Source organism: Hirundo rustica, chromosome 2, assembly GCF_015227805.2.
Source record: "Hirundo rustica isolate bHirRus1 chromosome 2, bHirRus1.pri.v3, whole genome shotgun sequence".
NCBI lineage: Eukaryota > Metazoa > Chordata > Aves > Passeriformes > Hirundinidae > Hirundo > Hirundo rustica.
The window spans coordinates 93,316,065-93,388,153 of NC_053451.1; the positions used below are offsets into that span (position 1 = coordinate 93,316,065).

A 72,089-nucleotide genomic window follows, 5' to 3' on the forward strand; every position below is an offset into this window, starting at 1 on the left:
AGTTGGATTACATTCCAGTGTGGGAGAATGGGTGGGGAAAAAGGTCAGGGACTAACTTTGGGATAGTACATTTTCCAGGGGAACAGGGGGGTACAGAAGAAACCATTACAAAACCCAATATAAAAATGAAATACAATATAAAACCAAATTATACACAGCAACAGTGTCCCTGTTCCCAGGAGAGAAGGTCAGGAAAAAGAAGATTTTGTAAACCACTGGATGTTAAGTTAAGACCAAAAAAGCTTCTTCAGTCAGGGCAGACGCATAACTGCTCCTGCTTTGCTCCAAGGAGTAAAACTGGCCCTTAGGAATGTGAACTGAGCACCTCAGATGGGCAATAAGAAGAACTCACTTCAAAGCATGCCAGGGAGTATTTGACAAACAGCCTCGTGAAAGTTAGAGAGAAGCCATGTCCATTAATGCCCACCAAGCATTCCTTAGATACACCTGTAATCCTTTCTCCACCAGTATTAGCATTAATTAACTGCATTGGCTTGTTTCCTTTGATTTCTAAATCTGGTGTAACCTTTAAACTTCAAATATTTTTTTTTGTTCTGTTACACAATTCAGATTCTCCACAACAGTTCCTGTAGATTTCACCATGGCTCCATATATAATTTATCTTCACACAAAGCTGTTGTTGAGTTAACATTATGCAGAAAAACATATACCCCATCACTCCAGGCTCTCCACCCTAATTTCTCATCTGATATTGGAGGTGTATTACGACTTTTATTTCTATTTGCCACTTTAGGGGAAGGATATGTTTATAATTTATAATAACAATACATATGTTTATGGCTAAAGGATATTTTCTGTCTCCAAGTGGGAAGGCAAATAACCATTTTCAGTCGCTACTTATTAAATAAAATTGTAGCTACTAAATGGCCAACTTTAGCCATTTTTTAAGTCTAGCCATTCAGTTAGCATGGCTTTCCCATCCAGAAGATATTTACCCTTAAGAAAAATTACAGGAAAAATGGATATATGGGAAGGGGGGGGGGGGGGGCAGAATGATTCATAGAAAGAGTCATGGTCCCTGTGGAGCTATTCTTTGTTTCACAACACAATCTGTGCTGTAATCCTGTCTGCTCAAAAAAGAGTGTAAAAGGGTCTGTTATTTCACCCCTCATTTACATGGTAAGAGTGTGTTTTGATCCCCAACAGCTGAACAAAGAAAATACAGTAGCCAATGCTCTTAATGTTTACAGTAACATGCTTTTTCACAAAGGAAGGGGTCAAAATAACTCCGCTAATAGTCCTCAGAAAGACTGATTTTTGTCTTCGCTGTGACAAACATCAACCCGCCTTGGCTGTGAGATTTGCCCTCATTTGAAGGTCCAAGGCTCTCTTACAGGTTCCTCTTTCCAACCAGTGTGGTTGATGAGCTGACCCAGCATGTGCATAACTGCTGCGTGTCATCTTTGGTGCTTGGAGCTCCTCAAACCATTAGGACTTATGGGGAGACGTGGTTCTTTGAGGTGCATAAACTTCACAGAATCATAAAGTATTTATGGCTCTAAGGAATCTCCAGAAACTGGTTCACCACTGCTGCTCAGTCAGGGACACCTAGAGCCAGTTGGCCAGGACCATGCCTGGACTACTGACATATCTCCAAGGACAGAGACTCCACAAACCCTCTGGACAACCTGTGCATGTGCTTGATCATCCTCAAGGTAAAGCAGTTTTTCATATATAAAAGGAGTTTCCTGAGTTTCAGGTTGTGCCCACTTGTCTTGTCACCACTGAAAAGAGCCTGTCTCTTTCCATTCAGATATTTTTATAAGCTGATATGATCCCTCTGGGTCTTCTCCAGGCTGCATACTCCCAGCTCTCTCTGCCTATCTTCATATCAGAGGCGCTCCAGCCCCTTAACAATCTTCATGGACATTCATTTGAATTCCTCCAATATGTCTGTGTCCTCTTGTACTGGTACTCTCTCTTGGAGAATCCAGAGCTGGACACAACCATCTGCTTGTGCTGAGGACAGTGCCACAAGTGCTGAGGAGAATGATCACCTCCCCTGATCCACTGGAAAGCAATACTTGCTCTCCAGCTGGGCAACCCCAGCATGCACTAGTACCTCCCCAGCTGCAGAACTTTTCACTTCCCCTTGTTGAACAGCTCATATCTTCAGCCTGTCAAGGTCCCTCTGGATGGCAGCATGACCCTCACATGTCAGTCAATCTTCCAGTTTTGTGTCATCTACAAATTTGCTAAGGGTGTACTCTGCCATGTCATCCAGATCATTAATGAAGATGTTCAACAAAACTGGTTCTCTGGGGTACACTGCTAGTGAGAAGTCTCCAACTAGACTTCATGAGACTGACCACCACCCTCTGGGCCCAGTCATTTCATCCAGTTTTGAATCCACCTCACTGTTTGCTCACCAACTCATAATTCAACAGTGTCAAAAGCCTTCTTAAGCCCAGGTAGAAATTCCACTGCTCTCCTCTCATATATCCTGACAGTCGTTGCAGCATAGAAGGTTACCAAGTTGGTCAAATATGACTTCCCTTTGATGAAGCCATGCTGACTACTTCTTGATAACTTTCTTGTCCTTCAGGTGCCTTGAAATTATTTTCAGGATGGTTCCAACACTTTCCAAGGGATCAAGGTGAGTCTGAGCAGCCTCTAGTTCCCTGAGTCTTCCTTCCCTTCTTGGAGAGTGGAGAAGTATTTGCTTTTCCCCAGCCTTTGGGAAGTTCTCCCAATTACCATGGCTCATCTAAGATCACTGAGAGTGGCCTCACAGTTCATAAGTGACAGCTGCTGATTCCTCATCGTTTGGCTGTGTATCTCATCAGGCCCCACGGACTTCTGTATGCTTGCTTTGTTTAAGTGCCCCAAGGTCTGATCTTCTTCCACCAAGGGTACATTGTTCTTGCTCCAACCTTCCCTCTGGTCTCTTAGGCCTGGGATTCCTGAAGGCTGTTCTTCCTAGTAACGACTGAGGCAAAGAAGATGTGAAGTACTTCATGTCCTGCATAACCAGGTCCCCAGTCTCCTTCAGCAGTGGGCCCACATTTTTGTTAGCCTTCCTTTTTTCACCTGTATGCTTAAAGAAGCCCTTCTGTTGCCTTTGCCGTCCCTTACCATATTCAGTTCTGGTAAATCTGACTGTGATTTTTTTTCCACTGAATGCTGGGCTGACACATTGGGTTTCTGCAGCTCAGGGGATTATTGTGATGAAGAGTTACAAGAACATCAAGACCCAGAGGATGGTATTCCTTGTCATCTTGTCTAACTGTGGACCTGGAGAAGCATCAGTTGAAGGGAAGGTACTGCTAGTGTTGCTACCCAAACACTGTGACAGGACTGTCAGCCTGGGTTGAAAGCACCATTGAACCCAGACAAGAGCTTGCTGGGATAGATGGGTTGGATATTAAGAGTGTAGGAGCTGTGTTTAAGTCTGTTTAAGTCACAAAGACTGTGACATTAGACACTATTAGTCTAGTTTTATTCCCATAACATGGTCACCCTGACATCTTTACTGTATTCATGCTAGTTCACACCCAAATCCCTTCTCCAGTAAGTTACTTGTTTTCCTGTGGAGGGAAATCTTAGTGCAGCTGATAGGCCAGTTTGCTGAAGGACACATGACAAATAAGCCACTTGGCTGTGGCTAACTCTGCCTTGAGCCATCCTGTAAACTCTCCCACATGTCCTTGCACAACCTGGCATTCCCATACCATCCTGCCCTCTCCCACGTCACATATCGCTCATTGTCAGCATCATGCTAGAGAACCCCTCCGCTGTAGGCTCTGAACTGCTTTACATTGAAAAGTCACTTTAAGCTGAAGTCCCCAAAATTCTGTCAAGAGTGATGTCTCAAAATCACAGGGTACCAGCAAATACCTGGTTTAGGCTAGGGCAGACAGCATTATCCTAGAGCATGGGAATCACCAGCCAGCCTCACATTTGACAGGGGTCCCAAGATGTCTCGCCAGTGCACTCCGCAGAAGGTGTGGATATAGCATAAAATATAGACTCTGTGTCTGTGCATTTTAGTTTATACTGTTTTTCTGATTGGCAGTAAATGTAACTGGAGGAAGAAGAGTGAAAATGAAATGTCACTAAAGACAACTCACACATTGTCCTGTAGGTGTTCAAGGGGCAAGCTCCCTACTGTGGAGCACTGTGATTGAAGGCACCTGGCACTGACAAGGAGACAAGAGCCCACTCAGCTAGGTGCCGTGGGAGATCCCTGTCAATTCAGTGGAGGGAAGAGAGCTGATCTCCAAAGACTGCATGCTGCAAAGGCAGCTGCCCAGAGATGCCAGGAGAGGAGATCTGCCTGAGCTCCTCAACACTTCTGCAGGCAGCCGCTTCTGCTGCTTCAACTTCGTGATAAGGCTCTCTTTGTGGAGTGGATATTCCTGGCAAAAATGGTTTTGTTTACTTTTGAGAGAGAAAGAGAATTTATCTTCTGTCCTGGAATTAGGTGGCATTTAGTTTACTCTGAATGCATTTAGATCATAAAGTAGCTCAGGCAAGAGATTAGTCACCAAAATTTCCAAACTCGGGATTTTTAAAGATTTTTGAAAGCTGACTCTGAGTACCTAACAAACTGAGGCTGAACAGTGAAGGAGACTGTTTTGGGCAGTTACCAAGGAATAGAGGAAAAATAGCCTTGGACACCCCAAAAACATTGTCGAAAGCATTAGGCTAGTTACTGGAGAGCAGAGTTGTGATTGATTGGTTAAACTCCGATTGTTTCTCAGTTTAAAACAAAGATATCCCTTGTGATTATTTGGTGGCTTGAGATCAGGTCTCGTATTTATACCAGTACTTGTGATACATTCACACATTACATTACAGAACAGCTGCCATTGTAATATATGTTCTGAAAATTGGCAACAGACCCCTGAAGTGTAAAGAAGCACTGGCAATGTCAAAAGTGGTATCGAAATTTCTAAAGCATTGATAATTTTATATGTGTGTTATAATGGCCATAAGAAGTTTTCCTAGATGTATGTCTCCTACTAATGGTGTTCTCCCTCAGAAAGAGACACATCAGATATGTCTTCGACACATAAATTACTTTTCCCCTGTTAAGCTGAACTTGTCTCCACTAGATTCCTTTAATTGCTCAACAAATCCTCCAGTATCTTGTTTACCTAAAGAAACTTTCCTCTCTCTCTGACCATTCCTCCCTCAGACAGTTCATCTAAAGCCTTCATATCTGGGCAGTAGAGGAAGATAAATCTGTGCCAGCAGTGCCTGCAAGAGGACCCTGCGCCCCTCCTCGTGTCCTTCTGAACTGGCTGCTGCTTCTTGCTCACCTGTCAATACCCCAGCAGAAGAAGAGCCCCATGGTCACAGATGGAACTGTGATGGGGAGGGTTTTGCAGGGACCTAGCTGTACCCTTCCCATGTCAAAAGATACAGGGGGACGCATAGTGTGTGACAAATGATTGTGGCAATCTCAAGAGTGCAGCCAGCATCAGCCTTCTGAGAGCGCTAGGCAGGCCCTTACAAAATAGGCTGAATTTTGCTGTGGTCCCCACAACATCTTTTTCCTTCCTTGGTGTGGGGTTCCATGCAGTTGTTCCTATTGCCTGTCAATAAATTGCAGACTGGACCAAATGTAACTCAGTTTGTGTACATATTACTACATGGTTTTAAATTACTACAGAGTTGTAGTTTGTGAGGGAGTGCAGCGAGGAACAGGACCACTGAGCAAAGATCCTACTGAACACCAAAGACCTGGTAGCTCTGCATTAGTCAAAAGTGACAAAAAACAGTGTGGGCATCTTTTTTAAAACCACTAATTCCCTCAGAACTTCTCCCAACAGGCCTGAGAAGCAAAGATCTGGTCATGCCATTCAGAAGGAGGAATTTCATGGATGTGTCACAGGTAAATGCTTGCATTAGTAGATGCCATTGGCATGTGTTTATATAATTATATTTTATACTTTTTATTATATAATTTATAACATTTATTAATAATCTAATGACTCAAAAATGTGAAAGATGTGCCAGAAAAAGCCCAAAGAAATTACAGTATGTTCCTTTCCCAGAATAGCATGAAGATGAATTGAAGGCAAAAAGGAGCATTGGGACCACGGATCTAAGAAGAAAATCATATAATGAGTCCCTTCAATGAGACATTGACAACTTCCTCAGCTGTCCCTCCTTACATGTTCTTCAAATGGAAGAGAATTAGGGGGAAAAAACCCCAAATACATAGAAATTCTGGGCAACAGATTTCTATTTTGGTAGTTTCCAGTGTTACAACATTGTTTTGTTCTCACTGGCAGTACCTCAGCCATCTTCACCAAAGGGAAAAAAAAAAGGGGGGGGGGGGGGAGGGGGGAGGGCTGTGTATTTTGAGGAAAACCCACTGTCAGATGATCATTCCGACCAACCTTATCAGGGAGATGATAGCCAAGTGATGCTGATCCTCAAAGACAAAGAGAAAACTCTTGAAATTCATAGATGACAGACATGGGTCAAGACATGTGGACTCAAGAATGGGTCAGATGAGGGAAGCAACTGTGAGTTTCAGAAAACAGAAAATATATAACTATCAGCATGTAATAAATGAAAACATTGTAGTACTGAATATATCACCTTGTTGGCAAGGAATAATTTAGTCTCCAAGAACACATATAAATGGAATCATAAGAAATATGGCAGTGCTTGTTGAAAATCTGACCCATTAAAAGGTGAATCAGGTGAAGAGACAAAGCCACATTTCTAGGGAGCCTCAGTGCATGGCAGAGACACAGAGGTGCTTGTACAGCCCAGTAAAACTGACTGATGGACTATAATAGAGACTGCTAGGGAGTGAGGGGTACTTAGCAGAAAAAGGTGTCAGCATTCTGTCATGCAGCAGATGTCAGGAGAACTGCAGTTGATCCCCAGAACACATTTTAAGATAACAGAAAATGCAGTGATTATGCAGGTATATTAAAGAATAGGCATAGCAGAAAGTTCTGAACTGTTTTGTTCTTTTTGTACTTGAGAACAGAGCATAGAAGCATATGAGATTTAGACTTTTTTTTTTTTTTTTTTTTTTTTTTTTTTTTTAATGCTAGTGAATGAAAATGGGCATTAAATTTGTCCTAAGCTTGTGACTTCACATCATAGACTCCCAGGAACAACATATCAGAAAAATTATTTGTTATTCCTGCTGACTTTCAAAGAACCCTTCTATATTTCCAATTGAATTGAAGGCCCAGGAATCTTGAAGCTTGAGCTAGGTCGGCTCATCCCTGCCTACAAAGAAAATGAGATTCTATTTCCCAGCGGGAAAGCAGAAATTAATTCATAAGTCCAACACCCTGTTTATTAGTTCCACTCACCAGTAATGGACACAAAACAAATCTGTGCGACTTGGGGGACTGGTTACTGTGGGAGAGCATTAAACATGAATAGTGAAGTCACTGATCCAACATGCAGTGGGCTGAAATTGGCTGAAATATGTTCCCAGCAAGTATTTCTTGAATACTTATAACAACAAAATACAAAACCCCCCTAAACTGTTCCAACTGGTTTGTTAACGATAATAGCCCATCATTTGGGGGATATACTGCTTGCCATAACTGTTTGTCCATCCCACCTGCTGATGGAAGAGAGCTCTGGCTGAGTGGACAGATGTTTTTCTGCTAACTTTGACAACACTTGGGTCCACGGTCCTTGACCAGAGGAACTAATTAAGTAGTGAAATCAGCTCTTTGTAAGACAAGAGGAAAGAAAGGGTAGAACAACTGAAGAACATGAGGCACTGATTAACTCACAAGTGTTTCCTGTATAATGCAAATCATTAATGCTTAATGGTCTCTGAGACTAATAAACCAGAACCATAAATATAACAATATCCCAAATCAGATTTGAATCCTACAGGATCTTTTTTTTTTTCTTTCTTCATTGATTGTTCAGTCTGTAGGAATAATTTCTTTTATTTCTTATTTACTGATCTTTAAATGTTGATTCTATACATTACAACTGAACTTAGCTGGCAGGTTCTTTGTAGAAGGGGTAATAGTGAAAAAAAAAAAAAAAAAGAAAATAGCTCTCCTCGAGTACTGAAATGTGGAAAATTTGCCAGAATTAGCACAAACACAGACTACAATCAGCCTAATATTAAATGAACACTCACTGTATCTATCCTCCGCCTGTTAAACTACTAATTGATGTGCTACTGATGAATAAAAGGGCTGCCATTTCAGCCATGAACTCACTTCACCGCTGCGGTTTACTGAGAGCCCCAAGCTGCTGAGCTCATTACAGATCCCTTCACTGAACTGGCTTTACAGGCAATTTTGTGAAGGGGCAGCATCAGAGCTAGCCCACTGATTGGGACTCCATTGGCTCAGCGGGGCTCCAGGAGCTCAGGGGAGAGAGCACAGCACTGAGATAAAAATACGTCTTTGCCTCTGTAGTGCCACGAAGATTGCCTGGCTGCAGTAATTGGGAGGGACCTGGAGATCTGGGTGGTATTTTAGGCTAATCTCGAGGTGGGACCTCTGCAGCATGTATGTGGCTCTGAATATAATCTCCTTCAGCATCGTCATTTATACCATTGCAGGCATTTACAATCAGAACCATCCTTGATTGACTCATGGCTGTCGCTGAACCTTAGACTCATCTTGTAGGAATGAGGGGGGATGAGGGGGAAGTGAAATGGCTGTGCACTGAACACAGTGAAATTTTAATGTGGTGTTGAAGTTATAAAACGGGACAAATTGCCCTGGCAGCACCAGGGCTTACTAGGACTTCTTAGATATATAGTCCTTTCTCAGAAACTGACTGTAAAGTTGCACAACCCTCTCTGTTGAGATTTATTTTTCGGTCCTGTCGTCTTTCCCTCTGTAATCTTAAATTCTCTGAACAACCTAGTCCTAATATCAGCTATCCCACCTGCATTTAGGGCCCAAAACTCCAACATTTGAAAACTGGGTGGTCAGAGGAGTTTGTGTTTCTGCTCATCCTTCATGGACTTGGTAAGGCAGAAGGAAATTGAGAAGAGAGAAAAAGAGGAGGAGTGTAAGAAACAGTGACAAACTGAAAGAATGCATAAAATCAACAGAAGCAGAAGTTAAAAGTACGATAGGAGAAGCTAGAAGAAATACTCAATCATGGGAAATATTGAGCAGCTAAGCATTTTTTGATTAAGTAACACACTGGACTACTTTGCTTGCTTGTTTGCTTACTTCAACAGATATACAATTTTACAGGGTATTGCTTGTTTTACTAGTAAAATGTATTTCAGCAAAACAGAGTATGTCATTCCTCCTTTTTTTTTTTTTTTTTTTTTTTTTATTAAGCAACTTCATAAAATACAAGCACAATTAGGTGAGAAATGCCAATTGCTCATCCATTGCATGAAATAATCTGTGCCATCAACCAGTCTACCAACTGTCAATCACAGGCTGAAATACCTAAAGTAAGTTTTGTAAGTCTTTTTACACGTTACTACAACATTTTCATGAAAAAGTTGCAGTGGAGATTTTACAGCATGTATGAAGTATAACAGTATAATTACTCAAAGAAAATGCAAATTTGGTTAATTTTAATGTGTTATTTTTAGCCCCAAGCAAAGTGCTTTGCAAACTTCAGTGCAACATTTCTTTGCACAACATCAGTTCTCCAACCATGCTGCTGCAGTGATCTTAACATTGGGTATAACCACTAGGCAGCCTTCCAAGAGAGAGATGAAGAACAGTGCCCTCACCCAAAGCAAGACAGAAAATTTCAGGATATTAAAGCACATTTGCAAATAAATGAAAGGAGAAGGTTTCTAGATTTTGAAATGGCACCTCTTTTCAGGCCACTATATCTCTATTTTGAAACCCCAGTGAAGAGGTTGATGTCTGTAAGTGCTGAAGGCACAAACACCTTTTATTTTCCCATTAAGGCCCTGCATCTGAAGCTTTAGCCCTGAAGTAATATGTCACTTTTTGGTTTTTTACAGTTGTTGCTAGTTATTTCTAATGCCTTTATGACTAATATAATTCTAATAAGAACACATGCCACTGTTCCAGTTTTAAAATAGTATTAATTACACACAGCTGCTCAAGAAATTCTGGCTATGAACCTAGAGGATGTTTGAAAGATTTCAGAGGAGAACAAGCAGCACAGTTAAAAGACAGGAAAGCATAACTGGCAGAGTATGTAGAAGAAAGGGAAGGTATTCAGCCTAGATAAATCATATTACAGCCCACATTAAAGAATGAATTGGCCATGTACTTTCTCTGTGCAGGCCAAAGGATAGCTGTAGAGGACTCTTCAGTCTATCAGGAAAAGGCATTTGTGTTGCACTGCACCTGGAAGTTGCAGCTAGACAAATTTTTGCATAAAGAAAGGTCAAAATGGTCAGTGGTGATGACAATTAACCATTGAAATTGCTGAAAGTTGCTGTGAATTTTTCATCCTTGACGATTCTCCAAATAAAACATGTTTCAAAAGTATACTTCATTTTAACCACAGGCTTTTGATTTGAAAGCAAAATTAATTCAGGAAAGATCAGAGGTATTCATAGACCTAACACCAATAATATTTGCTACGTGCATAAAATGTAGTGCAAAACACAGCAGTGGGCCAATCATTCCATTTTACTGTTCAGTTAAATTCTATCCAGAGAGCCGTTGGCAACATTTTGTCCAAGGTTTTGTGCAAAACTGCCACTGATGCAGAGCAAGAAAAGGGAATTGCAGGTACATCCTGATTTCAGATCTACAGAAAAGAGTATAATTGACTTCAGTGGGAGCTGGTCCAAGGTCTTACTGAGGATTTGAGAAAACAGAAACTTTTTTTTTTTTTAGCCTCATGTGTAAGTGGGCAAAGGTTTAGAATATTTATAAAGGCTTAGAATACTTCTAATTACCATGGGGTTTATTGTGTCAGGCAGATAAATTTTCTGTGATCTCTCAGGTGTAAAGTTAGGGATAAACTTGGGTATTTCAGAAGAAGAGATGCAGCCCTATCACCAAAGCTAAAAGCTATTTTGTCTATAGCAAATTATTTAGTTTAAATCTATTAAAAGTGTACAAAATGAGTCTAGAATTTACTTTTATACATTAAAAATAACTCTGAGTATGGAAATCTTGTCATGATGTTTTTACCAGATGAGACAGAGAATGTAATTCTGCTTCCATTTCTTCTTCCCTGATCACATAGGGTAATACACTAACTTAAAATTTTGAATGTCATATACTTTTGATTGAATGTGGTTCTGAAATCTGAGTTTTTAGTAGAGCCATGGACTCAAATTTCTGATCCTGTAAAAGCCCAGAAGATAAGGGGCCAATGTGTATGTCTCAATACACTGATAGCTGGATAGTTGTGGACCTAACGAAGGGTTGTTGGTAAGAACAGTCTATGAGAAGGAGCCAGGATGTGGCTGGAGAAATGAACCATATAAAGGCAGAGTGTCACCGTGAAACACAAAGAAATCACACGAAGACAAGAGATTTCTGCAGAGGTTCTTCTGATCCAGCTTCCAGCTGAAAGGGCGGCGAGAAGAGACCCCTTTGTTTATTCTTTTACTTTTATACATTTGTGAGTCTAGGAGAAGATTGGCTTTTTGGGGTTTCCACCCCTCAGCCTCAGTGGCCAGACCAATTGTCAGTTACAATTGTTTTCAGGTTAGAAATATGCAAACAAAGGACAAAGAATGAAAAACAAAGGATTTGTTTATATTACTTCTGTGGGAAAGGTAGAAAAACTGCTCTAATATTCTACAGTAACTAAAAGATCTGACTCCATTTATGAAAATCAAAAGGCTAATAAAAAAACTCAGAAAAACCAGGGTAACAGCAGGGCACCATTTTCCTTGGACAAGTACCCTTGTTCTGACTCCTGGAGAAAAGCACAAGCAAGTGCAACTATGAAATCAAGAACCAGGCGTGGCCTGTTGACCAAAGGCCAACCCAGTAGGGGAGGATCAAGGCCACAAAAGACCCCGAAGCCCACTTACCTTTTCCAGAAAAGTCTAGTGGAATGAAATGCCCATGATAACTAATTTGTGTAGAAAGTGAGAAACGTAGCTCCAGGTTGGAAAAACTTGTCTATAAAAAGATGGCCCTCTTAAGCCCAGTCAGCATTCCCTTAGGACCCTGGGCAACCCATCAGCTGGATCAATGTTGGAGCCAGCACTTGTGGTCTTTCTTTTTTTCCTTTCTCCCCTTCTTTCTCTCTCTCTCTCTCTCTCTCTCTCTCTCTCTCTCTCTCTCTTTCTGTTTAAACCTCCTCTCTTTTCTTTGACCCTACCTATTATTCAAAATGTACCACGGTGTGTTTATGCAGTAGGATAAGGGACTTAGGTATTGATTTCCAGACTGTGTGTATAATTTACTAATAAAACCTGGTAAGTTTTTGCAGACCTCTGACTTTTGTAATTCGTTTTTGAGCACGGGAATCTATGAATCTCAGGTTCTCGCTTCCCTTTTAAGGTGGGACGCCACAGGGCTCTGTAAACATATATTTTCTGTATATGAAACCAAAGAAAGGGGTAAAAATATATTTAAAAGAAAAATCTCACAAGGTCTTAGATTCTACTGAAACTGTAAACTCTCTTTTTACTGACAAACTCTGAATTTTTTAGATTTCACAGTGTCAACTTCTCCTAGCACAATGAGACAAGCTGTACTTATACAGTGAATGACCCGATGAATTCTCTTTAAAGTCATGCTGAAGTGAAATCTGGACAATAAATTCCAAAGACGCCTAGTATATAGCGGCGGAAAATAGCATCCTGAATGTGTTAGTATGTACAAAGCTTGCTTTTTAAAACTGGTTCATTGTCTGCTTACAGGATCATGATGAGTTGTAGATGCAAGAGGCATCTTTTTTTTAATGCTTTCTAGTACAATACAAAATATAAATCCCATATAAGTCTGTTTTGCCACTGGGTCCTGCATTTTTCACCCACCTGATACTCCAAAAATGTATGGAACACACAAGAAAGATTGGAAGGAGACATAATCTTAAGTGACTGCAGCTCATTTGCTTTGGTAAAGGCAAGGCCTGCGCATAAAGTTCCCGCTCCTGTGAGTTATGGGTCATTTGCTCATTAACAAAGTGACTAATCCAGTAGTGAAGAGGATGTCTACTGAAAATAAATTACATTATACTACTGACTGCTGTGACGGATTCTTTATATGCTCTTTTTGTTATCGTTCAGAGGAGCCCTTTTACCCAACCCTTGGTGTTGCTGCCATGTTATGAGGAATTTTATCAGAGCAAACAGGAGTCTTCATGAGGCAAGAAACAATAGAACAAGCAGGAAATAAATAATAACCAGATAACCAGGAAACAGCACTTACACAATAGATGTTCAGTCATTAGTTTGAACTGTCGCATTTGTCCTGAAACGATCAGAACAACCACAGTGGAGCTGCAATAGTGAAGTTCACGATAAATCCACACCTATGCATTTAGAAGGCCGCTTCAGGAGAGTTAGAGGAAGAAATAAGAATATCAAGGGCTAAGCTGATGTTGAAGGTAGGTGAGCTGGGAAACATTTCCAAGCATTTAAATTCCATAACATTTTAGAAGCACTTACTACTGAAAAGAAACATTGTTTCACTTACCCACCATTTATGATGGCCTAACACTGATAGGGTAAACTGGATAGGATGTTTTATCACTAAGGGGTTTCTTTCCCCACAGGTTTTCTTCCCAGATGGAGTTTAATGAGGCAAGCCTGCTCAGCCATTTCAGTCCAAGTAACAGGCAAAAGATGGTTTCAACACATTAAAAGATCTTTCTGCCACTGTCTGATCACTGATAAAATTTTATAAATTATAGATGGTTTAACCAAGCTATGTTGATCCTGGATATTCAAATTCATAATATTTATGCAAACACTGTAAACTCTGAAAACTAGGGTCATTTATGACGAGATTTTTTTTATAATTTAACCTGTTCAGTGCATAGAGGATGAAGAAAAATGATGAGTAGATTCAAGTTTGCTTTATTGCCTATTGATGCTTATGGACACAAAAGGAGTCTACATTACATTTCTAACATTCTGACTGCTTCTTCCACTTTGGTTTTTCTTCTGTACCTCTTTTGCAAGAGATACTTAAAAGGAACTCTACCAGTCTGTAAGTAAAACAACCTCTAACCGTTCTGGTTGCTTTTCTTTGCAGCTCTCAGAGTCAAAGCTAAGTTTAATAGGAGTTAATGTGAGTCATCACCAGGAAAAAAAAATCTTTTTTTTTTTTTCCTGTACATGTTACATGTTGCAGTACAAAACAGCGAGAGATCTGAGTTTTCAGTTGTGGTTGTTTATGACCCTCTTTGGTAAATGAATTGCTGAATTTCTATTTATGTGCTTAACAACTGGAACACTCTCCATATATTACTGCATAAAAAGTCCTCCTTCATCAGTTTCTTCCAAGTTACACACAAGCCTTGATCAGTGAAGGTATGGGATTTCTTTCCTGACATTTATTGAATAACTATTATTTCAATTATTTTGCTTGTTTCAATGAATTTGTCATACATTGTATTTTACAATAGATTCTTTTTTCACCTGTTATTTACATAAAAAATTCAATGCTGTGTTGCTAGAAATAAGGCAATGAATGCATACATGTAAAATTGAGATTTGCCAAAAAATCAAAAATGAGTGGGAATATACTAGAAAATGCAATTTTTTGTGTTGCTATCAAATTGCATTTATCTGTAAGAAATATTTAAAATTAAAAGTATTGCCATAAAAAGTAACCTTGAGCATCTCTGTTCAATCATTTGTAATTCTTTCCAAGTCAATCTGGTTTCACAGGAAAAGAAAGATGTAGCAAAAAATAACCTTTTTCAGCCTAGTGGCAAGAGGCACAGAGGTGTAAAAGCTCTTGAACCACAGCCCACCAGAGTCATTATACAGTGACATCACTTGGGTTGGATCAGGCCTTGAGCAAAAGATATTTTGAATTAAATAGATGTGAGCCCAGAATCAAGTTCAATATACAGGTGCTGTATCAATTGCACTGAAACGTTTCTCTGTTTTAGTAGGAACAGAGAACAATTCGATCAGTCTGCATCACTACCTATAAAACAAGTCGCTCTTCCAAAGAAATCTGAGTAGCTGACAGTTTGCTCCCCAAAACTATTTCCTTTCACATTTTCATCGAAGCTGTAATTCAATTTAGAAAAAGAAAATAAATAAATACCCCAAACAGGTTTTTAGTAATATTTTTATAGTTCAAAATTCTACTCTGAAAAATGAAGCAGGAAAACCACAATGCTATATATGCAAATAGAATTAAAATACCTGAAGTTTTGCTTCTCCATGGTGTAGACATTACACAATAACCGACAGGAACTTAAATTTCATCATTATCATGCATTTGTAGAGTTTCTCCAAAAGTTACCTCGATAGTTAACTTGGGATTGCTGACTTAGATCACCATACAGTAATTAGCCAGAGTTAAAATTACAGTAAAATTTGAAAGAAAATGAATCAAGTAATACAATACATGGTGTAGTATTTTTTCCATGGGCAACTCAACTGAAAATCTTACAGTGCATGAATTATCAGGGAAGAAATTTGCTTTGATTGTACTAGTCTGTTACAAAACTGTCTTTGAATTAAGGTAGCAATGCAGTAGGTGCTAGCTTCACTGAAAATAGTATCTGTGGGGGGTTTATACCTAATTTGAAGACGGATTTCGCATCAATTTTTATTGTAGCAATAAAAACAGTAAAGGTTTTGAGGACTGCAGGTTGTCTCATAGTTTTCTGCTGCTTTGGAGGAGTGTGATTAGTTATATATCACTCACACGTCTTACAGTAAAATAATTCCTTGAAAGGCTAGAATAAATCCTGAATAAAAAGAATTAATGCAAACATTTCAAAGCAATTCTATTCCTTATCTGAGTATGAGGTGAAACAAAAAAAGGAGGAAGGAACTTATTTCAGCAGAAAGGGGTTCTTGTCTCTTCCTGGCATCTCTGCCCTCCAGTAATTTTTGATTTCATAACGGGGAGTTTTGATCATTTTTTCCTGATGGAGAATTGATGGTTGACTATCTTTTCCACAAAATTTTAAACAGAAACAGGAAGAATATGAAAACAAGACAAAACAAAACCTAAGCCCTGTATGCTCCATTTGCTGAATATATGGTTTTCTTCCCCCAGTGTGTGTGTGTGCCAGATGGCACTACACTGGGCTGGATGATAATAAACATGAAAAATACAGTCAGTGCACAAGCAGAGATATCTGTGGCTGGAAGTACCAGGTCTAGGGCTGGTAGAGGAATGGGGCAGAAGTTCCAGCTGTGAGAGAAAAGCAAAGTTCAGCTTCTCAAGGGAGGAGCTGATCTTGTTTCCAATTAGTTCCGCCCACCTAAGTTGGGCCACTGGGAAAGGAGGTTGCCCCTGCTTATCTAAGCACCCTGCCTGAAGGGCAGATCTGAGGACATTTCCCTCCCAGTAGAGCTAAGGTCATTAACCTGGGGTGGTGGGAATTGGTTGGTTCCAAGAAGGGACAAAAAGTCTGAGTGGAGGTGGCTAACCCATCTTTGGGCTCTCATCCCTGGTGTGTGAGGCTGGCAGGCTGCTGAGAAGGGGTAAAGTCCAGCTGGCAGCACAAATTTAGAATTGGGCTCTTGTAGGAGAGGGACGTGTCTGGGTCGAGAGTGATGACATGACCTTGTGGGCCCCTGTTTCCCATCCTTGGTCTGCACCCTGAGGACATCATCCATCTCACCATCAGCTGGGATTTGTGGTGGCCACAAGGAGTCTCTCAGCTCTACATAGCCCCGTGGCAACATCTACATGGGAGGCATGACAAGAAGCTGCTCCTCTTTGGAGTTCCTCCTTCACAACATCTTTCTGGAAGTGCTTCTGCAGAGAGCCAGACGAAGATGCATTCACGCTAACAAGGCATTTGCTCTTGTCCTCTGTGTAGGCACTGGCTTCACAACATCGTTTGTCCTCTGGTTTTCTGCATTCAAGTCAGTAATACCCAGACCTGAAGCATGTCTGAGACTTCCTAGAACATAGATTTTGGGGGATCCATTTGTCCAAGAGGTAAAGTTTTGAGGTGTTAAGTGAACAAATCCGTGGCAGTGAAGGATGCCTACAGTGCATATCATTTCCACTGAAATATTTGTGTGAGACACATAGCAGCCTGAGTTCTTGCATTACTCATTTGACACCTGGGCTGATGTAGTTGAAAAGAGGCTTTCTTTTAACGTAGTAGTTATCCTTGGAAAACTCTTTCCAAGGTGAGGGGAAGGATCTTCCAGACAGAAGATGAAACAGTACCTACGCATTAATTTATTTTCCCCATTCAATTTCCAGCTCTCTTTGGTTTTCTATGTTACTCTCATCTTTTCCTTCTTATCCACCACTGCATTCTGAAAGGGGCAACCTTAATTTTGTGAAGCCAATCAAATCAGAGTGTATAGTTATTTAGTTTTTAAATAATTCCATCTTCTGATTCCTTTGTAATTTATGTGATGATGTTACAGAATGCATTAACCAAGCTAAAGGGAAAGAGCCAGTTTAATGGGTAGGAAAGAAGCACTGAATTATTCTTGGTCCTGCAAAGAATGTGTTTAAGAGTTACTTAACTCAGCTCTCTTAGACCAATAAAACTTTCTTCTCTGCTCCTGCATGAACCCTAAACAGTCTGCACTGAAGGGTGACCACTCTCATCTGTGATGCTGTGTCTATGTTGTAGGCAGTGTCCACCTCTGTAGGCTCACTGGTGTAAGATTGTCCTTGGAGACAAAGTTTTGGATTCATTGACTCCTGTGAGATTAGAGACTGGGAAGTGGAAACACAACCCCCAGCATTTTTAGATATCAATGGCACAGACCTTTGCTCCTGGAGCACAGGCTCCTGACATGAGGGTGGAAGGGAAGGGCGTTTCCTCTGCTCACCACATGGTGATCACAAATGTCACCTACAGACAAAAGAAAATGAAAGGGAAGAATAAGTGAAACAAGGGCAATGATTTAGTCTCTTGAAAATGCACATTAATCATCTGACAGCCCTCAGCTTCACTGAACTGAAAGTTCGTTTCTCATGGCAGAGCTAACTTTAGGACCACGAGGCAAAGCCGGAGAAGGGCTGGCAGCAATATTCAGGAGCGACAACTACATGAGTGTATTAAGAAACAGAGTATTCACAAAAACTCCTAAAGGACCCACAAATAACCAGCTTAGTTGCTGGTTTAATCTCTCGCAAAAACATTGCTTCACTCTTTTACAGCCGCGCGTATCTGAATTTTTGGAAGCGATTGTTGATAAGTACTTCACTGCTCACAGCGACATTTCCGCGGCGTTTGCTCATTAGAGTGCCTGAAAGATACCCGACAGAAAATAAGTAAAATGCAACTTAAATCATCATCCGATTTGACGCTAAAAGCAACACGAAAGGCGAGGCGTTCACTGAGAAAGGCGTCAGCTGCACCGCAGTTAGGAGTGGAGCGAGCGGGGTTGCGGGATGTGAGCGGGCAGTGTGGCTGGGATCCCAGTCTCCAGTTGTGGTGGTACCTTTTTTTTTTTTTTTTTTTTTTTTTTTTTTTTTGGGTGACTTCGAAAGATGTCACAGCAAAGTGAAATCTTTGTGGAGGGCTGATCATGCATTCAGACTGTAGAGTTTTCAAAATGTGATGTTTTGCAATGATGGCATTAGAGTAGCAACCAAGGGTCCGAGACAGCAACGCCTGCTGCAGCTGGGCTTCGCTTTGAAATGCCCAAGACAATGGGGGCCACTGTTCTTCATCGCTTCGCCTTTCCATTCCATTTGCATAGTCTGTTCTGCCTGATTGACCAGCTTGAGCTGTCCAAGGGACCAGCATTGTTCACAGATCACTTCAAGATGGCACAGATGACAAGATTCAGGTGAGAGATGAAGTGGGATGATTCTCTAATGCCATAAGAAAAAGCTACCCTGGGAACTTTTAGCTCAAGTTAAATAATTCGAGCATTTAAGCAGTTAAATTTTTTTTTTTCAAGAAACAGATTATATTTGGAAATGCGCTGCCATGACACACAAATAAGTAATAAGAGGTTTGTGTGTTTCGTTGAGGTGTTTTGTTTGGGTTTGGTTGTGTTGGGGAGATTTTATTTTCTGTTTTGTTTCTTTGTTTTTGGTGGGTTTTTTGTTGTTGTTGTTGTTTTTGTTGTTTTGTTTTGGTTTTTTTTTCCTTTCTTTCCATCCCAGACCTCAGCTTCCTTAGGCTAGGATGCGAATCGTGCCACTGGAAACTTTCGTGAATAAAAGTTTGCTTACAAAAAAAACCCACAAACAACAACAACAACAACAAACACTAAACAAAGAAAAACCCCAAACCAAAACAAAATCTTAAGTCGAATATAAATAAAGCTCATCATAGAGGTGTGTTTTTCGATTCTCTGATGCCTGCTCCGTAACTAAACGCCAGGATTACTCAGTTAAGGTGCACAAAGCGCTTTCGCTCCTCGGAAGGCGCAGAGCGCGGCGCGCTGTCAGCCAGCCCTGCTGCGGCCGGGCGGGACGGCGGTGGCCTCAGCCCGGGCTCCGGGCGGGCAGCGAGGGGAGAATGGAGGACTCTTCACGAGGAAGTTGTTAACTCTCTGCTGGCACAGATTCACGGCTGAAATGTCATGGTTTGAGCTGGGCTTTTTTCTATTTTTTTTCTTCCCCCCCAACCCCCCCCCCCCACCCCTCCCCCCCCACGTACTCGAGTAAACACACACACACACACGGTAGCGCCCCTAAAATGAGTTTCATTTGACACCGATGTTTTGACTTCATCTCAAAAAGACAAAATCTTTGTCGTGCAAGTATATTTTCCCTGGAGGTTTTCCAGTACAATTTGCTATAATTTCTTTACACCTAACGGAACCGATGGGATCTGAGCAGTAAAACACATTCCCACAGTAGTTTCTCTCTCTCGCACTCTCTGTTACCCTCCTGGGGCTCAGCTCACTCTCTAGTATAAATATTGCCAATAATTGTGCTAATACAGTGATTCTCGGAAGGCAGCAGAATTTTCTTCTGCTGGTGTATCAGACCTAAAGCCATGCGACTCCTGCTTAATCTCTGGGTGTATTCTCTCCTAGCTGCTCGTCTTTCCCCTGCAGAGGCTAATACACTTAATTACATGACTTACAAGAATTGCCAACAAGGTCCCAGGGGCCGCTAAAGACCGACCGCAGCCCGACGAGTAAGGTGCGTCCGTCTGCAGCACGGACACCTCGAAGGGAAGGCGCCTTCAGCAGGACTCGGCTCTTCAAAATCATCCCAAATTCCAGGCCCTTCTTCACCGTTTCACACACCCCCCCGTCCGTGTCGCGTCCCGGCCCCAGGCTGGTTTGAGGGGTGCCGTCGTCCCCACTCTCCCTCCCCCCCGAGAAGGCGGCTAAAAGCTGCAGAGGAAACTTAAGTGGCTCTGGAGTTTGTTTAATTTCCCTCCAGTGTTTACTGATAATTCGAGAGACGCTTATCTCGGGGAATATAACGATTAATACAACCGCAGGTTTCCAGATAAGTGATTGTGATGGAGATTGTTGGCGAGAAAATAGACAATTATCCGCTGTTAGCTTTACATAAAGATCGCATTAACTTGAATTAGTTATCAGACAAAAGAACATCAGAAAGCTGCACCTTTCTGCCAAGGCAACCGCTTGCAGGCGGTGTGCTCCGCACAAGCAAACGCACCGCTGCCTCCCCAGCATCTCACAAGCATGAAAGGGGCGGCGGGCTCCGGGCCCGGGGGGGCCCACGGCACCGACACGCCGCGCTCCTGCGGAGGCACGGCCGGGCCGAGGAGCGGGGAGGGCGAGCCCCGGGGCCGGGGGATCGATTTAATATCAGCTGCCCGGCCGGGCCGCTTTCATTTCCATAGGGCGAAATTAACATGGACGTGGGGCAGGCGCTGGGGCGGGGGCAATGCGCCCGGGGAAGAAGCGGCGTGGCTGATCGCCAAGGAAACCTCGCTGAAAAGGAAGGGTAGAGCATGTGGCTATTAAAACCCCGACACAATAATAACATTAAGGGAAAAAAAAAAAATAAAACCATAATGATAACTTGGAGGCAGCTCGTTATTTGCATATGAAACCAGCGGCCAGAAGCGCGACGGTCCCCTTGCCGCATTATGTGCTCGGCAGTCCGAGGTCGCTCCCCCCCAGCAAGACTGAAAAGCCTTTTGATTATTTCTCCTCTCCCTAGGAAAGGCTGATTCCTCCGTAATTGATAGCGGGAAGGGCCGTAATTAATTTTTCAGGGAAGTAAAGTGCAGCTTCTTCTCTCGGCTGGAGGGGAAGGGCTGAGAGCGAGGAAAGGGGGCGAGGGAGCGGAGGCGAGAGGAACTCCTTCCGAGAACCCCTAATTAAAAGTAATCACGCTTCACCCTCTCCGGCACCAAGACCCCCCTCGAGTCCTCGCCACCCCCTCGCTCGCCGGGGAGGCAGGAAGGGCAGGGACCGTGGGCTGCTTTCACCGAGTCAGAAAGCATTCACCAAGCGTTTGTATTGCGGGAGGTTTCTGTGGGAATCGGGTGGCTCGAGTAATTGGGAGGGGAGGAGGGTGCACTCTCGGCTGGCTTCTCTCTGGAATTAAAGGCCGTCTTCAAAATAGGGTGTTTGTTAGAGAACTTCAGCTGGGAGGAAACCTGCCATTTCGGATCAGTGCGTTTTCTGTGCTGGTTTTCCAGATAGACCCTTAGCGCTGTGTTTATCTGGGGAAGGGAAGAGGAATAGGAGAGAGGGAGGCTTTTCGTGCGGGGTGGGGCAATGGGGGAAAAAGTGGCGAGGGGCTTCAGGCGGCAGGCTGAAGACTAGCAGATGCTGGGGTACAAATCATTTCGGGGGTGCAGGGGCACCTCAGGTTCGTGCCTGAGGCAGCCGCGAAGGGAGCGGAAAGGGGATGCCAGGTGACACGGCTCTGCTCCCATCCGGGACGGAAAGCTCGTCCCCAGCTTTGGGACGTGCCGCTGCCGCCGCTGGGTCCCCGCTGAATGGAGCGGATAATGATCCCCGGTTCCCAAGGCAGGCTTGCTGCTGCCTGGTGAGCCTTGGATTTGTGTGGTCCAAGCCTTTCCCAGCTTGTCCCATTCTGTCACCGGGATAAGGGGCTCCCTCGGCTCGTTTGCACCTGCGTCGCTTTTGGCTCCTTCAGGAATGCGCTGAAGCTTGTAATCAGCTTTGTGAAGCCATTGAGTGCACGGCTGAGTGAAACTTCCAAAGCTCGCAGAAAACTGGCCCGCTGAATAGGAGTCAGCATGGGGCTTCTCTCCAAGCCCCTGGCCTGCCAAATTCCAGCAGAGCCCCTCACAATCAGTCCACACAAGCTTTACTGCTCTCCCCACACTGAGAGAAGCGAGAAAAGAAAAGCTAAAATACCAGTCACCGAGGTTAGCGGTTTGTTCCCAGATTAATGGCAAACGCCTCTCTGCCCGATGCTAACCAATTCACTCGGGTGATGTGTGTACATATATATACATATATATATAAAAGTATATAAATGTGTGTATAAGATATGCGCGCATATGAATATGTATGCAAGCCTATGTCTATAACGGGAAAAAAAAAAAAAAAAAAAAAAAAGGGAGAGTTATTAAAATTGTATGTGACCGCAGAAGTTCTTGTGGCAGCAAACAGGTAGCAGGCTGTTTTGTTATCCCATGGGTCACGCTATTCTCGTCTCAATCTTTTCTGCAACCGTGTGGTTTTAAGACTCTGGATGAGTGTGACTCTCATCTGCAGTCTGATTTCCCATCTGGAGGGGCTTAGCACCAAACAGAACTCCAGAGGACAGCAAAAGAAAATAACAGGCAGGTAAAAAAAAAAAAAAAAAAAAAAAAAAAAAAAAAAAAAAAAAGAGAGAGAGAGAAAGAGAGAAAAAAAAAAAAATCACCAATTCCACCATCACTAAACCTACTTCAGGATAACTCAAGAGGACTAAGGCTCTGGGGTACTCGCAGGACAGGTTTGCCATGCCCAAGGCTCACGGCTACCCCATGGTCCTCAGCTTGGGGGAAGAGGGGATTCTCCACTGCGGCCCAGATCACTTCCTCACTGGGGAAAAGCGTTCAGGAAAGGTCCGGCTCGAGGGAATCCCTTTATTTTGAACACCTTTAACACTTGAGACATGTATCCCTTCACTCCTACATTCCCAGCATCCGATTGCACAAGCGGGAGTGACGCTAAACAACTCGGGAACACATAGCACAACTTCATCATACCTTTCATCTCGGTTCTGTATAGGGGTGAAGATTCAAGTGTATTAGGGGAAACAATTACTCGAGTTATAAAAACACGTTCCTTTCTAAAGCAAGTCCTTTCACTGTAATGAAAGTTGTAAAATGTTCTTAAATCTAAAATTGCAAGACGAGTGCACCGTGACATCAAGTCTATGGGTATAGACCAACTGAGCAAGGCTTTATCTTCTGGTCTTGGGACTTTTTATTCCATTTACGTCCTTCTTCTTCTATATGTATCTAAAACAATGAAAACGACATTATGTCAACATTAATACTTTTTGCAAGCCCTCCTCTTGGGCTAGTATAAGGGGAGAAATTGTCATTTCCAACGTTTCCAGAGATGATGTCTCCTGAAGGTTTTAGCCATGCCTCTGAAATACGTCATGGAAATCATGTTTTCTTGACGTCCACATTGAAATAACCGCAGCGGAAGAGGAAAAACGAACTCCACAGAGCTGGTAGATGTTTCTTGTGAGTTCAGCTGGACTTTGTCTCTCTTTGCTGTCATGCTTTTGGCGTCTTCTCAATCACCGCAATTTTCAGGAATGTCCCAGAAACTGACGACGGCAGTAGGTGTTTTCGTCATTGCTTTCTGGCGGGTTTGTAGGGGCTCGTTGGAGTCTCTTGCACAGCGGGTGAATAGTTTAGCACCATCAACGCGCTGTGTTCTGATCCCCAAGTCCCTCTAAGGGTAAGGTAGCCTCCGATGTAAAGAGATAGGGAGTAAAAGCGCAGAGGATCATGTCTTGATATTGGAATCCTGACCTTTCAAACTGCTGCTACACAAAAACTTCTACAAATGGCCACAAACGGTTTAAAGCTGCATCTCTTTCTGCCGGTAAAGTTTCTTTTCTTTTTGGAAGTTTGATGTGCTATTTTCGACCGTGTTGCTCCTTCCAACCATTCTCAGTGACAAGTCATGAGGATATGCAGTAATTCAGAAATTAGTGAAATTTTATTCTTGGTGGGGGCGTTGGATTAAGAGGCTGGGAGAGTGTGAAACAAGTCAACGTGTAATTGTATGATAAGGCTCTCACGAGGAATTTATTGGCCAAGTTGCTATTTCTATTCCTTCCTAATCTCGTTTAGCACATTCATTCTCTGCAATCTGTCTCCATAATCTTCTGTGACAGAATGGCAGCCAATAGAAGCATGCATGTTTGGAGAGAAGAGAAAATATGCAGAGGCGTGATAAACTGATGCTAATTATCCATATTTAGGACACCGAGTGCAGAAGATCAAGGTTTACAAATAACAAACCAGAGCCAATGATGATGGCTTCCTAGTGTGGAATATATTGGAGGGGACAAGATAAGGGTTTCACATGCAGAAGAGATTTATTGGTCAAAGGGTTCACCTTCCACTTTTCCACTTTTATATAGCAGTAAATTATTTGGGCTAAATTCACCAGAACATTACTCTTTTATTTGGCAATGTGCCATGACTTGCTCTTTCTTTGTGTCCTTTCAATGCAAATCCTTGTAGTGTAACATCAGTAGATAAGAAACAAATAATTGAAGTAATAGGTAATTCCCTTTAAATTGTGCATATAGGACAGTAAGGTAATCATCTAATGTAGAATGAGACCGGAGTGTAGAGCAGATAGCTGAAAGTGAAACAATATCCATCTCGGCTATTAAATTACATTTATACTGGAGAAAAATAACCTGCAGAAGGTTTGTAGGCAGAACAAGAGACAACACTAGTCTAGTCACCCTTAGGCCATTTTCCTGCAGACTTCTCAAATTCATTTAATTTTAAAAGACGGCTTACCACCATTTTCCTCGCTTCCTCTTTCTCTCTCATTTCTTGTTTCTCGAAAGCTAACATTTAGATTAGTGACTCTGCATCCCCCCTTTTAACAAGTGTTGGCTCTGAGAAATAATAAGGGAATTCAGTTTGGCAGTATCTGTGTGGTATGGTTGAGGGTCAGTGGAGTGATCTTAGCAGTCTGCAGTAATTGTGTTGTAAAAATTCCAAAATGAGAATAATATTTGTTGAGTTTATTTTTATTTACAGGTTCAGAAAGTATTCTGTACAGTGGCAAAATTCTAAATGTTTCTACCAGCACCTTATTGTCAGGTTCAGGTAAACTGTTCTTTGAGAAATTCACTCTTGAATTGTGTATCAACGCTCCTGGTTTCTCGAATGGTATTTTTCCTGTGTTGGTGGCACGACGATGCTCCACAAAATACAGAACCCCGCTGTTGGAGCAGAAAATGCAAAGGCCCTTCCATTAGGAGCACTCTTTAATATATTTCTTCTTTGAATCTAAAAAAACCCCATTTCTTCCACGACTACTCGTTTAAGAGGAGGAAATTTTCTGACTTTTTGTTTTACTGCGGAATGACTGCGCATTTATTCCTCTTCCCCTCTGAGGTACTCCTTTAAATTGGTTTGTATTTTGTCTTTTGTGCAGGGGCAAAAATACTGCAGTACCAAGCTAAACATTTTCACAGGTTTTCTAAAAATATTTTCAAGGGCAGTCACGCTTTTTCAAATTGCCAAAAGTAGCTGACTTTCCCCAAAATGACCTGAAACGCATGGTTAGGGAAGGAAGGTAGGCAAGCAGACTGCAACTCAGGTCACAGAAGTTGCCGTTTGGCCACTAGTGGACAACAATGAAGGGCATGGTGAGTGGAGCAAGGATGTGGAGCACGACAGCCTGGGGACAAGCCGACAAGCCTGGCCCTGGGGCTGCCCGCCGCAGTGGGTGCCGGCCCAGGAGCCCGGCTCCCCGGCTCTCTGGACAGGGAACTCCCGGGTCTCGATTCGACCCCCGCTAAAATCCAGTAGGGGCCAGCCCCGCCTGTCCCACTCGGGCAGCGCCGAGTGGAGACCCCCGCAGCCTGAGTGCCGCCGGTTCTCTGACCCAAGCCACGTGAACCTTTGTCCCGCGTCCCCTCTCCAGGGACAAGAGGCGTTTATCTCCTCGGCAACGCCACAGCCCGGCCCCGGAGCTGCTCCCCGGGGACGTGGGGCTCCCCACTCGCATCCTGGCTGCCGCTACCCGACCTCCTGCTCTCTTCCCCGCTAGTCCCCACCCCGCTGCGGGCCGCCTGCCCTCCCGGCGGGGCAGCACCCCGCTCCTCCCGCGGAATGCGGGTGGGCCCGGGGGCAGCCCTGAAGCCGCTCAGCAGAAGCGCCGGGGCTGCGGCCGTGTGCCCCCCGGCTGGCGGGGCCGCGGAGGGGCGGAGGGGGCCGCTCACGCAGCCTTCTGTGGCAAACTGCTTGGCGCTATCGGGGGCTGGGAACGGGGGGGGGTGTGCGCGGGATAGGCGGGCGCTAGGCTTCATTACATGACTTTTAAACTGGTTAGTCTGATCGAGTGGATTTTCGAAGTCACGGCCCCTCAAGTCCACTATCCCCTTTGGCTGGCGGCAGAGGCGCAGGAAGCTCTGCTGCAGCTGCCTCCACCTCTGCTTTCCGTGAGAAAGATCTTTTCCTCCCTGCTCGCAGGGAAAAGGCAGACGTCTTCTACCGAAAACTCTAAGAGTTTTGTTAAAATCGGCATTTCACAGTTCCGTTTGTCGTCTCCAGAGACACTGGAAATCCCTGTAAGCCTGGCGTTCCCGCTAAACGAGGCGTGCGCACCGGCGGAGGGAATGCCGAAGGCTCCCTTTCAAAGGTTTTGTGGCTTCGCTCACTATATGGTGCCCAACGAGGGAAAGAGCTCCGTCCCAGATGTTGTTCAGCTCTTTCACAGAATAGAAGCGGAGCTTCTGTAATACTTTTCTCTGCCCGTTCTTCATGTTTTTTAAAAAAAATATTATGTCGTGCACCACAAAAGACAAATCTCCTCTGTGAATTTTAGCTCTGATTTTCTGCCTCCATGCTTGCGCTCAATTTTCGTGCCTGTGGCGAGTCCTCTTCCCCTTAGGTAATGAGCGTGTTATAATAAAAGTAGAAGGTACGACCAGACGCCTCGGTTCGACGGTACCTGAATCTGGTGTGCAGCCATCTAAGTATGGAGGGGGACTTGTATCCTGCAGCAGACGTCCGGAAAGTATGATGGGATGTTCCCAAGGACATGACGTCATTGCATATGTTTGTGAAGCAGTTGGTATCCACACACTGATTTTTATTACAGATTTTTTTTTTTTTTTTTTTTCCCACGTGTCTCATTGTTAAAGGAGATCAACAAGAATATCCTGAGGAGCAGAGACAGTGTTTTAAACTACGGACTCTGAGTTTGTCCATTTTCATGACAATAGGCTTACCTTTCAAATGTAGTATTTTCTCTTATTGGTCATCTAAGGCTGCCCCAAGACAAATGACAAATCCAGACGTCTAAATAGGAACACTTAACCGTGTAAACATGAACACATAATTTAGACATTACGAAATATATAAAACAAGCCTGAGACGCTCAGACGCATTTAGTTTATCTACCTGAAACTAACCTCTGAATAGTACAGCTACATAGCAAGCTTCTACCAACTTGTACAAAACTGGGCTCATTTGGTCACACAAGGATGCCGTTTGCAGAGCCTCTTCGTTGTTTTCCTAATCATAAATATGTGGATATATGGCACATTCATAATGATCAACTTGTCCCACTTATCTAGTCAGCTTTGGTCTGTGGCCCCTAAAACTGAGATGATGATATATTCGGGAAAATCAGGCAGAACTTTTCCCCGCAACTGCTTAGTCAAAACAAAACGATTAGGAGACTATTTGTTCCTATGTCGTGACCCAAATTTAGTGGGCTAAACATCTTGGTTGGGGCGCAGCAGAAACTTCCTCATCCTTGCTAGAAAGTTAGAAACTGAGAGGAACATGAACAGAAGAAGTGCTTTTGGAGGGAGAAAAGCATGTTCTGCTCTCATTACTTCGTTTTCGACCGTTCCATACAACACATAAGTAATGATTTGGCACGAGAGTACAGAAATTCCCCTTTTGGAAAACGCAATCTATGTCCGTATCCCTCCTCCTCACTCTTATGGCTGTTCAAAACACTGCTGAGGAGTTTTTTATGTTAAACTCCACGATTCCCGTATTCGTACTCTGTCCTAAAACATGTAGGCTTGAGCTCACCTACAGCTGTGTATTTTAAAAGACGTTTCCCACTTAATTTTCCTTTTTACGGTCCTTCAAGGTAGAAAATGCACATGTTCACCATGACTCGATCGCACAACATCTTGGGTTTTGCATTATTCCCTACATTCTGTCATCGGGAAGGGAGAGGGACAATAAAGCTTTCACCTGCCCTGTGCCTGAAAAGCAATTTAAGAGAAGGCAAGACAGATAATGCACGAAGGCAGAGATAATTTAAAAAAATCAAACAAACAAACCCTGAACAAAACACTCGACAAAAGCAAAACCTCTTTCTCTTTTCTGCTGCCCACAGGTAACATAAAAAGTAATACGGAACGTTAATCTAATCACTTGATCGAGGAATTACTCAAGATTTTTCCAGAAGATAAAGATACCCAAGGAGCAAGGAAAGAAGGAGAGGCCATGCTTGAGATATAGGTAACTCGGAAGCACTGTAGATGGTTTCAGAGCTTTCCTCATCGGGTGGAAATTGTGTTTTCTTGTCTATACTTCGTTTTGAACTCCTGTGCTTGGGGTTTAGGTCTTTCCTGGCCTTTGGCTACTTGTGTTTGTAGCTCCAAACCTAATAGCCATTCATTCTTGTAATCAGATTAGGATTGAACTATCCACTCATCAGTGTTTTTAGCAAGACAATCTTCCTATAGACTTTCTGCATTGGAGAGCTCAAAACAAAACAAACCCTTATGAAATCTGTGCGAGACAATTTTTGGGTAGGAAATAAACGTCTCCCTACTCCCCCTGCACCCCTCCCGCAACTTTACCCCCCTCCGTGGATGTATGGTGCCTTTGTTCATCACTAGTTCCTAGTTGCTATGGAGTTTTTCGCCTTGGTAAACTATATTTCACCTCCTCCCGGTGAAAGCTATTCTTTTCCTAAATGCACACTTTGCAGGCTCCGGTCCTTCCCCCCCGTGTCGGTCGCACTTCCTCAGTCCACGCTGGTCTGCCCCGGGCTAAAGCCGCGTTTTCCCACTCGGATCTCAGCTCACCCTCTAGCACTTGCCCAATTGTTTGACCACCGACAGATGCTCTCTTGCTTCTACTCCGTTTCATTGTCCTTCATTTTGTTTTCTTTTAAGGTTTCTGAGGGACAGTCCCTCTATCTGAGAGCCGCAGCTAACCGTGGCACACGTCTTCTCCAAATCAATGAGAGATGTCCAGGCTGAAAGCGTGGACAATGGGATTTTACCGAGCATGAAGCATATTACCCCCAAACCCATCCTGACAGGCCGTGCTAAAGCATTTGAATGACTTTCTTGAAACGAGACCTTTCTGAAGGCACCTCCCTTCAGAGAAATACACCATCCAGGAAAGATAGGCATGAAGCTGCACAGGGGCACCCCAAGGCTTTGTAAATTGGGGGTGGGGTGTGGGTCCTTTGTCACAAGGCACCACTGCTTCCACCTCAAAGCCAGGCACCAGTGTGCCTTATCTTGGGGATTGCCCCTCACTCAACACAAGCTCAGACCATGTTTTAAGGATGGGGTTTTCACTTTGGAACTTCCAAAATTTTTTGAGGGCACATACAGCGATGTGGTTCACCTCAATCAGCTCCTACTGATTTCTAGCCTGTCCTTCAGAGGCATCTCCAGATGTGTTCTTGTTTTAGACATAAAGACTGGAAAGGATTTCCAGGTTTCCTGCTAGCATTTTGGCCATGCAGCTACAGGAGCAGGCCCCGTACATCACACTGCTGTTACATCAAAGATCCTCAAGATCCTCCGAAATTTAGTTTGTTAATCTTTACCTTTGTAAAGTTTTCTCCAGCAGTAGAATTGTTTGCTGCATGTAAAAGTCAGTGGGCTTTCACTTCAGCCTCTAAAGAAAGCCCCTCGTTACATCTGTACCTGCACACCAGGTTCCCCAGCTCCTCTGCCAGCTGTCCTGCTCCTTGGGGCTGCCCTTGTGTTCCAGCTTTTCCTGACATTACTAAGAAGAGGCACGGCAGGGCTGGAGCCAGCAGGCAGGCAGGGCCCTGTCCGCTGCGCACTCACAATCTGTTATCCCTCCTACCACCGCTCCCCCACATCCCTTGCTGCATCTACTCCGTCCACACCAGCCTCCCGGCTCGGAGCTCTGCAAGACCGTGTCCTGCCGCGTTTTCTGTTTTGTCTGCTCTGTCTCTCTTTTGGCCTTGCCCCTTCAGAAGTGACTTTTCAGCCAAGCTTGGCTGTCTGACTCCTCTCCGCCTCGGCCGTGTGAAGCCACTTGCCCCAGACTTCAGTTTCCCCACGGAAAACAGCATCCATCCCTAACCTCAGCACAAACAGAGGGAGAGTCTCTTAGTCGTGACCGGTCCCAGCCTGGCTGTCCCGGGCGCCAGCCCTCTGCGGAGCTGCGTGAGTCCCGCAGCGCTGGGGGACGGAAGGGGCAGCGGGGCGCGACGGCGCCGCGTTTCGCAGAGTGGGGCCACGCGTGGGCGTAGGTGCCTGGGGCTTCACTCTGCACTTTCACAAGGCGTATCTCCGAATCGGGCCGGGCCCATTGGCTTCAGATCCCCTTCGCTTCGGACGATGTGCACAGAGGTGCTCAGTGCTGCTCGTGGGGTAGCGCCGAACCACCCAGCATCCTCGCTTTTGGGGGCGCTGAGTTTTCTGGAAGAGGAGGAGCCAAAATGCCGTGAGGTGGAGGGACAGCTCGCTTCACCTTCCGTCACCCCACCCCACACCCCCACCAAAAAAAGGAAGATAGCTCGTGTCATCTCCCGGCCCTGCGCAGCGTCTGTGCGCGTGGGCTGTGCGCGGCACGGCGGAGCGGCGGCGCCGGTTCTCCGCGGGGCGCGGACCGGCAGCCGAGGCTCCCACCCGCCGGTGCCGGCCCCGGCCCCGCTCGGCGGCCGTCGGGGGGCCCTCCGCCCGTCAGCGCCGTGCCCCGCCCCCGGTAGCCGCGCAGCAGATGGCCCGCTGTCCGGGAGGGAGCTCGCCCGCCGGTGAACGCATGACTGGAGCCGGGCTTTGGTGCCGCCCAGCCCGGGAGGGTCCCGTGCGGAGTTCAAGAGCGGCCTTTCCCGATTGACAGCAACGCGCTTCTTTTTCCCAGATAACTCTGCCCGCCCCCGCCTCTCACGCCTGGAGCTCTCCTCCCTTCCCTTCCTCCCCTAGTCGTCCGTGAGGGGCTCGAAGGCTGCTGTCGGGAGACGGGAAGCACCGCCGCATTCCCCCACCGCCACCCGCTGCAGCTTCCGAGCTCCCGCTGGGACATCTCCCCTCGCTCCTTCCCCACTGTGGCGTCTCCCTTCTCCCCGCACTGGGGCCGGGCCCTCCCCCACCAGACCCCGCTCGCTCCAAGGCGGGGTCTGGTCTCGCTGGCTGCCCGGCCGGCCCTGCCTTGCAGCGGGAGCCGTCGGTTTTCCGCCGGGTGATTGTAAACGGGTTTGACTGGCCGTTGATCTCGGGGTCAGGGCTCTCCTCGCTAATCCCTCGCTCTCCAAACACCGCCCCCCCCTCCTCCTCCCCACGCTCTCCTTCCCTTTCTCTCACCCCTCTCCCCTCCTGCCATCCCCGTTTTCCTCTTGCATCATTCATCTGCAGCAGCCCCTCTGGCGGCATCGGGGACACCTCGCTTCCTGGGGCTGCAGCTGGCAGAGACCCACTCGCACCCCACGAACAACACCCCCAGGCCCACTGCTCCACCGCTCCGGGGGGGCTGGCTTAGCAAGGAGGGCCCTTCCTGCGAGATCAGCCCCTGCAAACTGACACGGACACACGGACACACGGGCACACGGACACACGGACACACGGGCACACGGACACACGGACACACGGACACACGGGCACGCTGAGGCTGTCCGCCCCCACGGGACGGCCCCGTCCCAGCGCTCTCCACGGGCCGCTGAGTGCAGGAGGGAAGGGGAGATCTGGGGATTACTGGAGGGAGCTGACAGAAAGTGTGCGGGAAGCGGGAGGGAGGGGCAGAAAAGGGCTCGGGAGAGCCGGTGAGTGCCCGGGAAAGGCGGGGATATCGTGGGGCGTGGGAGAGCGTCGGCGCCAGGCCCGGGAGAGCATCCCGTCCAGATAACGCAGCAAACCCGCAGACATTTGCCAGTTCGCGTCTTTCAGCTCCGTTTTACTTTACAACAACGCGTAGATCAGCCCTTTGATTTGGTTTTCGGCGGGGGAGCGCATCTGTGTGATGCTTTTTTTCTTTTATAGAATTTTTTTCCTTCCACGGCAGTTTACACGTAATAATAAAACGCTGTAACCGCGTCAGACGTTCAGGTGACCCGGCCCGATGTCGCCTGCATGAGGCGCAGCTGGGAGGGACGGTCTTCCCCACCCCCACCCCGCCCTACTGAGGAGCATTCCGCGGAGCTTCTTGTCCCGCTGTGGCCCTGCGGGAGCGTTGAGTCTGATTTCTGGAATCGTCCCTCTTTCCATCTTCATGGACAATTTCGTATGCCCTCCTCCCGCGCTCCCCTGCTCCCAGAGGCTCGGAGCCGTCCCACAGACGCTCCCCCCTGGGGCTTGTTGTGATGTGACTTCGGTTGAGGGCGCGGGGGAGTGGAACTGGAGGGAACGGCTTTTCCCCGGGGCCCAACGCCACTCCTACGAGCTCAGTGAGCCACGCACGGTGGAGTGGAAGGAGGGGGGGAAATGGTTTTTAAACAGGGAGAACCGTTGGGAAAAGAGCTGTGGAGTTCAGGCCAAGTTTGTGTTTTGGCTCGAAGTTTGGAGCGGATCAAACCTGCTATCTCTCTGTGCCTCCTGTCCTTCTGGCTCCTCTGCGCCGTCCCCCTCCCGGGGCACAGGGACTCCCCGGCAGAGCGATGACCCGGGGGTGGGGTCTGGACCACGGGGGCCTTGACACCAAGCTCCCCACGCTACACACAGCCTAACTGCGCAGAGCAGGCACCTCGGCCCCTCTCCCATTCGCCTTACTCCCTGGATTTCCCTTCCTTTTACTGAAAACCAGATGACTTTTTGCTTTAATTCTTCCACATACGTGATTTTAATAGCTCTGTCAATCATGTTATAGGAGGAACATTTCATACAGTTTTAGATGTAATGTACTTAAACCATAAAGCGCTTAAACCTATTCTTAGTTTTGCATATTCAATTATTCTCTTATATATAAGTCTCACAGCAAAAAGCCCGAAGACGTAATTATGTTACTGTACCTAATCCCAATTCATCTGCCTAGGAAAGTTGTTTTGTTTAAATACCCAAACCTGAAGTTTAACTTAAATGAAACTGAACTGCCAAACCAGCCAATAGAGCACGAACTGCAAAAAAAATCTACTCCGATGATGTCTCAAAGGGCTGGGCTGGGTGGATAATTTTTTGGTATTTCGTGGAGATGGGGAGATTGTTGTTGTTGTTATTGTTGTTGCTCGGTTAGGTGTTTTTGTTGTTGTTTTGGTTTGGGTTTTTTTATGTTTGGTTTTTGGTTTTGGTTTTTTTGGGGGGGGAGGGGGGAGGACATTCACAGAACGGGACTGTATTACACTGAAAGGCGGGCTGAAGATGTTCGAAGTTTATTTGAATATAGCCGACTTTGGGTCTCTTTAATCCCCTTGTGTTGAAAGTGCAGGTATTCCTATTATTCTAGGCATAACGCCATTGAGCCGCTAAATTGTCATGGTAGGAGGGAAAACTCATTAAAAGGAGCTCATTTATATATATATATATATATATATATATAAGCACTTCCCCATAGTATTTTTCCCATTTGGACACAAATGAACAAATGTTTATTTGCTTTTCTCCCTTGACCGCTTCAATCCTTCCGTTCCATCAGTCGTGTTCAGCGATACAGGATCGTGTCGCTGGGATTTTTCTATTCCGCATTGCCACTAAGTGTGATTTTCAATAGCTATGACCCTTAAAGAAAAAGGCACGTAACAAGGGTGCACCAGACGTATATGTGTCTGCCCGTGCACATGTACACACACACGCGCACACACTTCGGTCACGATGCTATCTATGGTGTGTACAGATATTTAAGGGTATGTACGCACATGAAGGACAACACGTTTCAAGGAACAGTTCAACAGGTACCCAGCTTAATCTGCGCACCTAAAGGTATGGTTATTAACTTTTAAAATTTCATCTAGCACTGTGTTTGGCTGGAGGTGACCAACACCGCAGGCGGCTTCCCACAGGTTCTTGTTTTCTGTATGCTCTGTTTGGTCGCTGAGCATTTCCAAAAGTCGCCTGCTGACTGTCTGAACCCCTACACTCCTCCGTTTTAATAAAGGCTCGAATAGCTAAAAAAAAAAAAAAAAAAAAAAAAAAAAAGGCTGAAATCAATGGACAGCTTCCATGAAAAATTTGCATTCAGTATGAGTGATTTATACAAAATTAGCCAGGAGTCCGAAGAGTTACATATGTCAACTGACATGTCAGCATTATAGAAGTGCAATCTCTAAGACGGACGAAACCCGTTCCTCATTAGCTGACTAAAACTCCCCCACTCCTGGATGGATGCAGTACTTATTCGCCAGAGTTAAAAGACGAACAGTCCTAAGGCCTGCTGGGATCGACATTAAAGTCCTGGAAGTTAATTCTTTTTCCTTTTGTTTAAGCAGTTCTGACTACTTTAAAAATTCATTTGCTACAGTAGTTTACAGCAAACTTTTAATTCTAACATATAGAAAAGAATCGCTCAACAGCTAGGAAAAAAATAAATTAGATCTCAAAGCATTAAACAGCATTCTGCAATGAAATGACACGCATCGTTTTGCTCGACAGCTTTCGCACCAGTCGCTAAAAACGGGAGGCGGGGGTTTGGGAAGGGGGAGAAAGGTGTGACCCCGCCGCTTCCCGCTAGCCCCTCGGAATGCTCCGGAGGGACGGGACTGCTTTGGGGGCTTGAGGTTTAGAGGTCGCTTTTCTTTTCGGGACGCGCAAAAAGAAGGGCTTTTTTCTTTCCGTGGTGTCAGTTAGAGGGGAAGTGCCGCGCTGGACGGCGTCCTCTCGTGTCCCGGGAGGCGGGGGTCCCTCGGGCCGCCGGGAGCTCCCGGCAGAGGGGGGCCCGAGGCGAGCAGGGCGGGCAGCGCCCGATCACCCCCCAGGGAAAAGTTAAGGCCCCGGCAAGGTCCGGACCACCAGACCAGCCATAAAGTCCACAAAAATGAACGTTCACGGTTAGAAGAAGAAACCCAGTAAACTGCCCTCCCTGGCAGTAGGGAACGAGTATTAAAATAAATCTGCCTTCATCCTTCCTGATTTACACAGGTTAGGGAACATCGATATTTACAGCAGATTGCACTTCATTCTCTTTGCCGCTGCTGCTTAGAACTTCCTTCCCAAAATCTAGGTTTCCCTGCTGTGCTTCCAGGCTTACCATGGTTAAACACCACTATGTTCTCCAGTTAGCTTTTCTTTTTATACAAGTGTATTTTTCCGCTTTGAAATTTTTTTAATTAAAAAAGAAAAGGAAAAGGAAAAAGGAACGCATCCTTAGGATTTCCGTTTAGCAGAAAAGCTTTTTAGTAAACTATATACATAATTGAATTTCCTTCGTGCCGCCTAAATAAAAATTATTTTTCACAATGCATTTACAAGAAATGATACAAAAATAAAACAAAATCAAAGACAAAACAAACAAAAATATCCAGATACAATAAAGTTTTACGAACCCCGGGGGAAAAAAAAAAACAGAAAAAACCCCCAAAAAAACAGAAAAAAAAAAAAAAAAAAAAGGTGGAGCTTGCAAAACAAAACAAAACAAAACAAAACTTTTATAAATAAACAAACAAGTAACGGACCACCCCCCCCCCCCCCCGACCTTAACCCAACAAACCCGCGAGAATATCTACAAAAACCTTTTAAGCGTTCTTTTGGATTTGCCTTAGTACATGAGTATTAAATGAGAACCGTTTCCTCATCAACTTCGAGTTAATTAGTCAATAAAAAGCCTTCACAAGAAGTGATCCGTGACTGAAATCGTAGCGGTTCCGCGCGGTATAAAAGTTGGCATCACCTACAACTTTGTGTGTTTATTATTGGTATTTTTTCTTTTCACCGCCATTTCCCCCCTTTCTCTCTTTTTTTTTTTTTTTTTTTTTTTCCCCAATAAACATTCTATGTCCCTTGGGTGAATGATAAATACTGTACAAAAAGTCACGATAAAACACAGTTCAGTCTAAAACTAGTTTCATAAACTAGTCCTCCTAAAAAAAAAAAAAAAAAAAGGTAAGTAAAGCAACCGTTACCTTTTTTCTCTCTTGTTATTATTATTATTATTTATTATTATTATTACAAGAACATCAAAACATTTCTGTACAAAAAGGAAGGGAGAAAGAAAAAAAAAAAAAAAAAGAAAAAGAGAGAGAGCCAGGGGAGGGCTGGAGGGAAGGGGCGCGAGGGGCAAAAATAAAGAGGAGGGAACCTGGGCGCGGGGCAGGATCTGCGCGGGGCCGGGGCGCGGGCAGGCGGCCGGGGCTGAGCGTGCGGTGGCAGCGGCGGGGCGCGCAGTCCTGCGGGCCGGCCCGGGGCCGGGGCCGCCGGCCGAGCCTGTGCCCGCGTCCGTGCCTGCCTCCGGCGCTCCGGTGCCGGCGGGGGCTCAGATATGCGTCAAGGGAACGGTGCCGTTCACCCCCGTGCTGGCGCTCTGGTAGTGCTGGGGCAGGGAGTGGAGCCGGCTCTGGGCGGCAGCGGCCGCCGGATCCCCGCCTTCCCCGGCCGGTAAGTACATGCTGATCATCTCCCGCAGGTCCCCGGGGCACGGGGCCCGCGAGTGCGAGGTGACGGGCGGGCTCACGCTGGGCTCCGACTTCACCAGCGAGCCCAGTGCGCCCAGCGCACCCGAGGAGGCGGCCGCCGCCGCCGCCGCTGCCGCCGCCGCCGCCGCCGAGTTCTGGTGGGGCTGGGAGCCGTAGGGCAGGGCGCCGTAGCCCGAGGGCGAGGCGCTCATGTAGCCCTGCGAGTTGGAGATGGGGCTGTACTGCAGGGCACCCATGTCGTAGCGGTGCATGGGCTGCGGGTTGTGAGGGTGGTGCGGGTGATGCGGGTGCGGGTGGTGCGGATGCCCCCCGCTGCCCGGGTGCTGGCTGTAGGCGAGCTGCGCCTCCTGCATCATCGCCGCCGCCGCCGCCGCCGCCGCCACCGAGCCCGGGTAGGCGCCGTTGGCCCAGCCGTTCATGTGCGCGTAGCCGCCGCTGGCCGTGCCGCCGGGGCTCTCCAGCCGCTGCCCGACGCCGCCCGGGCTGACGCCGACGCCCATGCCCACGCCGACGCCGGCCGGGCCTCCCCCGGCCGACCCGGCGCTCAGCAGCCCCCCGGCCAGCGAATACTTGTCCTTCTTGAGCAGGGTCTTGGTCTTCCGCCGCGGCCGGTATTTATAATCCGGGTGCTCCTTCATGTGCAGCGCTCGCAGCCGCTTCGCCTCGTCGATGAACGGTCTCTTCTCGGCCTCCGACATGACTTTCCACTCGGCCCCCAGGCGCTTGCTGATCTCCGAGTTGTGCATTTTGGGATTCTCCTGGGCCATCTTCCTCCGCTGGCCCCGCGACCACACCATGAAGGCGTTCATAGGTCTCTTGACCCGGTCCTGGTTCGCTTTGTTTCCCCCGCCGCCGCCACCGCCGCCTCCGCCGCCTCCCGCTCCGGTCTGCCCCGAGAGGTTCGTGGGGGCCTGGGCTCCGCCAGGGGAGTGCAAGTCCGTCTCCATCATCATGCTGTACATTCAAATAGCTTTTTTATTTTCCACCGGTGCCAGACGTGAAAAATGAGTCAAACATAGAGGAGCCCGGGAGGACGGGGAGCGAGCTAGGCGAAACCCGTTTGTATCTAGGTAGCGACCGCCGTGCAAAAAAAAAAAAAAAAAAAAAAAAAAAAAAAAAAAAAAAAAAAAAAAAAAAAAAGAAGACGAAAACCGCGAGGAGAGCGATCGGCGACCCTGCCGGCGAAAAAACTTTCTCCCTTTCGCAAATCACTTTCGGGGCTCGGTGGCGGCGGGGGTTCGAGCTGCTCAAACAGGTGCACGGCAAACTTGCTGCCTCACTTGGCGCGGCGGGAGGAGTGTGCGGAGCCGTCAGCGGTGTCCTCCGCTCGCCGGCGCTCCCCGGCAGACGCGCGCACACCCCTCCGCTCCCGCTCTTATCCTTAACGGAGCTATTTTTTTTTGTTCTTTGCCGCTAACTTGGAGAGAGAGAGAGGGAGGGAGGGGAGGGAGCGTGTGTGACTTGCATCCGCTGATCGCAGGTGAATGGAGCAGAAGAGAGGAGAACCCACCGCCACGCGAAAAGGAGGCGAAAAAAAAAAAAAAAAAAAAAAAGTATTTCAACGTTAACTGAAAAAAAAAAAAAAAAAAGCCAGGAGGAGGATCGGGGGAGGGAGGGGGTGGGGGAAGGAGCCCAACCAAAACACGCGCCGAGCCCGGCGGCCGGGGCGCGGCGGCACGGTAATTTGCTGGCGGTGGTCTCCCTCCCGCGGCCCGGGCGGGACGGGCCGGGCAGGGCCGGGACGGGGCCGGCGCGGGAGGAGGAGCCGCCGGGCGCGCGGGCGAGCGGCGCCGCAGCCATACGGCGCGCGCCGAGCCCGCCTTAAATCGCCTGGCGGCGGCCAATGGGGACGCGCCGGCGGGCGCTCATTTGCATATGGCGCGCGCCGAGCGGTGACGTGCGCCGGGGCGCGCCGCGCTCGCGGGGCGGAGGGGCCGCGTCCCGCCCGCGACCCCCGACGGCGCCCCCGAGGCGGGGACACCCCCCAGGCGGGGACACCCCCCAGGCGGGGACACCCCCCTCGGCCCCCGGCCGGCCCTCCGGGCATCGCCACAGGGAGCCGCGGGCCGCCCCGTCGCTGAGAACGACGGTCGAGCAGTATTTAGGGGCGCTGAGGGGCCCCGGGCCCTTCGCCCCGCTACCGCAGCCGTGCGAGCGGCGCGTAAACACGCCTTTCCCGTGGTTCTGGAGGTTTCTCCGGAGCCCCCTCAGACGTCTCCCAGGTGTAAAAACTGCTTCCAGGCCCAGGCATGCGGAACAGCCGGACGCAGTCGTTTTTCACTTAGTCCTAGGGGAGTTAAAAGCACCTGCGACTAAAGAAGGTACACGGAAACGTGTTATCTTGGTATACAGTAAGTACAGGTGTATGATTTCCTCCCCCCCCCCCCAAAAAAAAATATTAAAAGACTACCTTTGTGCCCTGGCTGTCCTGTGAGATTATAGTTATTTTAAAGGAGGGAGAAATAGTCCGCATGGAAATTCATGCTGCGGTCTTTAATTGCAGCCATAGAAATGGCAAGTCCATCGTACAAATGCCCATGCATGTATAAACAGCCGCCCCCATCATCCTTTGCCAGGTGGAGAAAGGCACATAGAGTGCCTGCTCTTTTCACGGTCCATCTTAATTTTCCTGACCCTAGTGGCCATCCAAGGCTGGAATAACGCTGCAGTTCCCCCAATTACTATTATTGCCACCAGAAGTTTTCTGCAGGAGGAATATGCACCGTGCACAAAGCACCGGTCTTAGGCAGTGGGGTAGGATTAGACTTTTTTTCCCCCTCATTTCCAATGGCTCGTCATTGAGTTTGCTGGGGAGAGGAAGGCGCCTCTCCATTTCTCACGGCCGAAGGCTCAGTCTGCTTCTAGCCTTTGAGCTCAGTCTGAGTGATGCTATTAACTCGGGTGTCGACGCTTTTGGGAGGACACTATTCTCTGCCAGTCTGCCCTAAGGGTGCAAAGAGTGCAGGGGGGACGGTGCAGGAACGGGCCCGTGCTTCTCCCGTTGATAGTTTCTCAAGTTGCCATATCTGTCATGGCAAAACAAGGGAGGCCCTTGTGATTGCTAAATTATGTATTAAAAATATAACTGGTTGGGATAGAAGGGGAGGGAGAGGGGGGAGAAGGTTACTGCTGAAAGGTGTATTTCCACTTGGATGGTCAAATGAAGATATGAGGAGTAAAAACTGTGAGATAAGATGGTGTGGCTAGTGGTATTTTCCCCTGAAATTTGATAGAAAGGCACCTAAAGGCCTCCTGACAAATAAATGGGTCAAATCGCTGTGGGGCATTCTTTTCCAGATGAGTCCTATGCATCCTGCCAGCCAGTGGACTGCGTGGGAACACACACTTATCCCTGGGAATTGGGAATACACACCAGCTTCCCTCCCCCTCACGTTCAGGGAGACTGTGCCCGAGGCTGAACTTTCCCTTCCCTGGTGCAGAGGCAGCTGCTAATCCACACCCTCCCGGGGCCTGGCCCCTCCTGGACTTTTTCCCGGTGTGGGGTTTACCCTCTTTTCCCTGACCCCCGGCAAATAAACACAGAATGTGAATGCCCCTTCCCTCCCCTAGAAGCAGCCAAATTACCACGAGCACGGTGGCGGCGAGGAACGCAGACAGAGGGCAGGGAGCAAGGAAATGCTGCTGCCGTGAATTCCTCTTGCCTGTCTGGCCCAGGTGCACCCCTGGCCAGGGGGTGTCTGCGACTGAACGGGCGGGAGGAAGGTGTAAAAGCCAGTTCGAGGGGGCAGCCAGGGGCTTTTCTTCCGTGGTAAAGGTAGCGCAGGTCCCGATTCACGGGACAAGGAATGAGCACTTTTGCGAGTGTCGTTCGACAGGGCTGCGGTGCTGGGGTAGTGCAGGCCGGGGCTGCGCCCAGAGATGAGAGGTCCTTGGACCTTTCCCTACAGAAAAGTGGGGTTGCGAAGAACCGGGACTCGGGTGGTGGGGGGAATAGGTGAGGGCGGCCGGGGTTATGGTGTGTGCTGGGTAAACGCTGCGGGGAAGTCAGAGGGGAGTCGGAGAGGAGGTCCCGCACCGAGAGCAGGACCAGGGCAGGCGAAAGGTCCGGCCGCGGCTCCTGTCGCCCGCGGGGCCCGCGGAGGGGACAGGTACCAGCGAGGGCTTCTCGCAGGCCGGTGGCAGAGACCTCCCCTGGCCACGGCTCCCCGGCACCTCCGCGCTGCGAGGTGGGACGCGCCGCGGCGGGCGGTGCCTCTCCCCGCGCTCAGCGGCGCCCGCAGGGCCGCCCCCTCGGGGCTGCCTTGCCCTCTGTGCCCCCGCAGACCAGGAGGCGGCAGCGGGGCGGCGGGGCCGAGCCGGGCGCCCCGGAGCAGGCGGCGATCGCCGTCTGCTGGCTGCCGCCGTGCCTCCCTCGCCCCGGGTCGGGGCCGGCGAGCGCCGGGGCGATGCCGCGGGGAGATGCTCGTGAGAGATGCTGCCTGATCCCTCGCCAGCCCTGTCTGAAACGTGGGACGGGCAGGGAGTGGGATCGCTTGCGGCTACTCTGGCACTTTACTCCAAAAGCCGCTAGCCAGAAAGAAATGCAAAGCGCTCCCTCGCTACCGCGGTGCCATTACCCGGGCCAAAGCGAGCAAACCGCGAGGGAGCAGAAAGAGCGGGCAAAGGAGACAGGGAAAGAAGCATTTTCCTGCCTCTGTGACTTGGCGACTCGGGGATCACAGCTTTCAACACGACCTGCTTGCTACCCAGTCGAGATGGAACGGTTGAAAAAAGGGTGCCTAAATAAAAGTCCCGCTTTCTTTTCCAGCGTTAACAACTGTTCTGTGCCATCCTACAGTCTCAGTCCCAAATCAGCTACGAGCTCTCTCTGTGTTTTGTTGTCTTTTCTCAGCTTGCTGGGTAAAAGCGTATGGAGAATCTCTGGAGCTTTCGAGTAGGGGCTCACCCTGTGAACGGTACTCACACATATAATTCAAATTTCACAGCTGACCTGCTCTGAAAACCTCAATCAGCTTCTAATTGAAGGGAAAACAAAATATTGCTTCCCTACAGCAGAGCTAACGATTTAATCATTATATCAGACATTATAGCTTTTAATTAGGCTAATGCTGATACTGTATGGAAAGAGATAATTCAACACAGTTCTTGATGAATTCTGTAATTGGGTTAACGGAGGAGCAGTTGGGGGAAGAGACGTCAATATTCAAGCTGCGTCTATAGCCACCAGGTTTATGAATGAAAGGGAAGGGGGAAAAAGAAAAGGGGGGCGGGGGGGGGGGAAGAGAGGAAAGGGCTAAAATTCCCTGACGAGAAATGTCTCCCCCCTTCGCCCAGGAGAGCCGTGCCAACCAACTGGAAGCGGAAGGAGAGTAAGGGCTGTTCAGCCATCTCCTCGGCGCGCCCCGCTCCCGGCCGCCGCTCCCAGACTGCCCAGGCTGCTGCGACACCAGCGGGACCCGAGCGGCGGCCCCGCTGCGGGACCTCGCTGCGGCTCCCCGGAGCGGCTGGGGCGAGGGTCTGTGGCTCACAGTGCCTTTCCCTCTACCTCCACCTCAATCAAGGGGTCGCCCACCGCCACGCTGGGAGCACGAGGGAAGGGGGCAACCAGGGCCACCAGCACTGAGACTGTCCTGCGGGGGTGTCCCTGGGCAGAGTCGGGAGCACGGCGGGGGAACGCCGAGGGTGGTACGGGACGGGGCCGAAAGGTTTCTGAAGTCCTAACGAGAGCAGCTGCACAACCGGGCGGGCTCGGCTGGGCTCGGCTGGGCTCGGCTCGGCTGGGCTCGGCTCGGCTCGGCTCGGCTCGGCTCGGCTCGGCTCGGCTGCCGGGAGCCGCCCGCCGTGCGGGGCGCGGGTGCCGGGCAGGGGGCGCGACATTGAGCACAAGGGTGTGCTCAGGGCCAGCCTGTTCTGGGCAAAATCACAGCAGACGGAGGGCAGGCTGCTGCTCCATGTGGGTACTTCCATTTATTTATGTATTTATCGTGTTAGATAAAAGGGCGGCTGAAGCCATTTTTCTAAAGGAATTCCGCATCACCGCTCTTTCCGCAGTGCCGATAAATTGCCCCTTTCCGAAGAGTTTGTATATCCCAACCTGTCTGTTTTCTCTCCTTCCTTTCTAGCTTTTGCTGGCTTTGAAAATAAGCTTTATATTTCCGTTGCGCCTTCAAAAAGTAGTATGACCTCCCCGCACGCCTGATCGCGGCAGCAGCCGGCGGCCGCCCCAGGGCGACAGGGAGTCCTGGCGGGCGGCTGTGCCGGGGGTGTCCGGCATTGCCAAGGGAGAGGCGAGGCACACCTCGGTGGGACGGTGAGACGGCCAGAGCGCGCCTAAGCAGGGATTTCCTTCCCCCCTCCTCTTCCCCGCAGGATATTCTGCTTGTCCCCTCGCCTTGGAACGGCCCCGATCCTTCCCCCGGTGGGACTTTCGAGTCGGCAGAAAAAACAGCATTGTTTCTTTTCGAAGTTTTGCGAACAGGACCATTTTCTAAAATGTTTGTTTATGCTACGTATCAGCTCGTCTTCCAGCACAATATTGTTCCGAAAGAGGAAGATCTTTTATTGTGATCCATCCTTTTCTACTTTTGTTAGTAATTACAGTAAAATTGAACAAGTCGTTGATAACATTCCAATGACACAACTCCCTGTAATTAACAGCCTGAATACACCTTCTTACATTACACAAAAGTTATACTTTTCAAGTCTGTTCAGATTTTTAAATTTCTATGAAAAATATTATTACTAAGCCACACGCCGGGAATATGTGGTGATCAGATGGCACAGCGTCTTCGCAGGAGATGAAGCTGCATTCTCCTATTTTTCACGGTTTGGGGTTTCTACCTAGAAAGATAGCCAGACCATCTGCTTTTTACAGTCGACTTATCGAGTGGTTCTTTGGACAAAAAACAAAACAAAACAAAACCCACAAAACAACTAAAGGGGAAAAAAAAAATCCCCACCAAGAGAAAACCTACCCCGCTATTTACTTTCCACGAAAAGAAAAAATTTTTAAAAGAGTTTAGTTTTGTAACTGTAAACTTGTAAAGGAAAAGGAAGAGCTGCGGGGGTGGAGAGTCTGTCGGACTAGAACGACATGCGGAGTTATTACGTAGTTAATCTTTAAAATTGCGCTGCTGAAATGTCAGTCACGGAAAAAGAGCTTCTCGAGCCCAAATGCGGCATCCCATTTACAGCAGGGCAACCTGGATGGTTATGTCTGTGGCGCGTCGCTCAGAACACCATAAAGGGAACATTTCTGGTTTGCATCCTCGTCAGTTATCCCCAAATTGTAAAAGGCATAATTCAGGGCAAGTCAGAATGAATTTGTGTAAAAAATATAAACGAGAAAAGAAAAAACTCTAAATAATATAGAAGTTTCTTTGTTGCAGGCCATCCTGTTATGGCAAATTAGATTAGCTACACAGGCTTCAATATAAACATGACATGAGGTTCACAGGAGAGCGAAAGTATCATCCACTCCAATCTCTCCTTTCATCGAAACATCCCACCCAAATTACATCTTCTCTTTTACTACACCTTTCAATGAGATTAAAACATCACTTTGAGACGGTTTCAAACCTTTTCAGTCGCGCATTCAATGATTACTTAGGAAAACAGCAAACAAGGGCAAAACTAGAGACATCTAAATAATCTCAGACTTCTGGTCTGGAAATTAAAGGTACTCAGAGGAAATACATGATCCTCTTGCTCCATCCAGTGCAGCATTCTGACCATGGGAAAGCGGATAGCGAACCCCAGTGAAAGGAAGAGAAAAACCCGGGTTCTTTCTCACCAAAGGGAGACCCTGGTTACTCGGTCGGTGTCGGGATCCCGTCTTTATTTGCCTTTTGGCAAAGGGGTGTTTATCACCTGTTTTTCAGCAGATCACTCACTGTTACTTCACACTGTTCTTAAACGATTCCCTGGTAGTCATCGTAAAGCGGGATAGTAAACAAACCGCTACTGGCACCTTTAGCAAATAGACTGGCAAACCTAAAAGGTACTGAAGCGGAGAGGGGGGGGAGGGAAGCATGTTGTTCACAGACTGTCCTGTTTTAGGAATAACGACGCTTGCAAATAGCTGCGGCTACACTTTAGCAGCACCCACAGCCTGACGCGGCCCGCAGCCGGAGCAGGGCGGTAGCCCCCGCCCCCGGCCGGACCCCTCCTCCCCGGGTGGGAAGCGCAGCCCTCACGGGAGATGCCTTTCTCGAGGTGGATGTGCCAATTTTTTGCCACAGGCTGCGGCGGGGAGGGGATGGCGTCAGTCCCCCGGGCCCGCAGCGGCCGTTCTGCCCCTCCATGGAGCCGCGACCAGGAGCGGCGGGCAAGACGGGGTGCGCTTGAGCCGCTGGGGCAGCCTGGCTTGGTGGGAAGAAACGGCAGTTCGGCATCTCACTGCCTGCTCGATACTGTGCGTTTGGGGACAATTTGCTACCACTCTTCCTATCCCCATCCATCCATCCATCCATCCATCCATCCATCCATCCATCCATCCATCCATCCATCCTCCAAACCCTCACTCCCCCTTAACAAAGAGGCTTTCAAAACATAACCTTTTATGGCAGCCTGAAGAATCAATGCGATAAAACGGGCTTTTAATGGGTTAATTGACTGGAGCCGCTATCATGTTTAAACACCTGTTTCTGAAAAGAGATTCAGCCAAAACGCGTCTCCTCCCTGATCGATAGATGTACAACCTTCCTGCATTGCCTGTTGATCGACCTCAAATACCACCGTCAATTATGAGAGGGAAAATCCATTTCACCTTTTTTTAATATCCCAATACTTTATAGTAATACTGAGAAACTGTATAGCCACTTTGGAGCTGGGGAGGGAAGGTAAGATCCTGGGTGGGACCACGCCAGATAGCCTTGACCTCCGGACTGGGACTTGGCTTCGAGAGGCTGGGCACAACCTTCCTGTCCAGAGGTGTCGGCAGCTGTCATTTTCACAGAGGACCGGATCCGGGGATCCCCGTTCCTTGGGAAGATCCAACCGGGCACAGCCCAGCCGCAGTAGCAGTGCTGGGAGCCCATGTGAATGCTCTCTCCCAGGGGGAGAGATTAAGCAGGCATTAGTTGTAATAGTTGAGGGCTGCTCTGCCTATTGATTTCCCCCCTTTTTTTTTTTTTTTTTAAGCCAAGCCCGCCGGTCAGTCGCAGCGAAATTGATTCTTTGCCCAAGACACCTTTCACTAAATGGCACCCGCGCACCGACATGTTAATTTTGGAACGTGTAAGCGGAGCGGGCGCTGCGCGCTCGGAAGGCAGCGCCGCCACCCCCGGCACCCTCTCCGCCCCAGCCCTCCCGCAGCCCCCTGCCCCTGCCCGGCCGCCGCTTCCCTCCCCCGCCTCAAAACCCAGCGAGGCGTCTTCCCCAAAAGGCGGAGGGGGGCAGCCCAAAACGCTGTCACACCACGCCCGCACCCCCTCAAATCCGTGTCACAGCCGATAACCCATTGACTGCAACCGGCTCTTGCCTCCTTGAAGCAAAAGTAACTTGGAAGCCCTCCCCTCGCCGGCTTCCCCTCCTCCATTCCCAAGACAGGGCGAAGACCCCCTCAAAAGTTAGAGGCACACTTACAGTTGCTCTTCCAGCTCCAGCCTCCTCCCAACATATCATCTGAAGGGGCAGCCTTATTATTATTACTTTTTTTTTTTTTTTCTTTTCTTTTTTTTTTTCCTCTGCTCTAGCCTAGCTCACACCTTCCTCCGACCGTGCCCGCGGGTGCAGGGCAGCGCGACACGGAGCCGGCCGTCTCTTCGTCGCCCCTCGCCCAGCCGCAGCTCCCAGGCGGCTGTGCCCGAGCCACGAGTGCCCGGCGACACACGCACACTCACCATTCGCGCTCTCTCGCTCACTCGCTCTCTCTCTCTCCCCCCTCACACACACACGCGCACGCACACACATACACACCGCACAGGAGAGGGGGAGAGAGGGAGAGCGGAAGACAGAGAAGAAAATGAAATTTATTATTGATAGAAAAGACTTTAAAGACAATTTCAAGTTATTGTTTCGGTCTGGAGAGAAAAAGAAAAAAAAAAAGAAAAAAAGAAAAGGAAAGGGAAAAAAAAAAAAAAAAAAAGAGTGAGAAGGGGTTTTCTCTCCACCCCAACATAATGAAACGCCTTTTGTGTGGCACCGAACAATACCAAACAAGTATTCTAATAAATAGCCACTTTTTTGTTCCGTCGCGGCAGTGAATAGAATTGAGCAGTTGGTTTGAGAGCAGCTGGAGCGCCGCGCCGAGCGGGGAGGTGGAGCCCGGAGTCCTTTTTCTCTTCCCCTTTCCTTTTCTCACACGCACTTTCTCCTGTAACCTTGCGTTTCTGCCTCTCCGCTCCTGCTGGGCCACCGTCCCCTGTCCCCTTCTCTGGGAGAGGTGCCTCTCGGAAGGGAAGAGCCACTCCTGAGCGCTCCTTCTCGCACCTGTGTGGCGCCGCGGGGCTCCCCGCGCCTCCTCCCGACCCTCACCGCGTCTGTCTCGGCCGCCCTGGGACCCTGCTCCTGCCCTCCCCGCCGTGTCCTGAAGGTCCTCGGCCGCGCAGGGACCCCGCTCCCCCGCCCCACGCCGTGCTCTGCCTCCGACAGCTCAGGACGGCGGAGGCTCCCAGCCCGGCCAGTCCCTCCTTTGTTGACAATAAACTTGGATTTCACAGGGAGGCTCTGAGTCCCCCTCCGCCCTCTCGCTCCCCCTCTCCCGGCCTTCCCTCGGGATGGAGCCGGGCTTTGTCAGCCTCCCCCTCTCCTCTCAGGATCGCTGCGGAGGGTCCGCTCTCCCTCCGCCCTGTACCGCTCATTTCCATCACCTCCCCTTTCCTAGGCAGCGCCGTTACTTTTCTCCCTGCATTTTTTTTTCTTCCCTCCCTAAAACATTGTTTTCCAGTCCCTTTCTGCCAACGTGACTACCGCCCTAGGAAAGAAACTCGATAGAGGTTATTAAAATGGACACGAGTCCGCTAAAGATTTTCAGGTAAAGCTGAGAGCGTCCCGTTTTCCGTTCTGCTCCGGCTGTGCGGGCGTGTGCCTGCCCGTCTGTGCCGAAGATGTGCAGCGGGGAGGGAGGGAGGGAGGGAGGAAGGAGGGGAACAGAGGGATGGCTTTGGCGGCCAGTGGAGCCGGCTGTAGCATCCAGGCGGGTCGTGGCTGCCGGGGCTGAACCCTGCCGGGGGGACCGACGGTGCCGGGGCCAGAGCGCTGGGAACGGACACCGCGGGCAGCCGCCTTCCTACGGCCGGACCATTTCCTCCTTTTATTAGGGCGTGGATCTAGTCCTCGTTCAAAAAACAGACTAGTACATACACCCCCCGCCCCAAGCACGACATTAACCTCCGATTCGGTTGCCAGCCAGAGCCTCGATTGTCTCGCAAAAGCTGCAGGAAGTACCCGAGTTTCAAATAAGCCCCAGCAATCGCTGCAAAGACTCCTTAGCACGCAGGGATTACCTCGTCAGCTATTTTGAGGTGCTCACTCACATACAATCATTAGAGATGCTGGAATAAAAAGCAGATTGCTTTTACGTTTAAACCACCGTTGCCCTTCACAGACTCGTATTGACGCTCGGAGGGGGAACAGGGCAACGGACGGGCGTGTATTAAAGACTTGAATTCAATGTTACATCCTCAACCGTGGGGCTAGAAGTGAGAGCCATCTCGGCCAGGGCTCAGCTTTCACCCTCCGCTACAGCCGTCCCTTGCACGTCCTTCCAGAGCTGCCCAGAGGGACTCCTGGAGCTGGGGGCAAAAAGGGGGGGAGAACCGCTACGGGAGTGCCGGGATGCCCTCGGTGTCCCCTCCCCAGAGCCCGTCCCTTTTCCCGGGGGGCGTCTTGCTGTGAGCCGTTCCCGGCCGCGTACCTCTGCCTGCACGGAAATTTCCCCTCCTTTCTTTTTCCACCCCCTCCCTCTCCTCTCTTTTAAGTGGATTTTTGCTCTCACTTCAATAACACGCCGGCTCTAATTAGCTGCAATATTAAGAAACGCTGCTAAATGACAGTTTTATCGGGTTTGTGCAGATAGGAGGAACGCGGGGACCCAGCGAAATATCCACCCAATGCGTTTGGCGCTGGATCCCCGCCAGCAGCCACCGCTCGCTCTTTTTATATGGAAAAATGGCAACATTTTGGAAAGCAGCTTTAAAACTTTGACTTATATTTTACATGCTAAATAACGGGGAGAATGGCGACAGCGTTACAGAAAGCTTCAACCCTGCAAATATTTGAATGGGGCTTTTTTGTAAAGTAGAGCAGCTGTCAGTCAGCTGGCTTTGACAGCCTGCCACAATTTTGTCATTTAATAGTGGGTGTTAGGCTAAGTGCAAAACACTCTGGCAAACAGATGTCAAACCTACATCTCATATAAATGGGGGTTGTAAAATTGAGTTTTAACCCACATATAGGGTTTTAAAAAGCGGTGCCAGTGTGTAAACTGTATACAAAATAAAGATACTGACAATCGCCCGTGTGGGCTTGTTATTTAAAGCAGGCTTATTTAGAAATCTGACCTCCAAATTATGCTAAATCTTCCTACATCTCAAACAGTGGAATATGAGAACAGTGCTTGGGAAAGTCGAAATTAAGGACAAATATGATGGCTTGTTGAAAGGGTCTGATTGCCATGTGTATGGAGAAATCAAGGTTCTTAATTGATTGAACTTGTCGTCACTCCTCCAAATCTGAAGGAAAGGAAAGGAAAGGAAGGGAAGGGAAGGGAGGAAGGAAGGGAGGAAGGGAGGAAGGAAGGAAGGAAGGAAGGAAGGAAGGAAGGAAGGAAGGAAGGAAGGAAGGAAGGAAGGAAGGAAGGAAGGAAGGAAGGAAGGAAGGAAGGAAGGAAGGAAGGAAGGAAGGAAGGAAGGAAGGAAGGAAGGAAAGGGCTTTGCAGGTTTCAGAGGATTTCAGGGACTGTTTTCTACAAGCGAGACACGAAGGATTTGATTTAAGAGAAGGTGGTAGGGGAAAGAAAGACCGCAGACGCAGGGAGCAGAAGCACAAACTCTGTAGGGTGAACGAGGGACCGTGCAATGAGGTGGCCAGACCCACTGCGAAGGGTGGAGGGCACCCGCCCAGGACATGGCAAGAGATTATGAGCGCTAGCAGGAAAATGCTAGTCACAATTTCTTCGGAAGTTACTATTAGAAACTAGACCTGCTTTTCCTTTTGAACTCACATTTCCAAAACTCGTATCTTCACCGAGATGCGGTTTTCCCCCGTATTTTGAGGGACCTTCCTGACAAAATTCCTTTTAGCATCTAAAAACTGTCACAAGAATTTACATAAAAAAATTGTTCGTTGCCTCAGCTGGTTAGGACAAATCAAGAAGAGTAAAGATGTTAATTCATTGCACGAATGATATTATATGGATTATATCAAACTTCCCAGAACAAGTCTGCTCCCACATTATCGTTTTGGAAGCCAGACATATAGCGTCCTAGACATGTCGATATGAGGGGATTAAACGAAACATTTAATTGAAAGGAATTGTTCATATTAATAATTAACCACAGTTTAAACAGACGCTCAGCTGATTTCCTTGTCGAGTACTCACTTGCAGTATTTGCTCTGTCCTAGCTGACGTTAAATGAGTAGAGGAATGCACACGGGGTGATTACTGATCATATGCAGTTACTGCTGTTTACTTTTAAATCCCATTTGATCCGAACTCTCTCCACGCTCGTCTCCAAATCCCCAAAGCTCTGCTGCTCGATTACAGCGTTTTCCTCTTCGCAGGTTTTGTTTGCTACTTCGCGGGGGCTTTCGCCCCTTAGTTTGCAGAACGACAATGAATGCCTGAGACTGGCTAATCCTGCCACAGGTGCTCGGGAAGCACGGGGAGAAGGGGGTGCCCGCAGCCCCGCGCCCGGCGGGAGGTGCCCCCGCTCTGTGGGCGGAGGGCAGCGGCCCCCGGCCGCCACTGCGGGGTTGCAGTTCGCACCCCCGGGCGGTCGGAGACGGGCTCGGAGCCTTCCCCAGCCCTTACCAGCACTCTTGGGGCAGTACAGTAGACACTCTGCTGCCGGGTCTGACCTGAAAGTTGCCGCTTCAGAACACCCAGATTTTTTTATATATATATTTATTATATATATTATATTTATATTTATATTTATATATAAAATATGAATCTAGAATATATATATATTATATAATATAAATAATATATTATATATATAAAGTCTCAGCCTGGAGTGCTCCACGCTGAGGGCACTGGGGACTCCTCGGGTTCTAAGCTACCGGCCCCCGAGGTAAGGTCTCTTCCACTGCCTTGACAACACCCAACTACAGCCTAGCATCGGATCACATCGTCAAAGAACAAATGAGGCTTTATTCCGGGATAATTGCCGCTGAGTTATTTTAAATCAATTGTAGCTGCAACTTTGATGGGCAGCACGGCTGGCTCTGCGGCTGGTCCCTGCCTCCAGAGAGGAGCCTGGACTGTTTTTTATTCAATTTTCTCATGCAGAAGAAAAATGCCTGTAGCTGTTATCCAGCCCGTTTGCCTGCAAAGAAAGGCTATGGGAGAACGTGACCCTAATTTTCAAACAAGTAAGTTGACCAACAAATCTGAAAAAAAATATTGACATCCTTGATAGATACTAAAATCTTCTCTTGCTACTTAAAAATGCTCATTCTGGTAGCTCTAATGTGTTTGCTTTTTAAACCAATATACTTATATGAGTATTTGACTGCTTTCCACTATAGACACAGCTGTCTCTTTTTCAGCATTCTGCCATGAAACAGTTGCAAGCCTCAGGAGTCAAAATATAATAGACACAACTAAATTTTTTTTTCTAAATGCAGCAGTTTTATCAAGTCTTGAAATTAAGTCCAGTGGCAACCTGTCTGTCCTACAAATGCTCTGGAATACAGATCAGCACCTTCTCCAACAGCAGTGTCATGAGAAATCCAGGCACTCAACTTGTATTTATTCCAGTACTTCAAATGTTAATATTAGCGTGTTTTCAAGGTGGAAATACCATCAAACAAATTCAAATGTTAGCACTGGGAAATTATTAAAACGACATTGGAAATGTAAACAAAGATGATTCCAATTTTAGTGTTTAAGGATTAAATGGGGTTTGTGCTGTAGACAGGAAAACCAAAGTTCACCAAAATTATATCTCCCATGGGTTTGGTTCCTGTAATTGCTGTGGAATGATGCCTGATGCCTGATGCCTGGAGTGAAGTCAGAGGGAAGCTACAACTTCTGTATCATGCAAGCTATAAAAATCAACAGGGGAAATCTAATTGTTTGTGTTGCTTCTCTCATTTAATTTTAGAGCAGTAGACAGTAATGGAATTGTTTCCTCAGTGTGGTTTTCATTTTTTTGGAGGGAGTGGTTAGGTCTTAGATTTGTTTTCCCTTTCAATAGTATCTGAAGTCGAAACCACACCATCCAAGTGCAGAATATACATTTCAAGACTAAACTGCAAAACAGTTTTTCAAGTGGCTTAGGAGTAGAAAGTATGGAGTGAAGATTAGGTTATCCCACTGCAATGCAATCCAGTCATTTGATGAAATCGTCAAAGTTGAAGGAAGTGCTTTAAAATAGAGCATGGCTTAGCATCAGGCTTAGCTTCAGAGACTGAGGCAACCTAACGCTCCTCATTGAAGAATGAAGTGTTTAGAGACTGTCATCGTTGTCATTGAACCCACCAGAACATGTTACAGCTTTAAGAAACCAGTTCCTTTCTGAGCATCCAAGCACATGTACCAAAAGATCAGATTTTTATGGCAATGGCAGAAAGGGTTGTACATATTTTGTATATATTTAACATCATATATTTGTATTTCCTGGGGAAGCATATTTTCCATTTGATGCCCCAGCAGTATATGCAAAATGAGGGTATATATTTTCTTTTGTTTACTTTGTAGATGTTCCTTTGCTGGAGAAGTTCCTTCTGAAATCATTGGGATGAGTACACAATGAGGCATAGCTTGCTGACACAGTGACTGCTATGAAACCATTCAAACCATTCAGCTCCTCTTCCAGTGAGGATGATTCACTTTTGCTCCTTTACCAGGACTGCCCCTGGGTCACACAGGGGGTTAGATTGCTTTTCTGTTACATTAGGTCCAAACATGCTGTCAGTTTGCTGCCTTACATTCCACCAAACTGTCCTGATGCACTGATTGTTGCTACTGCAGAAGTCCTGGGCTTTTGGCTGGGATGGACATCTCATATCCTTTGTGAGAAAACCTGGAGGAAGGAGAGAGGATGGTTTTCTCCGGAGCCCTCTTCTCAAAGGCAAAATATGGATATGAGCCAATCTGAGCTGGGAGTCATGGACTCAGACCCTGCTTCAGCTCTCAAAAGCTGTTCACATGCATTGAAACAGTGTAATCAACTGGCTATTAATAACGATTAAGAAACAGCCCGAGGTCCCTGGTAAGTCCTTTAGATTTCATAATTTGTAGGGCTCCAGGATATTTAGACATAGAATTATCACTGAAATGAGCATAAGCTCTGCATCTAAATCCCTATACTTATATATCCTTGAGCTGAAGATACGAGATATATGGCTTAATCTCCTCAAGCCTCCACTGAACCATAGATACAAGGGCTACTATAGCATACAGGAACATCACAGGGTAATTATGAGAACAAACTTGCTAATACTTTTAAAGAGACATAAAGAGGTAACAAATGTGTTCAGTATTATCATTACCACTTATCACCATGACACTCACTGGCTGGGAAAGCAGGAGATAATGTTTAGAAAAATCAGAAGAATATTGTCTTGTTTGAAAATATCTCTGCTACTAATGTGATGACTGTCTAGTGGAGTTGTGGTTGCTGGGAATTCACACACTGATTTTATGGAGAGATAAAAGAGTGGAGTTTATATGGAATAAACCCCTTTTGAATAAAACAATCTGCATAAATGCTTTAAGAAAGCCTATAATTATGATAAAAATGTTGCTCAGAGTTAAAATTATGAAGCAATCAAAATTTATAAACAGTCTCTCATCGACTTTTAATCATACTTTCTCATATACAAACTGTAGAAAACATATAGTAGCAATATATAACAATACATATTTTATTTTTCATAATTTAGAGTGCCATGCCATTCTCTTTAATCACACAAAGCTTGTCTTGCCAAGCTCTACAGTACTATCCTTAAATGTTAAAAAAAAAAAAAAAAAAAAAAAAAAAAAAAAAAAAAAAAGCGCATAAAGTTCTCTAGTTTTATATACACTTATCTGAGGTTTTATCCTGCTGGCAGTTAAACACCTCTGGAGAGATGTTGTGCCCTGTTTGGGCTAGATCCAACATTTTCTTTGGTCATATTCCCACCAAGAACCTCTGGATCAGGGCCTCTACTCTCACTGCCTGCTCTGAAGATGCTCACTCTGTGTAATACAGGATCCTACCCACATCTCCCCTGAAACTCCCTTGTAGACATTGCTCTTCATTTGTCATTCATTAAGGAGAATGCTCAAATTATATGCATCATGTAGGATTTGGATGGCAAGAGACATTCAAAAGAAGGAATATTTGTAATGGGAACCTTGCCAACTTGAATGGTAGCCTACCATGTCTATAAGCTCCATTGTTTCCTTTGAGCTGAGCTAGCTGAACACATTTGGGATGCATCCTGATAGTAATGTGTCTCCCTTGGCAAGTTGTAAAATTCACTGGCATTATTGTATTATGAAAAATATTATCACAAATGTGGTCAGATAGGTCATTAACTTCAATAAATATGTATTTTTAATGCAGTATTACTAGATTCTTTTCTTGAACAGAATAACATGCAGAGTATTCCATCTGAATTCCTTAGGAAAATGAATTTTATTGAATTTACTTGCACAGCTCTTATTGATAGGTTAACTTTTCGAGTCCCCTTTATTACCAGAGTGAATAGCCTTTTCTGCTAAAACATTGATTCAATTGCTGTTTTCAGCTAGACATAATAATAAGAAACAACTGCCCTGAGTTTCACAAGGTTTACACCTTCCAAAACAGAGTGTGAAATTATGTACATAAATACATGCTTTCAATGTTTTCAAGGGGTAACATCCTTTCAGGACTTCCTATTGATTCCATTTGTCTTCAGGTCCTTGTGAGCTCACTCCCCTTTCACTGAGCAGCAGCCTGAAACAAAAGTTGCCAAGTGGCTAGTGGTGAGGAGAAGGACTGGAGAAGTCTCCTTCCACAGTTTGTGGGGCATGATTCTAAGGGGTGTTCATCCTATTAGTCTTTGGAGTGATATGGATACTTTGTGGCTCTTTCAAAGAAATTGCACTGTATTTTATATGAGATAAGCTGGCAGCCTGTGGCTTGGACAGGAGCACTCTTCGCTGAGTTAGGAACTGGCTGCATGGCCGGGCCCAGAGAGTGGTGGTGAACGGTGCTGCATCCAGCTGGGGCCAGTCACCACTGGTGTCCCTCAGGGGGCTGTGCTGGGGCCAGTTCTGTTCAATATTTTTATTGATGACATGGATGAGGGTATTGAGTCTTTCATTGGTAAATTTGCAGATGACACTTAGCTGGGAGCGTGTGTCGACCTGTTGGAAGGTAGGAGGGCTCTGCAGAGAGACCTGGAATTGTTGGATGGATGGGCAGAGTCCAATAAGATGATGTTTAATAAGTCCAAGTTCCCAGTCCTGCACTTTGGCCACAATAACCCCCTGCAGCGTTACAGGCTGGGGAAGGTGTGGCTGGACAGTGCCCAGGCAGAAAGGGACCTGGGGGTACTGGTGACAGCAGCTGAACATGAGCCAGCAGTGTGCCCAGGTGGCCAAGAGGGCCAATGGCATCCTGGCCTGGGTCAGGAATGGTGTGACAGGAGCAGGGAGGTCATTCTTCCCCTGTACTCTGCACTGGTGAGGCCACACCTTGAGGGCTGTGTCCAGCTCTGTCCCCTCAGTTTAGGAAGGACGTTGAGATGCTTCAGCGCATCCAGAGGAGGCAACGAGGCTGGTGAGGGGCTTGGAACACAAACCCTGGGAGGAACAGCTGAGGGAGCTGAGGTTCTTTAGCCTGGAGAAAAGGAGACTCAGAGGTGACCTTATCACTCCCTACAACTTCCTGAAGGGTGGTTGTCAGCTGGGGGTTGGTCTCTTTCTCCAGGCAGCAACTGACAGAATGAGAGGACACAGCACCAAGGGAAATATAGGTTGGATATTAGGAAAAAGTTCTTTACAGAAAGGGTGATAAAGTACTGGAATTGGCTGCCTGGGGAACTGGTAGAGTCACCATCCCTGGATGTGTTTAAAAAAAGATTGGATGTGGCCATGGTTTAGTTGAGGTTTTAGGGCTGGGTTAGACTTGATGATCTTGAAGATCTCTTCCAACCTGGTGATTCTGTGATTCTTTGATTCTGTGATTTTGTAATTCTGCATGCTTGAAGGGGAAATGTTTTTGGCTCGGGAAAGCAAAACCTCAGCTTGATCCTTAGCTAGATGATTGAGATGTTTGAAGGACAGAGAAGCTTCATGCAGGCAGCTGATATGCATTCTCCAACAGAGTTTGACTCTCAAGCAATGGCATTCTTGGATGTGCTTGCCATGCTCCTGACCATGCCCCAAGACTAAACACAGTGCAACTTCCTTTTTCAGCCAAAAAAACCCCATTTTCCATTTGGGACTTTGTGATTTTGGGAGAGACAGGCAGATTTTTTTTTTTTTTCCTTCTTTTTATAGCCCAGTTTTCTGACACTTGGCAATATTAGGGGTTTATCTACAGAAGGATGGGTAGAAGTTATTTTATTTGATTAATATGACACTTCATTAAAAAGACTTCTTTACTATGGAATCTCTATGTTTAGCAGTCTATAATCACTAAATATAAACATCAACTCTCACTTTGTGTCTATATGTGGGCCTAAAAACATGGTTCTGTTTCCAGCTGCGAAAGATGAATGTCATGAGTACTCTGTGTAGGATGCAGAGCAAGAATACTACAACAAAACCTAAACAAATCTAAAGCATGAAACCAAACATTTTGTACACTTACATTAAAATTATGTTGAAAATTGGGAGCATGAACTACAAAACTAGGTTTCTTTCTGTTTTACAAACTGCAACGTCTGTTAAGAAAAACTAAAGCATAATTGCAAATTGGAATTTCCTGCCTATTATTACATTGACATTTGTGTTTTTCTCTTATCATCTCCCACATGTAAATGGAGCAGCTTCCTAACCCTCTTGTTATATATCACATTCAGTGTAACAGTTTAGCATATTCTCCAATTGCGTTGGTGTTTGCTTTCACAGACATGGAAAGCAATTTGATATGTCCCTTTAATGAATCATTTTCATGCAAGGAGAAAAACAGTGGTTGGGGTAGTTCCTAAAGCATGCTGCTCATTGATTTTAAGATTCCCTTTTGAATCTATGTTGCTTAAAACTCAGATTGTTTTGTCAGAAGGGTTATTCAAACCATCTTTTCTTCTAACTCGTATGTTTGAAGAACTCCAGCTTCCTTTTACTCCTTTGCAGGGGCTGCAATTTTGTCACTGAATTGACTTTGCCACAAAACAGTGAAGTGAAATTCAAGGTTTAGTTTAAAAAGTTTTTAACACTTGGGTTGCTAATGGTAACTGCCAAAATGTTAGAAGGATTCAAAGCCATCTGTTCATGATAGTTCAAGGAAAGTGCACATGGAAGTCTAGAAGGGCAGCTCTCTTTATCTGCAGAGCCATTGGCTCTAGACTATAATAGTGACAATATAAATGTAATTTTTCAAACTGTGCTCCTGTGATGATCATTTCAGTGGTGTTTCTAATGAACACACAAACCTACTTATCTTGCTTGAATTTTGAGTTGACAAAGGGTGGCTTGAGAAGAAAACTAATTGCAATGGATAGGTTTTTTTAGAGGAACAAGGAATTTGGGACCCAACAAAACAACCCTGAGAAGAACAGGTGAGCCAGTCTTCCTACATTGGTCATTGAAGCAACTACAGTGGTCATCATAACCCTACTTATGGTTACATGTGCTCTTGCACTAGGGTTCCTTTGGGGTTTCACTTAACTGACAAGATGGATAGATGGAACATACTGAGCTTTCAAGCACCAATAAAGGAGGGCCTGAAATTTTGGCTACAGAGGGCCACATGAGCTGTGTCACACTGAAGAATGTAGTTGTGCTTTCCTACCCCTCTGATTTGGTGAGACAACTCAGACATGGCCTAGCTCCACGATAGGGGTAGATTAAGGCGCACACCATCCAATCTCCGTGTTCAGCTTTTCTTTCAGATGCACCAGCAAAAAGCTGTGGCATGTATGGCACTGAGTCCCCTCATCTAAAGCACTGAGATTCATGGCTTTTGGGCATCCTACAACATCCTACAACACAGGATACAGCTCCAGTCACATAAGGAGGTGGGAGAATGTGCAACAAAAAAGCATAAGGAAGGTGGTCCCTGTAGCATTCCCACATATATGTGGCATTTAGCAGGGGCTGCAGGCAGCGTGTGTGTGCAAGGGATGAACTTTGGTTGTGTCAGGGCAGTAGGGGCGTGCACTGGGGCACTGGGGCAAGAGTTAGAGGACAAAGGCTGCCAGAACCACTCATCCTGATTACAGCTGTCATGCTGGGGCAAGCTGCTGGGTCACAGGGAATAGGCTGCAGGATGGAATGAATGCTTTTCTGGATCTTGCTTGCTGGCTATATGCAAAGCACATCAGTGCAACTTGCAGCTAGAACTCAGTCTTGCAAAAGTAAATTTTGCTGGAATAAGGGACCGTTAGAAAGGAAATTTTCTAGGATTCACGTAAGCCCATTTAAAAGCAAAATCATAGCTCATTGTTTTTCTTTTAAACTAAGAAAAAAATCATCTAAAAGCAAGAATTGACCATAATTTAGTTGAAATGTAAGTGAAATTGGTAGTTGAAGCTACTGGTGAACAGAATTTATAGTGTGCGGACTCTATAAATTATGTTCAATATATTTTCCAAACTACACAAACAAAATGACAACTATTTATTAGAAATCCTACTTCAGTACAAAAGTTCAAAGTTTCTTTTTGGGCATAATGACATTGGCTGTGCTTAGAGTCTGTATATTAGAATGATTCAGGTCATCGTGAAATTGTAAAAGTCTTACCAAAGAGTGAAACCACTGCATACAAGCTGAACTACCTAACCCAGCCATGAATTGTCTAAACAAAATAATTTGTTGCTGGCTGTTTTCCACATTTTAATTAGCAACTGCAGACGGCTGTTGCATAATCCTATTTAATGTCTGTGTTTGATACCTCCCAAATAGCTCAGTGATTGAATTCATACCTTAGTGCTGTAATGCTAGTAATAAATACATTAGCTGAAAGAAAACCACTAACACTAAGATTCACTTTCTGACATAAACCTAATGCAAGCATGTGTCCTTCAGTGGCTTAATAGAGAAAAAGCTCTTTTAATTTATAGTCTGTTCATTGCAGAGATGCCCCTAGGTATTTTGTATAAATGCATATTGATGTCTTCTGCGAATTTTTCCTCCCCAGCAGAGTTTCTTTGCAACAGAGATCACAGAGCCCCCATTAGATAATCACCACCCTCAATGACATGCAGCCTAATCATGCAATTGATCACAGTAAATCAAAGATTCAGGAATCCTCTGAACAGCTGTCTGCAGCTAACCCTTTCTAGTGCAATGGGCTGCCTCGGCCAGGCTTCCCTTGGAGGCAGATTTATGGGAGGGAAAAGGAGGGCAGCTGTGGAGTTTGCAGCCCACCTGTCTGAGCGCTGGACCCCGAGTGCAGTGAGGGCTGTACCACTGCTCCTGCTCCCCATTGCTGCTGCCTCTCACTGCTGTCTGCCACAAAGCAACCAGCTCTCCAGTCCTGCTAACTATGGTGGCTAACAAGCTACTCACATACCTGTGTGCAACACAAATCACATTAATTAAATTCTCATCATTCAGGATTTTTGGAATTACAAACAGTGACAGTTCTACCCTGCCTACCTACTGGTAATCTGTTTTTTTCCAGTGCTTTTTTCCTTTCCCCTCCACACAACCCTGCTGTTTTAATTGAGGTTATGAGAAACAAGAGACAGCGCTGGTATCTCACTGCTGCTTTCTTATTTGAGTCCTAATGTTCAATGAGTACTTTGTTTAGTATTCATATAAAAGGGTAGAGCTTTAAATGTTTGCTTTGTTACATTAAGATATATATTTTAAGATGCTTAACTATTTCTTCACATGAGAAAAAACTTGCCAGTTGCTCAATAGGGGCATGAGCATTGCTAGCGAACTTATGTTGCATTTACTTAGACAAATAAAATTTACATAAAAATAACCTTTAAATGTTTCAAAATGTAGAAATGAACATGATAAAAAATTCTAAGTGATTAAACAAGATTTTAATGATTTTATTCTCTCAACTAATTTTTTCTTAAAAAAACAAAAAAAACCCCCCAAAACTACCATAAAGAAAACTATTTATGTTTTATCTTATCTCTCACGGAATATATTTTATTAAAAAAAGTCTAGAACATCTGTTGTGCAGCTCTCTGTGCATTTTAATAACTATTTAATTTTTTTTAAAGGGAGGGTATGTATTTCTGTTTATTGAAGTATTTATTGGATGATAGAATGTACATATATCAGTGACATGATACATATGATTTTAAAAGAAAATACTTGCAGTGGGTTTGTCTAAAACCAAAGGGTTTCTTTCTGTGGCCAGCATAAAGCCACACTGGTATTGTTCGGGAACAGCAAGGGACAATATTCTGCATCTTGTCAGTGGTGGAAGAACAGATATATAATTTCATGATTAATTTTTATAAGGAAGTCTCTTTTGTGAATGTACTATGGTTTAGTAATAAAAGGAAGCATCAACATAAATTTGTATCAACACTGACATCATTTGCAGAGCCAAGACCACAAACTCACCAAAGGCTGTATGCTGTTAATTTGTAAATGAAGGAAAGCCTACTTCTTTCTGAAGGTCAGCAATGAAAATTGCTACAGAGATGATCAATTAACTGAACTTCCAACAGGACCAAGAGGTATTCATGATGTCCTCAAGACATTATCTCTGCATTAAATAAATACCATCCCTGCCTGTACCTGTAAAATGCTGCTGCCAGTGTTACCTGAACAGTGTCATTTGTCCAGGGGGTAAAGAAAAACACAATTTAAGCCTGAACAAATGTTTGTGGATAGGAACTGAGATGTATACCTCAGAATAAAAGGTATTTCCCAAATCCTAAAGTGGCTTTTACAGTGACATCAGAACTCCTGCTGGATGCAAAAGAGAGTTCAATGGGAGAAAATGGTGGCATGAATGGATGATGTAGAGTATACTAGAATACATCTAGAATTAAATTAATGCTCTCTTGAGGAGAAGGTGAAAGCCAGTACTAGAGACAGTGTAATGTACTATTGGTCTGCAAGAAGATTTAAAGACATTTTTTGTCTGTGTTTTTTTGTTTTGTTTTGGTTTTTTGTTTGTTTGTTTGTTTGTTTTGGTTTTTTGTTTTGGTTTTTTGTTTTTGTTTTTGTTTTTAAATGCACTTCTCTTTTGTGTGCTTTATTTTAGGCAAACTCTATGAAGAAATTTATAAAGATTCCCCTCATTCCCTCTATGTCCAACAAATACCAGAGAAAAAAAGGCACAAAAGCATGCAACATTACTAGATTAATTACAGGGAACACTGTGCTTGCTCATGTTTTTCATGGTATTTATTAAAAGACACCAAAATAAGTGAGAAGGATCTTTGCATTTTATTTATCTAAAGCCTCATGATAACTAAAAGTTTGTGATTCCTTTAAGCAGCCAGAAGTGGCTGATATCCAGTACTGAGTAAGAAATTTTATTAGAACCTTAATCTCCATTTCCACTTCTTCCATTTCTCTCTACACTCCCAAAGACAGTTTATGTGTTAAGTTTTGATCCTCAAAGTGAAACCAGGTATTTCCTAAAGTACATGGAGAATCTTAAGGACTTGAGAGACCTTCAAACTCCCTGCCTTTTTGCTTTTTGTTGGCCTGGCTTGGAAATAAAAGCTAAAAAGTTATCTTATGAAAATCAATTGCATATCTTAGACAACATAGAAAGTAAAAACACAGTTCAAGTAATGAATAGAATAACTTCAATAATGTTTGGTTTGGTTGTACTCAGTAAATGTCACTTATACAAATGTGTTTTAAAGTTAATATCTACTATAATTCTAATCTAAATATATTAAAGGGACTTCCTTATCATTCTTAGTCTCCTGTGAAATCATTTGAGTGTCTAAGTGATTGAACTCTAGCATAAAATTGTTGACATTAAAATAGGATGTAATAAAGAGAGCCAGTTAATTGCTAGAAGGTCAGTGAAGAAAAAAGGACTGTGCTTAATTTAACAGTAGCATGGCAAGCAACACTAGGAAGTGAAATAGCTGCCAAAGAACGGACATATGGGTGACCTGCATTGAAGAGAATGAAAAATTACATACCATTTTCTTATTTTCAGGTAATTGAAGTTGCAGATAGTTCTATGATTGACAATTCATACAGAAAAACTGAGTGAGATGTACCTTGCCAGAAGCCTGTGTTCTCAAAGTCTGTACCTGAGCTGGTTATCTGAACACCCTCGAAAGTCAGTGGAAACAAATGGTTTCTTACCAAAGTACTTGTCTAAAACTTAGTTCTCTAGAACCATACATATTTTTCTTCACTGAAAATGAAGAGACCTGGAGGTAATAAGTTCATGTGTGTTTAGATGTGAACATCTAAAACTAGGTGATAGAAATCCTACCAAAAGCATGTCTGATGTTGGAAAACCATTAGCAGTGTAGGCAGGACAAGGGAAGACGACGGAGTAACAGCCTTGGACACCTACCAACTGCTGCCACACCATGTCTTCAGCAGGGAACTTCAAGACTGTCTTAGCAATTGTGCCAGTCTGTGGTGGTGCAGAACTGTTTTATTAGGTTTTTATAAGAAGTTTATGTTATGGTTCATTTCACTGTATCCCCAATTCTGTATCCCTTTTGTGTTTTCTGTATAACAAGGTGTTTTGTGTCAGTCCTCCCACTCCTCACCTGACTTGTAACATCACATCCCCTCTGCCCCAACCCCCCTCTCTGGAGCAGCTTGTCTATCACTTTGAGGAGCCCTACCAGGTTGTGAAATCTCAGGGAGAGGGCTTCAGGTGATAGGCCCCCTCGGGAGAATTCCTTTACCTTTTGATTTTGGTGGTCCAAGGCTTGGGGGTGGGCACACCTTGTTACCCCCCTGAATTCCCTGATTTGTTATTTTGTTGTGTCCTCCCTGGAACCCCTCCCCCGCTTATAGGGGGTAGGAGGGAGGAAAAAACTCTCTCAGCCGCTCAGCTCGGAGCTCTGAGCCTCTCTGCTCCTCAACCCTTGAGCTAATAAACACCTTTTAACCTGCTAAGCTGAGAGCCAGCCTTTTCTCTTCTGCTGCTGTTGCTGTCACGACACAATTGGGTCCAGCTGTTAAGCCGAGAAGCCGAAACGAACTGGGACCTTCTGTGGCTGGGTTGACTCGAGCTAGCCGGAGGTCATCTCCCGCCCGGTGCGGGACGGAACCAGACACATCAGTCCTTGGTTTTATAGAATATATACAGACTATATACTGTGGTTCCAAAGTTAGAAAGAAGACCCTTGTTTCATGATTCTGTTTCTAGATCAAACTTTCTGTATGAAGTACTAAATTGGCAGTTTGCATCAAAGAAGTCTTGAAAGGAGAAGTCTTCAGAAAGCAGTATATGCTCTTACACTGGTTAGTGATGCACAAAGCAGTTGGAGTAGGACCACAAACCTTTAGTCCTAAGAAGCCTTAGTCTTGCTTTTATTGTTGACTCCAAAATATATGCTGAGATGAAGCCACTGTCTGTAGATCAGGCTGGTCAATAGGCTTCCTTGAAGACAAATCTACTTCACAGACTCCCAAACACCTTCAGTTGTTTTCAAGGTAGGCTTTGGAGGTGTTTATTTAGAAGTTTATATGTCTTGCTGGTTTTATTGCACTTCTTTGGATCTGGGGAATGTGCTGTAATACTGTGCTTTGTAATCTGCATTATTACAAAAACATTTTTTCCACTGTGATTTTCAGCTCTTTGGATATTTAAAGCATGAATGCTTTGCACTCACAATTCACACTTAGGCAGCAGCCTGCTTTCCCAGGTTATGGCCATGAGCAAACAGGCAGGTGAAAGTGCAAGTGTTCAGATACATATTCATGTACTTATACTGTGATCATGAAATTGAAAAGGCTCTTTCACAAATACAAAATAAAAGGTTAGGCTTCTCTTCAGCTGAAAAACATATTCTCCTCCCTTTAGCATCTTATTCCCCGTCAAACCACCAACATACACAAAGACTTGTTTTCCACTGTGCAGTAAAACCCAACTCCTACCTTTTTTCTATCAATGCTCTGGAGCTATCCTGGGGCAAGAATACTTACTATTTTTTATTTCCTCAGTGAACAAATGCTTACAGATGTCACAATTTCATATGCTGGCAGTTGTGTCAGTTTATGCAGGTAAGGCTGCCCCTTCTCTGCTTCTACTTAAGCACACAGAATCTGGCATATGTCTCATCTGTGTTATGGCATCTTAATTATATGTCATCATAGAAGATATCTAAGAATTGCAACCCAACTTTTGGTTATTTGTTTCATCTAGCTAGTTTACTGTCTAACTCAGTTTATTACCTTTATCATACACTAATGCTATGGTATGATCAAATGTCACAGAATGGTTATAGTGCTGTTGCAAAATTAACCGGATGGGGAAAATACTGTTGATACAGGCATTGAAATTCTTCCAATCAAGTCTAAGAAATTTGAACTTATTTGACACTCTCTTTGGGCCAAAGAAACTTTAAAAAAGTCTTCTATGTAAAAACTACTTGTTTATATCTCTTCTTAATATACTGAATTTACTCTTTAATTTACTGAATCTTCACACTCTAGGCATTTATTCCCACATGGTCTAAAAGTCTTGGCTTTGTAAAAAGTCCCTGAAAGGTCAGCAAGAGTTTTGCATGACGCTTGTAAAACCACACTCTCAATTTGTTGATCCTAAAGTTTCCTTTTTCTCCACGGTGAAAGAGGACTACAGGCATACACAAGAAACAATCCCACTTCAAAGGACAGAGACAAGAAAACAAGTGAGCTTCTATCCTAAAATGGACTTTCCAAGAAAGTGTCCTGCTAAAAATAAATTTTTAAAACAGGGATTTCAGTAGAAATATCCCTACTTCTGTGACTGTGCAGGCTATGGATCTCAGTTAATGTCTATATTATATAGACAGAGCAGGTATCTGTGGTCTTAGATATAGGTTGATGCTAATGACAGAGAGGAATTCAGGGATCTAGGAGTTCTACTTATATTATCATACACTGATGCTGCAGGCCTTCAGGCAGTTTTCTCTGACAGTTCTCTACAAAGGACCATATAATGGGATGACAAGGACAGGTGTCAAAATCCTCACTTGAAGAGTGAACGTGGTAGAAAGAGAACAGAACTTTATTGTAAGGCATTTGGGCTTCTCTTTAAGAGGGAACACCTGTGCAGGGAGGCTGGATTTTTGCCTAACAAAAATGAAACCATATTGCTGTCTTGGAAGACTAACTACTATGTGTGCTTATTTAAACAAGGAGTAGGAAGAAACAGGTGCTGAGAAGCACTGAAGTTCTATTAAAACATCTGTTTGACATTCAAAGTTAGCAGCATTTTTTAGAATGGGTAACACCCAAGGATAAAAGCTGTAACAATTACAGACAGTCTGAGGAATAAAAAAGTAATGCTCTAAAGCTCATATGACAACTAAAGAGAATGTGATGTGGATAACATCATAGGGTGAAGGTTGTATAAAATCATAACATCAAGTAAAAACTCTAAATAAACACTGGCATGTAGATAAAAATAAAATTCCTGTAAATGTCCATGCACCATTACATGAAGCCTAAAATAAAAAAAAACAATTTTCCAGGCATTTGAGAACCTATAATCTGTATTGCTGAAGCATGATGGAGTCACAAAACAATGGGACATTGTTTGTCAGACACATAGCCATAGGGAGAGACTGGACTATGACAGAAGTGGTGTGGGAGTGACCTTGTACCTGGAAAAAATCCATGGATTACATTAAACCAAACTTTCTGAACAGGAAAGATTACATGTCAGATCTTGCCTCAGTACAGACCTCTGCCTTCAGAAATACTATGAGGAAGCCAGCCAGAGAAAGACTTTGGATTAAATCCTGACATCAATGAGCACGAGTGCCTTTAGGATTTTACTGCCTTTACAGTGGTCCTGAGGCTGCTGGCATAACCCTACCTGCTCTCTGACTTCTGAACCTGCAAGAGCTCATTGAAGTAGGAGCAGGCTCTTGGTTCTTCACAGCATCCTCCCTGCCTCAGTACATCCAGCCAGGCACAGCCCTTCTGGTGTCCCCAGGATGTGAGTGGAGGGATGCAACCCTGGCGGGAGTCCAGTGACAGGACAGTTTAGGATAGAGACATTGAATTTTATGGGACTGGGAGAGCAAAGCTTATTCACAGAGATACCAGAAGCTATGACACCTAAGTACCATTAAAGAAAGCAGCAGAGAGCAACCTTAGTGTTTAATAGCAATAGTGACAGCAATCATAATAGAGACAAAAACACAGTCTGAATTAGCACACAAGCTACTAAACTATTGATAACTTCACTGTACCTTTTTGGAATAGCTACTCTCAGAGAGAGAAAGTCTCCTTCTGATTTGATTCTAGCAATTAAAATGTAAACTTTTCCACTCTCTTCACAGAAGATGATGTTACTGCATAAGAAACAGGAAACAAGACTGCTAAATGAAATAAAACATTTCCACAACACACGGGCACAAAAAAACCCCAACAGAACAGAAGAAAAGAAAAGAAAAGAAAAGAAAAGAAAAGAAAAGAAAAGAAAAGAAAAGAAAAGAAAAGAAAAGAAAAGAAAAGAAAACAAAAGAAAACAAAAGAAAAGAAAAGAAAACAACCCAAAACCAACCAACCAACCAAACAAAAAAACCCCAATAAAAACAAGCAAGCCACCCCAAAAACCTCAATCAGAAGTGCAGCTGCCAGAATCTGTGGGCTAAATCATCCCTACAAGTATGAAAGAGATCTCAAATGAGAAGAAAGCTGTGGGAGAAGTTCCCTATTTAGAATTGGGTTCAGCTGGTGCCTTTGCTCTTTCTCTGACATTTCTGGCAAGGCTGGTAGATTTAACTCAGAGTTATTAATGTAAATAATTGTTTAAACTCATATTTAAATTAGATAGTACAGGAGGGAAGATATTAGCCCTAGTTGTTTATCCTCATGATAGGTTTTTAAAAGTAACCTCTTGAAGGTTTTTAAAGGTAACATAGAAGGAGGGGTTTAAGGTAAATCAAAGGGAGAGTTTGTGTTTTCTTTATCCATAACAAAAGCTATGTGATAGATTAAATAAGTAAACTCTTGCTTCTTCCCTAGTACTTCCTCTCCAGTCAGGGCTACTGATTTTCAGACTAAAGTCAACTAATACAGTGAAATAAGCACGGAAACACCCTTGCCATGGCTCTTGACCTGATCAGCAAAAAAAAGATACTTCCAAGAACTGGAATGGTTTTGGGGAAAATACACAGTCAGTCTAAATGTTACAAAGATTATATATAATCCTAGGAAAATCTGTTGAAAGCACAACTCCTAAATACTAAAGGCACTAGAGATAAAAGAGCTTCAAATTTTGTGTTCATACTGTAGTAAAAGTGCTGGTACATGGCAGGGTACCTGCAGGGAGATGTGTTGTAACCTGCTCCTCCAAAAGCTTCCCTGCACCAATTAAGGTGTGTATAATTTACTCTGGATCATTATGGTTATGAAGGATGATGATGATGAATATGTGGAGATCATCAGGGAACTCATGTTATGTGACCTTTATCTGATTTTCACTAACAAGTTAACATCCCCTTAGAATGAAAAAGGTGAAAAACATTGCAGAGAGAGATATAAAGGGTGGTGAGTCATTTTGGTGACATTACTGCAGCCTTTTCCAAACAAAAATGGCAAGTGTTTGCACTGTCTCTGCCAGTTTGCTGAAACTGGCTAACCCAAAGTTAATACAATCTTCATCACCAGCAACCATTTCCCCTGCAATTGTTATTGCTGTTATTTAGAAAACCGAAAAATATCCCTGCACAGCCATGTTTTCCCTTCAGCTCCACTGGTGGAAAGACAGGCCATTCAGGCCACTGGTGAGGACAGAAGATACCTGATTTAGAAAAATCTTTTGTTTGTGACAGGGTCTAGTTGTGTATATTCTGGATTACAGTCACAAAACATTGTTCCTCCACTCAAAGCTCCTAGGAGGTGTATCTCAGAAAAAGATGAAAATAATCTATAGTGGCCTAATTTTGATTTTGGTGTCATTACTACTACAATAACAACATGAGGCCCCAGACATAACTTTTGGAAACATAGAAGAAGATGCACTATTTGCCACCAAAGACGTTATGGTCCCAGAATTACCAATAGGACCCAAGTCTGCAATACAGAGATCCCTTTGAAATACTTGCACTTGAAGAAACCTTTAGCTAAATGGTACTCTACCAGTTTAAACTCTCACAGCAATGAGTTTCTTCCTGTCTTGTATGAACAACCTTTCTTACAGCACATTAATTAGAAGAGGTGTGTTCCTGATAGATCAAGAAATACTGAAAATAAGTAAGATGGAACCTCAAAGGGGATTTCTGGGATTCTCCACTACAGATCCCTCCACAAGCTACACCAGCAGTACAGCAGTGTTGCATACCTTCAAAGGACTTCTCTTTTTTTTAGGAGTGCCACTGTTCTGAATAAGGAAAATGTTCTCAGGTGAAAGAAATCCCAACATGTTGAATGCATTTTATATTTTAAAACTGCCCATCACTTTGATGGAAAAGATGCATTTAGTGATGTAAAGAAGGTAGAATTGCTGACTGACGTAACATTTCAGGACTGATTATTGAGCGTATCTTTCCAATGGGGTCTGTTCTTGGTGTGCCAGTTTTGTGAAAGAGCGAAGACTTCACTGCACATAAATTCCCTGGGGCAAAGGGAACGTTTAAAATCTCCCACACTTCATCCTGAAAGGTTGGTGCTAGATAGCAGTCTTGGCACTAAGGTTGCATTTAGGCAAATCGACTTATCTTTCTCCAGAGGTGTACACCATTCTGAGGTGAACACAAAGGAAACCAGCAGCAATAAACTGAAAAACAACAGAGGAAAAAAAAAATCATATTCCTTGATTTGGGAATACTAAATTCAACCAAGAGGTTTGTTTGGGGAACATTATCATTCTAGGCTCACTTAGCAATCAACAGAGAAGAACAGGCACTTCCAGGATGTGATTTGAATGAAGAATGGTCTCACTTTTCCTTCATCAATTTCCTTTCTCTCTCAACTACCTTTGCAGGCCTTGAACAACTCTGCTTCTAACTAGGCAATTCTGCTGCTAGTCTCAGGTGCTTATCACTGGGTGTGAGAAAGTCAGGAAGTAAGTTTACATGTTTTTGGTGCTTAGTACAAATTCAGGCAGAATTAAATAGTACAGTCTCTACAGTCTGTCAACCATGTCTACTTGACTGTATGAGTGCCCGTATTACAAATTAACAGTAAAGAATACTTAAACAGCAGTGACAGCTGGGACCAAGCCTCAAAATTCTCTCATGCCTGCCCTCACCAATGGGCTGAAAAATCAAGCTTCCTCTTGCCTATTCTTTTTGTGCTCCATAACCTCACACAGTGAGCAGAATGAAGAACTTCTCTAGCTTGATGGGTAGGATAAACTCTGAGGAAAAAGGAATTGCGGTTCAAACCCCTTCAGTCCGAGAAAGGCTTAAAATCCATGTTTCCCACTTCTTGTAAGAGTGTTCAAACAATGAAGTTATTCTGAAGTGGTTGCTGCCTCTTCCTCCTCCATCATTAGCTGCTTGCTCTCAAGAGACGACTCAGTGCTCTGGATTTCAAGTGGATGAAGGTGATTGAGGTTCAACACTTGTTCAGATCAAAACTGAGAGGTTTCCCAGGTGATTGGTAGGTGGGAGTTTCAGTGACCTGCTCAGACAGTGGAGAGAGAAAGGTTCCTAGCTGCTTTGAATTATTTCAGAAGTGGCCACCTTTCCCCACCCATTGTATTGGGAATGGAGCTGTCTATCTCAGAGGCTCTGAATCATCCTGCTGGGCCAGGGGCTGCCTGGAAATAAGACAGCACCCAAGCTGAGCAGTTCCTATTGACAGTTCAAATGCTGCTTTCATTTCATGACACAGTTCTTAGCCATTTCCTTTGAGCAGGTACCAAAGAAGAGGTGCTTCAGTGACAAATCTCCCTCACCTTGCATGATCTCAGTAGGCTGGAATACAGTAAAGGCTGCTTTAAACAAAAGAACCCTGAAGATCCCTGATTCAAGGTGATCAAGGTAATTTGTTTTAATTTCTCCAGATTTCCTTTCCATAATGAGCCAATATTTGCAATCATACTACTGAGCTCACTGGGGAACTGAGAAATGTATTCAGCACATACATACAGGTATAGACATGCCAGCCCAGACATGACATTCTCCAGGCCATTCATTAGCATAGCAATGAGCATAATAGGTAGAGAAAGTGTGTTCACTCCACTATAAATGACTAGTTGCATTAAGTATAACATTTACATTTGCTTGTAGTTGTCTGAACTCAGAAGCAAATTTGACGCAATACACTCATGCCAGTGGATCCTCTATTTCCTTCCTCCCCCCCCACTTAATTGCACAATTTTTTGCTAGCTACTCTTCCTTTTCACTCTTCAGCATGCAAATTATGCCCACTTTCACTTATTTTCTGACTAATTTAGAACTAAAATTTATGCTGCTATTCACGTCACTGCTGAAATTGGCTCAGAGCTTTCCAAGGGAGTTGCACTTGTTGACAGCAGGTATGAATATATTTCTTAGCTTTGAATGCCTTCATGTGAAAAAAAAAAAAAAAAAAAATTGCAGAGTACTGTCAAAGCTGTGGCTGATACACTGCATAAATGTGTAAAATAAATAACCATACTTACTATGATGAATTCTAGTCTTAGTCCCTAATAACCACCTTTGCAAGTGATAGTTGCTGAACTTTTATGTGGAAAATATAAGCCTGGCATCCTAGCATTTATGTACTAAAAAGCAAAGGCTGGTTATCAATATGCTTCCCTAAATCATGAAATTCACCACATGGCTAGGTGGTTAAAATATTACCAATTACTGCAATATGATGATAGGCTCCTCCAGTGGGAACAAGAAGGACAGCCCCCAGGACAGCATGAGCCTGAGAAGTAAGTTCTGTTCTAGATATTTTTTAGGCAGAAGGTGCTGAGCCTCCTTTCATAGGATATTGATTTGGATCTTTGCATTATATATTGACTGGCCTGATTGAACTTTTTCTGAACTGCAGCTGAACAGTTTTCAAAGCCTCTACTTACCAGAACAAAAGTAAACTGCAAAAGCATATTAGATACAAAGCACTGACCTCTATAGACTGATTTTTCCCCCCTTTGTTTGCTATTTAAACATCAGTTTATAGCCTGAAAGGCAGCTTATGCAGCCTAAAAAATTAACTGAATGAAATGTTAATGTTTTGGTCATAATATATAAACTTTTAGAGAAATTAAATGTAGGGGTTTTCTACTTTGATAGCAAGTAATGTAAGAAATTATTTCTGCTGTGAAAGATGCTGGCAAAGACCAAAATCCTTTACCACTGCCCCTTTTTGAAATGACACATTCAGTACTGCAAGAGGTAAATACTGCAGATAAGAAATCAGTAAAAACACCAGCCAGTGTTTTTTGCTGTAAAGAAATCATTAAAAACACCAGCACCGGTGCATAGGGCACTTTGAGACACCCATGAAGAATACAGCTGGAATAAGGATATGTAGCTACTGTCATTATTCTTCAAAAGAAAGTATTTATAGTAGCCCTGAAAGCATGTGATTCTCCCTGTTACTTCAGATTCGACTTTAATAATCATTTAGCTTGGTTTCAGCAACACACTTACTACATTTGAATCTAGAAAAATTAAATAAAATAGGAAAATATTTACTGCAAATAGAAAAAGGGACAGACTTTAAATTTCCCATTAACTCTACTCTTGAGAACAGAGTTTTTCAATGGAATACCAAATATAACTCCCTGTGAAAACAGAACTGAAAAAGTCCAGCAATGAACAGGTTTCACTCAGTCACTGTTTTCCAATGGGATTTACAGCTGCCTTGCTGAATGAGCATCTAGAAGGCCCTGGACCCACTCTACTACACAGCAGTAGTTAAACTCATAGCAAA

General features: G+C 45.3%; 1 protein-coding gene and 1 long non-coding RNA gene across 2 annotated transcripts; both read right to left on the reverse strand.

The window, feature by feature from the left end:
* Window positions 1-8,867: 8,867 nt before the first annotated feature.
* Window positions 8,868-46,468, reverse strand: LOC131378485 (uncharacterized). Its single transcript, XR_009207542.1, has 3 exons — window positions 46,424-46,468; window positions 17,782-17,868; window positions 8,868-8,947 (listed from the first exon to the last, which is right to left on the reverse strand). It is a non-coding gene; the product is annotated as an uncharacterized LOC131378485 (long non-coding RNA).
* On the reverse strand, window positions 36,718-37,852 carry SOX1 (SRY-box transcription factor 1). Its single transcript, XM_040055293.2, has one exon. The coding sequence runs from the start codon at window positions 37,837-37,839 to the stop codon at window positions 36,718-36,720; it is 1,122 nt and encodes a 373-aa protein (XP_039911227.1). The 5' UTR covers window positions 37,840-37,852.
* Window positions 46,469-72,089: the final 25,621 nt, after the last annotated feature.

Bases quoted from the DNA above. Each gene is read 5' to 3' on its own strand.
- SOX1 (XM_040055293.2), bottom strand. From the start codon at position 37,839: ATGTACAGCATGATGATGGAGACGGACTTGCACTCCCCTGGCGGAGCC.